Here is a 72,089-nt window from a genome sequence, read left to right on the forward strand (position 1 = left end):
GCAGCCAAACAACCCTCCAAAACTCTCAGCACAAAACCACCTGTCCCAGGATCTGAGCAAGAACCCCATGACATGCAAAGCGTATTGGGACAGAGGCGCATGGCACAGGCAGGGCCCACCGCTGCAGCTGATTGATTCAGACTAACAGGATGCGTGTTGCAGGTGAGGAGCTGGGTCTGCAGTAGTCAGAAGCTTTGTGTGTGAGGTGGAAGAGCCTGAGGTGATCAGTATTCGATGTGGAAAGAGCATTTATTGGAGACTTTTACATCGGATAGACACAGAGGAAATGATCTGCATCATGGGCGCTCAGGATGGGATTAATTTCTCCTAATTTAAACTGTCTATCAGGAAGACATTTACAGCTAGTCTGTTGACTGCCTTGAGATCCAAAGAGGGGAACTGGCATTCCTAGGATGTAAGTCAACTGTTTCAGATGCCTCCTTTAGGATGAGCTCCAAACCCCACAGCTCTGACCACGTGTCCACTGGCCAGAGTGACTCCCTTGGAGACATCTGTACTTAGTGGGGTGAATCCCACCCTCAGGTCCCCATGCAAAGGCAGGTCACAGGAGCTATGAGACTTTCTAATCAAGTAGGTGGACCAACCCGATTTCACTCCTATTACAGACAGACACAAGATGAAGTCTGGATTCAGAGTCTGTCAGAGCCACACACTAATTGCTCTACCAAGTCTAGAGCAGTGGTGTATAGAAAAATCACTAGCTCCAGAAGTGCCAGAGAGGAAACTGGACACCCTTCCTGGCCAAAAATTTCTGTGTTAAGCTGTTCTTCTTGCATCAGGGAGTTATTTTTTATTAAGCAGGTATAATCCCAGAACCATTTCTTCAGTAAGATTAATCTTGCAGAGCAAGATTAAAATATAGTTTTCTCCTGTAGCTGGAATTTGCATTGGCTGCAACTGATCACTGGTGACAAGAATAAAGTGAATCATTTACAGGAGAGTAAGGAAGTACAGGAAGACAACTTAAGAAACCCATGTGGTTGAAGTAATTACTTTCTCCCTGCTAATGGTACTGAGCCTGTCTCACAATCCAGATCCTCAGCAATCAAGACTAACACTGAGGAAGAGTCGTACTGAAAGTAGGTAGTAATGAAAGTAGATGCCACCCAGAACTATGAACCCAAGGTGTAGCAACTCCTGGACTAGTGTGTAGACTTAAGCACGAGGCTGGGTGCAGGTAGGTTGAACTTGTGAAATGTATTGATACACCTAAGCTCTCTCAGAAATTAAAAGCTGTTGACAAAATGCCTAAAGCAAGGGTATACAGACATCCCAACAAGTATGTGCGGTCCAGATTCTGTACATATTTTCCTGATGTTTGTGAGCTCTTAAGAGTCAGCATCCAAGACACTTTCTGAGATGATCAAAAGCCCACATGTAGTAAAGAAAACTCTATTTGAGGCAACATCCCAAAAGTGATACAGACCTGAGGAACAGTGGCAGTTGCTCATGGTGTCTCAGCAGAAGGCCAAAAGGCAGCATTAAGGCAGGCTGCAGCATCTGCTCCTCAGCCCTGACAAACTCAGGAGAAGGCTGTGCTCTGCTAGGCAAGGAATCTACGAGCCCCTCCTTGGAGCAGAGCAATTTCACAAGCTGCCTTTGGGAACAGCATTGATTGTAAATCAGTAGGAAGCACCAGAGAGGCAATTGCTAAGTGCACCCAAGTGACTGCAGCACACATTACTGCAACTCCAGCACTGCGCTGTGAGGCTGAGTGGGCCAGGAAGTTACCACATCGAGAGGGTTTCCCAGCAGAAACACTGGCTGAAGACATATGAATGCTGCACCATGTGCATGCATGGAAGGATGCAAACCATGCACTGAGTGGCAGCATGAGAAGATTCTGCAGTCCATGAACTGTCAGGCTGGCCTGTGGAAAGCACCTGAGCAGACATGTCCACTCCCAGAAGCAGGAACTACTTGGACAGGTCAGCCCATGGCTCTGGATCCAGGAGCTGGCAGCTAAAGGACATGACTGCATCTGCAGCTCATGAGCTGCAATAAGGATGTAATACTTCTGATGTGCAGGGTGTGAATATGCTGTCCTAAAGTACATTTTATTTTTTTTGCTAGAACATTCCTCCACTGGATAACACTTACTTCTTTGGTGGGTATATCAACATTTTTGGTACTATATCAGCTTCAGCAAAATTTGTCAGTTTTCTTGAGTCTGAGATGGCATTTTTGCACCAAGATAAGTTTGTACTGTGGAATTACTAATGGCACAGTTGTTCGGACACTCATGCAGATTAGAAAGGCTGCAAGGTCAAATCCTTGCTATAACTTTGGTCACTGGCTGGGAACTCAGAAGACTTCACAGGTCTTTGAGGCAGAAACAAAACAACTTGACCCAAAGTAGGACTCGGCAAAACATGCTGCTCCCTGACACCACAAACCAACAGGAGCAAGCCAGCAGGGCAGAAAGTTAAGAGCCATTTAGTAAGGTAAAGTGACTGGAAGCTATCCCTTCCCACAAGTTCTGGACTCATCTTTGCAGAGAACAAGTGGAAGATACAAAGAGGGACTGAGGCATGGGCCAGATAAGACAGCTCACTGGGCTTGCTGTACAGCAGAGTTGTCAGCATTGCCCCAGTTAGGAGAGCCCAGGAAGGATTTTGCATCAAGCAGTACCACTGGCCCTCAGGTCTCAGCACACAGGGAACAGGTACAGTATTGATCACCATGCAAAGGAAAAACATAAGTACATGCCATCAGAGGGAAAAGTGCAGGCTGATGAAGGAGAAAAAGGCCCTGGGAAGTCTGTGTATGCATGGTTGTACTGTTAGCTACAGGTCTCACTACTACAGCTGTCAGCTGGGGACAAGGCCAGGGGAACACTTTCTCAGAAGAGTGAGGAACAGACATCCTTTTTCAGGTACCAACCATGATCTTACCAAACACCAGTGAGACTCCCACTACCGGTCATCAACTTAGACAGGATGGAATAAACTCTTTTTTTTTTTTTTTTAACGAAAAAGAGAAAAATAAATCACAATGGCAACAAACACACTCCCATCTCTAACATATGATTACATTTCAAATGTAATTACAAATGTTTTCAGAGCGTGCAGATGTATTTAGTTTCACAAAGCAGAGCTAATTTATTCATAAGCAGATCTGCAAGGCCGCCCAGCCAGAATCCACTCCATATTCAATGGGATTATTAAACTGGTGGGTGTGAAGGGTTTCTTTGCAAGAGTCTCCAGTGCATAGATACAGCAGGCAGCCAAATGAGAGAAAGACAGGAACAACAGGCAAGACAGGCAAGCAAGACTGCCTATTTGCATGACGAAAAAATTGTCAGTGACAGCCCCAAACTGGCAGCATTTCAGGAGGGAGAACGGCTGCACAATATTGAAAGACAAACATCTCTAGAAACAGGGAAGCAGCCCTGCAGGGACTGATACCTTGGCAGGGTACATCTATGCTCTGCGTTGGTCTGTGGTCTCCAATTTGTGGCATGTCTGGCAGGTGCTCCTGCTGGAGCCCCTCTGGTACATCTAGAAGCCACACAGGAACATAAAACCAGCAATGCCTGGGGCGTGGGGGTGGGGGGGTGGGGGGAAGAGAGCTGAGAGGTGACAAGGAGCTTTTTAAACTGTATCTTAGCAGTTCCTGACCCTATGCATGTTCTTCATCTGCTCCAGTCACCAGCAGTTTCAGTTGACTTCGCTGATTTTGCATTGGGGCAGAATAAGGGAAACACCTGAAGGTGCAGGGGAAATAAATGTAGAGTGGTTGATTGGCCCCTGCTGACTCTGTTTGCTCACTGGGTTTTGCAAGGTGATGAGAGATGCTCCTTTCTGTCTTCCAGCTCTTAGCTGCTGCTTCCCTGCTGAGCCCCAGTGGCAGCTGTACACTGATCTGGGCACAGCAGCAGCAAGCGGTGATAGAGGCTGTGGGACCTGGCCAAGGCAAAACATAACCACAGCAGTCCCAGATGGCCTGTTCAGAGGGGTTTCTATCCTGCCAAATTCAAATATGGAGCTGTGCCAGGACAGGAATCTTACCCTTTCTGGTTTTTACAGATGAATGCAAGGAAACTCTGTCTTTTTTCTTCACCCTTTCCTTTCATTTTTGTCCCTTTTTCCACTTGCACCTTCTTGAAACTTTCTCGACTTTGGAAAAGTGGTGGAGCTGAAAAAGAAAAGTGAATTTGTCACAGTGTCACTTTCATGAATTGGAAACATTTGTAAAGTTACGAAGTAGAAAAGGGGGAAAAAGGGTAAAAATCACACTTTGTATTCTTCATGAAAGGGAGGAAGAAAAAGAAGAAAAATCCAAAACCAATGTGGCATGTGTTGAAAATATATCTTCTCAAAGCAAGTGGCAGAGTGGAAAAACGGATCTAGCCCAAATTTCTCAAGGGAGAAACAAGTTCTCTATTTCCTCCTTTCTCATAAAACGATTTCTTCGTTTCCCAGAGCTCTCTGGTCAGCTTGGAGTGACAGTCCCTCCACATGCTGCCCATGCCCCTGGAGTAGGTAGGCAGAAGCAAAATCAGGATCTGCCCACGACTGCAGAACTGTGGTGAAACCAGGCAGATCTGCAACTCAAAAACATGACTTTCTGACAGCCCAGGTGGACAGAGGAGGGACTATACTGCTACTTGGTGGAGGGCAGATGGGAACATTTGCATGTGATGTAAGAAGCGTTGTAGGAGTATCATCTTTTGATGAAATACTGCTAAAAGTTGCTCCTCAAGTGGCATAATGCTTGCAGCCATGAGTGGTGGAAGAGCTTGTGTTTCACATGTATGAGATGAAGAATGCCTAAGGCAGCAGGGCTGGTCAAAGGGCCACCAAGCAAGGGAGTAAGGAAAGCAGTGTCATGTGAAGCATTTTTTCTCTTGCAGTAAACACAAGGCAATAGTTATGTTCCCCAAGTGCCTCTGCAAACGTGGACTGCTGTAATGACAAGCTGTGCTGGACAGCCAGAAGCGCTAGATTCACAACAGTACTGCAGCTGCAAATGCTGGTTATGTTAAGACTACTGTGAGCAGGAGTCTGGCTCCAACCCTGTGGTGCCTAACGATGGGTGCTGAATCAGGCTGTCCCTTTAGAAATGAGATGTTGGAAAGTTCTTGGAAATGGAACATGTTTTAAGGAGCAGAAACCAAGGGCCAAACTCCCCCTGAGCCCAGTAAAGACCTAGCAGAGCACAACCAGGTTAGGAGGGCAGGGACCAGTCACCTTGGAAAGCACAGGCAGATGTGGGAGCAGGGCTGGAAGATCAGTGCAAGTGCAGCACAAGCACAACGTTACCCACTGCTGATCCATCGGGCATGCTGGTATTCTAGTATTTCCTCCTCTACACAAGGGAGTTCTTTTGATTTAAACTCCCTTTACACCCTTGCTGGAGAGGAGAGAGTTAAAAGTCTTGACCACATGGCTCTGTAATTGGGGTGGGACCCCAAAAGACAATGTTTTTTCATGCCAAGCAGCAGAGAGGGTACAAGCCTCCATAAGAGCCCTGGGTGGTGCTGGGTGTGCTCAGGTGGGAGGACATCCCGCTTCCCCTCCACTCTCCCAGCACCTCCTGGGGATGTACTTGCTCAGCTGATCTGCCATGGAGGCCTGAATTAGCCACACGTTTACTTTGCCATGCGACTGAGCAAAAGTTCCTGGGGAAAACCCTGCTATCTCTGAAGTAATTAGAGTAATTAGAACAGTGATTATTTGCATGTTCTCCACTTCAGCTGAACACTGGAACTAAGTCTATGTCTTAATTTGCCCTCCCAGAGTAACACAGGCAAGCAGTCTGGAAATACACAGCCCCTTTCTGGCTGGCACAGCAGCTCCCTGATACCAAGACACACACACTTACACTTTTGAGGTGAAATCTCCCCTTAGACTGGGAGCTCTGGAAGCACAAGGGTTGTTTCTTTTTTGTCCAAGTGACTCTGTGGGCAGTAAGTACAGTGAGTACTGGGCAGAACCAGCAACACTCAAAGAACTGCATCTTCCAGGCAGGTCCTGGTGTGTTTTCATTCCTTACAGTGGAAAATGTGTTGCCAGAAGAATGAGCCCCAGGGAGATGGCCAGGAGGGCAGCACTGAGAGGAGAAGCAGCTGCACAAAGCACTGGAATATGCCAGTCCCTGGATGCTGCCACCTGGCACCCTTATGCTAAAAGGACAAGTGAAATAATTTCTGAGTCTCTAATTTCTGCGGGAAATACCAGCGCTGTGGAGTGTGCCGGGTCCGCTTTGCTGTTTGCTTTTCAAGAATGTTCAGATGAGCACCCAAGTGCACACAAAAGTGAATTTTCAGATCATCTACCTAAATATTCATGAGGCTGTACGTTCGACCGGATCAAATAGAGGTATGTATGCTGGAAGTGCTTGTGCAGCCATCCAGCCAGGGAGAAAGCCACCACCAGCTAGCTTATCTGACCAGCCACAGCTCAGAGTAGCAAGTGGTTTGGAGAACTGCTGGTGGCCGATAAATAGGAGTTAGAGGTGATGAGTTTGTGGAATAATTTTCACTAATGGACAAATGTGAAGGATTCGCCACCTTCTTCCTTATATTCCAAGAGCAGAAAAGGCAGCTGTGTTTTTCACACCTATTGTTCATATAGGCTTCATTCACCCAGCTTCGTGCATTCAAATGGCTAAAGCTTGCCCTACAGTTTGAAAAAGCTATTTGGCTTTCTTGGCTCCAGTTTTCAGGAGCGACTTACGATCTCAAAAGAGAATGCAGTTAGACAGGGAGCATGCAAAACTGCCTGTTCTGTAGAAATATGAGTTGACTTCTGCCAAATATTGGCTCTGTCAAGGTGTATCTAACTGAGCCCTGAGGCATACAAGCCTGCAGTCACATCTGAAAATTTGGTTGGCTGGGGTTTTTTTCATTACTGTTTGGCCACAGACTCTGCCTGCCACCCTGATTTTTACCTAGAATTACAGTAAGGTAACAACGTAGTTCCATGTCCTGCACATGGAGTATTTGGCCTGTAAAGGAGTCACACACCACTCATGCAAAAAATATCTCTTTGGTCATTGAAATATTATCTTTTGTGCTGCTTTCTTATGATGCAAAAGTACAGGTGATCACAGCAGCTAAACATGAGCAGCATTCATTGATGCTTACTGCATCCTACTACACTATTACTGGCATCAGAGAAGCATCCAAAATACTGCAGCTCTGCTTCGTTTAATTTTGTAAGCTGCGTGCTCTGTAAGCCAATCCCAACTGCAAAAATGTCTGGATCTTTCCAGCAAAGTGAGGAAAAAAAATTAATGAGTTGACTTACAGCTCTCAGCCTTGAAGTAATTGTATATGACAAGCAGACCCCACCTTGCACAGCCCTGACTCCCTGGGAGGAGAAGGCAATAATATTACTTTTCAGTTTGATCTTGACTGCCATTAATTGACTTCAGAGCTCTGGCCCTTCACTCTGCTTGAGCTGCTAACTAACCCAATCAAGTTCTGGCTGCTGGTTACAGTCGACCTAGTGGGGATAATTACATTAATATGACTGTCAGACACTGCAGGGATGGGGCACAACTTCAGAAACGTTTGAAAGCCTTCTGAATACCAGACATTGGAACCAAGACTCAAAGAAAGTCCATGAGCTGTGACCACTTTTCTTGGAAGTTTGGCAAAATCTGTTCTAAGCAAAGCAAGTTGCTGTACTGGAGTCTAAGCTGTCCCATGGTGATGAGCAAGGGAAGGCCAGAAAGCAATAACAAGCATCATCAGGTCTGCTTTTCTTTTTGTTTGAGGATGCTCAGAGGCCTGGGTTTCAGGCTTCCTTCATGTGTGTGGTACATCATCCACAGGGAAAAAATCAGTGAGAAAGACAGGGCAGGAAAACACAGCCAAGATTGCCACAGCTACAACTTCAAGGCTTTGTAACAGATACAGAGGGAGCACACAATTCCCAACAGCATGTAACACACCCAAGAAGAGAAACTCAAAGCCTTTGTGTCTACTAGGAAAAGAAAGGGGAGGCCAAAGGTATTTCCAACATCTTCATCCCAGATGCAGAAAGCTAAATAAATGGGCAAACAGAAAAATAACAAGGTTCCCCACCAGTCACAGAGGAAAACTATTTCCTAACCTGAAGTCTGATCAACAAAACCTTGAGCACACAAGCCAGATCCATCACAGCCATCTGCCAAATTCCTGTTTTCCAGAAGCACAAGCACACCATGACTGCATTTCCATCCCTTGTTTTTGCCCACCTCCAATGCTCCAGCTCTACAAGTGAGTATCTCCCATTTGTTAGAATAACGGGATCTCTTAACCACTCCCTCATATTTGTCTCAGTGCTGTGGAAACAAAATGCAGCATCCTCGGCTCCGTTTTACAAATAGGGAAAGTACCACACATCAGATGGATGTTACTTGTCAAAGAGAAGTGGAAGGCTCAAGAACAGAGCCCATGTTTCTCATCTTCTAACTAACGGCTCAGCTTGAAGAACAAAAGCTCACCATTTGTAGTGAAACACAATCACGCCCCCAGAAATTTGTGAAAGTTTCCACTCAAGAGGGACATTCTCTTTTACAAAGCCATTGCCATCCCCAACACGTATCTACAGTGCACTTGTAAGTTCATGCTGGTTTTAACAAGGACCTTCAGTTGTTTCCACGACCCTCACACATGTTCACACATAATGTCTGTATTACACACTCCAGTGCAGTGTAAAACCGCTGAGCTAACAAGGGTACTAGAAGCCACGTGGTTTCTCAGAAGAGAAAATTAGCTTCTGTAGAGCTCCCTGATGTAGCACTGTGCTGAACATCTTAAGGTATTTCTTGTTTAATTAAGGCTTTTAGCAATAAAGCTTGTGAAGGATTAGGAATAGAAAGCGATTAGGCTCTTGAGAGACCTAGCTACTAGTTTTCTTAACTTCCATGATACACGTATAAGAGTACTTGACAGCAGAAAAAAGGTTAGGACCTCAGATGTGAGAGAGAGAAATGTTCTGTCTCTAAGAAAGGGCACACGTTTCTGCTAATGGAATAAAAATAACTGACCTTGTAGTGATTTAATAGAAGTACAGTGAGTAATAAAAATGTTTTGGCATCAGACATATCTATAAGACACATCTATAAGACACCAGTGAAGTTTGCCAATGCTTTGTGTGGTATTGGGGTGGGGGTGAGTGACAGCCTTGGTGCTCCATGTGCTTTGTGGCACATGTAAGTTGTAGCAATTTGATTACAAATGCACATGCGACAGGATGGCTTAGGCATAAAAATAACATGTTTGAGAGACAGAAAAGAAGCTGTTTCCAGACAATGTGACTGCTGTTCTTTAAGCTTTAAAAATTGAATCCATTAGGTTGTTTGTAATTTTTCAGAAGACAACCACCTAGAAACTCCACTGGGCTGACATCTAACAACGTTTCCCATAATAACCTTAAAAACTTTCAAAGTATTTGACCGGCCTACCCACCCGATGGTCCAAAACCTAGACTGATTTAGTCTGCTACTGAGCTCATTTAGAGCTAACTTATGCAGCAATACTTCAAGTAGCAAATGTCCACCAGTCCAGCTGAGCTTCAAACAAGGAGAACCATTTTGATCGGTGTGCTGCACACAGGGTACTTGCTGCTATCTAGGTCACAGCCACATGTCACCAGCATCAAGAGCTGACCTCAGACATTTTCCTGAAAGCAGAAAATATTGCAGCACTACAGCATTACACGCACTGCAGACTCCCAGCGCCAGACTGATCCCTCTAATTATACTGCAGATGCCTGTGCTCTGAATCCGTGCACAGCCCCATTTCCAGTGATGTGGGGAATCACCAGAGAAACAAGAAATCTTTTTGGAGCAGAGGTTAGGGGACCATTGCCCTCTCTAGAAGAACGATGGACTCAGCTTTCTCAGATGACAAAGGGAAAGACTAAGATTTATACAAGACAGACTAGTGGGCATGGCAGCATCGCCACATAGTTCACTGTGGATCCAGGCTGGGAAGACAGACTGAGGATACAAAGTCTCTTCAAGTCTTTACACCTCTGAAAGCACATCAGCAGCTGGCAAACCTCACAGATTCTCTCTGGGATAAAGCTTTTGGGTAGGTACCTTTTAGGAGTCTCAAGCTTCTAAAAGGAAATGCAGTTCTGTCTTAAAAGCTCCAGCAACTGCTTGGGTGGTCACATGGGCTGTTACCTGCAATGGGATTTACACTCCAATGGAGGAAAGTTATGTTCTGTTTCTACCTAGAAGAAATCCTCAGCAGCTTCACAGCAGATGATCAAATTTCATGCAGACGCAAATCTACTTGGGGCTCCCTTTGGCAGCGTGCTGGATAAGCCCTCAGACATGGAGCTAACTTTATGCCAACAAAAACCAGCTCAGGCAGCTGCCTCATAAGCACCCTTGTCAGCTCCCTGCATCGGAGCTCCTGCAAGCAAAGCCTGCCAGCAGAGGCAAAAATACCTGGGCAGTGACTTGTCACTGGAGCCTACATCTCTACACTGAGAAACCAGGCTGCAAACTGGTGGAAGTACTTTGCAACCATGGAGGGTGAGTCCCTGAGGATGCAAGAGAACCTGAGGAACTCTCTCTGAGGAGTTGCTGGTATACAAACGGGAAGGACATCCTCTCCCTACTAGATAAGGCAAGTAATTGATTTGTGCTGCTAACTGGAGGAGTCCCAGCCACCCACCTGGCATAGGGGCTTCTTCCCACCAAAGGGAAACCAATCCTGGTTTCTCCCAGTGGCCGAATGCAGCTGGAGCTGCCTCCTGAAGGAGGCCCGGTGCCTGGGGGCCCTACATGAGGCCCCCCAGCTGCCACCTCAGACACCTGCTACATTCAACACAGGCTCAGCAAACATGGCACATACCTGGGGGTCTCAGGTGGTCCCTGGAGGCCAGGCCACCCACCCTGCAAAGGCAAACCCGCTTGGGCAAGGGCCTGGCAGGTGTCCCCGGCGGCTCCTGGCAGCAGCAGCTTCGGTCAGGTCCCGTCCGGTACGGAGTCCTTCGCTCCTCAGCACGTCCCATGCACGCAGCCATGACAGCACCACTATCACACCGGGGACCGCGCTACTTTGGGACAACTCTGGCTGGGAAGCACCGGGGTTTTTCTACCCTGTCTGGCCCGCAATAAGCGGAGGGGCCGGGCAGCTGCCGGGCTGGGGCTGGCAGGCACCTGCCTCCTCGATGCTGCCCCGGCCGCCATGAGGCAAAGGCCCATCCTCGCCGCCTCCCAGGGCTCTACCTCCGCCTAAGAGCTGCCCTGCGATTGGGTAGTATATTCCCAGCTTTGATTGGCAGCGACTCCCGCGGCGGCAGCTGATTGGCTGTTTCTGTGCGTGCCAGGGAATGTTCTGGGCTGCCGGGGGCTGTGTCATGGTGGCGGGCAGGCTCGGGCCACAGATGGTGCTGCCGGGTGTTGGCTTGCGGCCTGCTGGGGAGGACCTTCCCCGGGGACTTCTGGTGCCGGGGAGGAGCCCCCCCCCGCCCGAGGGACCCCCAGTGCAAGTCCCGAGTGCCCTGCTCTGCCCTCAGGAGGCGAATCCTCTGTGCTGAGCCTGTGTGGGTTGGGTATCTGTCCCTGAGGTGGACAGGCAGGGCCCACCAGAAGTGTAAGTGAGCCTTTTTGGTCCCTGAAAAAGAAATCTAAAGCATTTCACAGAAAGGAGACAGCCCATCTTCACATAGCAGCTTGCTAAGCAGACACCACCTGTAATATCACACAGATGAAGCATAAATGATGGAAACCTGGACAAAGTTCAGAAACACAGCAAGCAGGGGACAGCGGGTCAACCTGATAAACATCTCAAATGTTTTATATTAGCTCAAAAGGTGCAGGGAACAAACGGAACTTGGGAGTCTGTCACCATGCAGAAAAACATGATTCAGTTTTGGAAAGTCACTTGTTTTGAAAGTCACACAGATGGGGAAAAAAGAGTTAGTGCTGCCACAAGTCTGTATAGGAAGCCTAGAAGGTAGTAAAGCACAGAAAGACTAAAAGCCTCCAGGAATGATAAATGCAAAAGCCAAGTGTGAGGCCTTCACTATACCTCATGTGACACCTATATACTCTCGCATCAGATTGGGGGTGCAAGGTTGTCTGCCCCTCCACGCTGCAGGCACCACACAAAAACCCCCAAAGCATAGAATGTGGTAATTTCAGGAGTCTTAAAATACCCTGCTAATTCCTGGAAAGAGTATGCAGCAGGGTATACATTTTCCAGAGGCTCTTATAATGTGAAGGAAATAACTGCACAGAGATGTAGAAAAAGCCACTGGAAGGACACTGACAGTGTTTGATCCTCACTAATAAGGAAAGCGGGAGAGAACTTGGCGAAAAGTGTGATCAAGAAATGACAGTAGTTAATGATCCTTAGAAGAGCAAGGAAGAAAGCAAACTAAAGAGTCCAAGTTTTCAGGAAACAGGCTTCAAGAACTTCAGGGTGCTGATTAGTGTTCATAATAAAAGCAGCTGAACAGAATAGAAAGTTCAGGAGGACTAATAGCTTCTTAAGTCAACTGATAGCAAGGGTGTAAGTTCAGTTTATCCCTAGGAAAAAATGCCAGAGAAGAACCAGGAATTACCAGCTTGGCGAAATCTCTAGCAGCAAAGTCAAGAAAAAAACATAAAAAGTAGGTCACATGGCTGAGGAGAATGTTGTAGTAGAGCAGGACAGATTACCAGGGACAAAACCAGAAGCATCAAGACCCAAATGAAATACTGCTAGTGAGGGAGATAAGGAGTCAAGAGGAGAGTACTGCAAGCACTTCAGAAATAGTCAGACCTTAGAAAGCACTCATTTACTAGTCAATAGGGAGAGAAAGCTCCTGTTAGCAAAAGGATTACTTCTGCTCACTTACAGTAAAGTTCATTATCTAACAAAGGCATTAGATCATCCTAAATGCTTTCAAATCATCCTGGCCTAAAGACATTCACTTCGCTTCAGCCAGTTCTCAGAGGTCTGTAATCTCAACACAGTTTTGTGGTTTTCTTTGAAAGTAAGATGGGGTAGTTTTCAGAAGGGTGAAAAATGGCAGATACAGTATCTGTTTTTAAAAAAGAAAGATGAATCAGAGAATTATAGACTTATCCAGTCCTAGAGAAATGCAGATCCAAATACAAAAGCATACAATTTTTGAAAACCCAGGAAATGACAAGGAGATAAGAGCAGCCAACAGATTTATAAGGAACAAACCACGTCAAACTAGTGCAATTGCCATCTATGACAGAGTAACAGGCTCTGCAGGGAAGAGAGAAGTAGCAAAGATCATATAACTTGATTTTAGGAAGACTTCTGTAGGAGGCTCATGTGACACTCATCAGAAAGTTGAGCAAACACAGGCTAGATGAAAGCTCTGCTGAGAAGTTTAAAAGCTGCTCTCAGGGGGCAGTTATCAACGGTTCACTATTAGTCTGGAACAATGATTCAGATGGCACACACCCTGGGTCTGATAGTAGTCAATATTTTTATGACTAAAATAATGGAATGGAATGTCTGATTATTATATTTGCATGTAAGATGAAAAGGGCTGGAAACATTTTGGTAGAGAGGATAAAAATCAAAAATGTTCTTGACAAATTGGAGAAACGGGAAAAAACAGCATGAATTTCAGGAAGGACATATGCACATTTACAAAGTTAAGGAAAACCCCATCAACTGTAGAAAAAAATTGGGAGTGAGTGGCTGGAGACAGATACAGAAGCAAAAGAAATGGAAGGCAGTGACTGATGTTGTAACCTCATGACCAAGATAGGAACCCTGTGGCATGGCAGAGCTCTACAGAAGGACAAATATAATTCATAAGACACATGCAACACGTGTTGCGGTCCACTTGCTTCCCATAAGACCTCAGCTGCAGCAGTGGACTGTTCTGAGCACTGCGGTTAGGAGCATTCTTCCAAGAACGGTGTGGAGTCACTGCGAGCAGTCCAGAAGCAAGAAGGCTGGAGGTCTGGAAATGTGACCTAGGTGAGTGCCCTGATCAAACTTGCCTAAATCTGATGTTTTTCTATGATTTAGTGAAAGGCTAGAGGAACTGGGGTCCCTTTAGTCTTGAGAACAGGTAACAGAGCAGATGTGATAGTTGCCTTCAGATGTACAAAGGGCAGTTAAAGAAAGGGAAGGAATATTTTTGTCTTCATTCAATGTGGGTTTAAAGTGCAGCACAGAACAGTGCAGTTAAACATTGGAGAGAGCTCTCTAGCAGAGAAGCTAGTAAAGAAATGAAGGTGATTTTCCCAGGGAACGTGTGTGTTCTTCATCTCCCTGGAATTTTAAGAGCAGGATGGGTAACACACACCAGGAGTCACACAGGTTGCTGCCATCTTTGTCAGGGAAATGGGTTGGATGACCAGCCGGATGCCTTCTGTTCTGATTTTCGCTGGTTTTCATGTTGTAGAGGAACACTGAGCTTGTGTAAGCTGTGTTTTTCTAGAGTCACGTGAGCTCCAGGTTTGGTTATAAAGGCACTGCCTTCCACTAAAACTGCTGATTTCCAGGTTACCACAGGTTTTCTTCAGGATGAGTGGTGCTTCATTACCTTCAAGTTTCCTTGGCTTGTTTATTAAAAAAAATTCACTTGTGAATTCACTTTCACTACTTGATATCTCGCTGTTTCAATGTCTTGAGAAGGAGGCAGTAAATACCTACATAAATGCTCAACCTGGCAGCCAGACTCAGCCAAGTATTTTTTCAGAGACATGGCCTACCAAACTTGCTTACTCTGAAAGGGTGTTAAAGCACACAGGCCCATGGCAAAACACTGACAGAGGTATGTAGCCATAAGGAGAGGCAGACACAGACCCATATCCCTTAAACCAGCACAGAATTGTGACTCTTTTAATAGTGGTCACACCAGTTACAAATTAGATCATACTTGCGTGGCAGTCTGGCTCTTCATGTTTCATCCTTAGCACAGGGTACTGAATTACTCCATGCTTAATACCTCTCTGTCAAGTTTTTCAGGCTTGTTTGTGCATTCCTCTGAACATTATTAGCATCTTGTCTATACAGTGTATCTATAGGAGATAACTTCTAAGGGGCCTCTTTGGCTAAGCTTTTAGCAAAACGGTTATACGGGTAAATAATCTCATCGATGCTCTAAAAAGACTTTCAACTTTTTTCCCAGCTTTTGCATTTCCTGCTCTAAATCTGTTGCCCCACATTGTTGGATGAGTTCCAGTCTTTCCAAGCTCTGTTTTTGGTTCTTCTGCCATTATTTCTAGAAGCCTACAGAGCTTGACCTGCTCATCAGGCATTCACTCTTTGTCCTGTGGCTTGTTATCACTTAACATCCTGTAGCAGTGTTAACGTAACGTTAGCTCTTTCAGAAGAAAAGTACAAGAATATATAGAATTTTAGCACTCCTACAAAAGGCGTAGAAGAAAGGGAGGTAGTCACAAGAGCTCATGAACAGACTCAAAGGTCAGAGAGAAAATTTGGTAGCTTCATCTGAGTGGTGAAAGCTTCAGTGGAGACATCTAAATCTGAGCTGAAAAAACACAGCCCTGTAGCTTGGGAACCAGTCACTTCATCCTAATGTCAGCACCTGTAAGACTTGGTGAGTTGTTCTGTGTAGGTACTGATCCCTCTCTGCTCACTTTAAAGGGAGTCCATGGTTAGCTGTTCATAGTCAGTCATCCTCACTGAAGTCATCTGGCACTTGGTTAGCTTAACAATACTGAAAGTCCCACAAGATGTATAATGTTATGGCAGCTCACCCCTGCTTCTGTTCTAGGACCCAGTACATATAGTTCTTAGGAGAGCTGGGAGACAAGGGAAGAGCATAACCAGTGTCCTTTAGCTTCTCCTAGTAGGAAAAAAAAATGTATTTATTTCTCCAAACCTTGTCAAAAAAAATCTGTGATAGAATCTTGCCTGAAGTAGACATGAAGAGGTGTGTAATCTAGTCTATGTAGGAACGTCTGCCTCAAGCAAGCAGACAAATAAAGACACAGTTTAAACTAGCTAGATAATACTTGGGGAATTAAGATGAGACCCTAAGACCAACTGGAAACAGGCCAAGTAGTCAATTTTGTTTCATCAGAATTTATGAATATGTTGGGTTTAAAATATTCCCTGCAAATAGTTCCAATTAGAGGAGACTCCAGTGGAACCCCCTCAGGTTTCAAATCCTTGTATCTCTTCTGTTTCTCAGTAGCTGCTGAAATACCAGGGCATTCAAACTCCTTTTCTGCAGGCTGATGGGAGAGTGGGTGACTGGAAGTCATGGAAGACTAGCCTCCCAGGTTCATCCAGGGTGCTGCTGTGGGCAGGAACAAGGTTTTCTGGCTCCACTGGTCCCTGTCAGCCTGCTGTCCAGCCCACTGCAGAATGGTTCTCACCATTATGCCTCGTGGAAAATTTTAGACTCTGTTAGGTTTTTAATTTCCTTATTTCCTTTGTGTGCTAAAACACAACAAAACCAGGATTTGAAACAGGTTCACAACATGGAATTGCTTTTCTCCACTTGCAGTTTCCCCAAAACAAAATAAACTCTTCCATGATATTTTTGCTGGATTAGCTGCTTCCACGCTGGAGTTCTTTTGCTACCTGTGTTAGATGGAGTCTGCAGTTTTCCACACCACAGCTGGCACTGCCATGCCACCTCACCTCCAAGTGCAAGGCAAAGAGTAACACAGAGGCAGCAGGATCTCATCTGCTTGCTGTGGGGTTTGCCAAAGTAGCTACTATTAACCAGGGCCAGATGCTTTCGCTTGCACCAAAGGGCCTGGGAACCAGACGCCCAGATGATTCTGAGCTGAAGAAATGTTTCCTCCAGTACTAGTCTTTTTTCTCCTGGGAGTCTCTGCTAGATGGGACCAGACCTCTCAGATGGTACACGTGACACCCACAGTGGTTCAGTGAGTGCTCCTTTCCCCTTGTCCTGTTGAAAATACCTTCTCCAGCATTGCTGAAGGGGAAAGACATTTGTTTTTAAAGCCTGTGAGCTAAAAACAGGGATAAAGTTACTTTTCTTTTGGATGTTTTGAAGATGCTAAGGCAGGGAAAGGAGCTGGCCTCCTGCTGCTGCCTCTTGAAATTGTTCAGCTGCACTACTGGTGAGGAAAGGCTGAAGTCTCTGCTCCACTTTCTTCTTTGTGATCAGAGTATCTTTTAAGACTTACAACAAATGATGCTGCCAGGAAATATTCTTCTGTTTGGCATCAGGACATTGGTGTTCCGCACAGGAGAACATCGCTGCCTGTTATTGGTCTGGGGGAATAGCCGATTTTTCAGTTTGACAGCAAAATTGAAAAATCAAGTGGAAAAAAGGCTTTGCTTGGATCATACTGGAATGTTATTTTTCTTGCTAAACCAAAAAACATTGTTCCATTCAGCATGAAATATTTCTTACAATCCCAAATGAAATGTTTTATTTTGCGCACTTGTCGGAAAAGCAAAGAAAGTGAAAGGAGAGACTCACAAACATCATATCAAGCCCAAGGACTGCAGACTTTGCTGCTGGGAGATCTTGCTCTTCCTTTGAAATGTCTTACCTCCCAGGAGGACAAAGCCACAATTGCACTTGAAACCCAGTAATGTTTACTATCCTCTTCTGCAGTACTGAGTGTAAACGATGAATGTCTGTGTACTAAGAAAATGGCCCGTTCCTCACCAGTTGCCATTTTTAAATGCCCTCAGGACATCATTCCAGCTATTAGGATAAGCTGGCACATCAGCAAGGAGCTTACAATTAGAATGTATATGTATTTTGTATTTTTAATTTAGACACATGAACCCTAAAGAATAGAAAAGGGAGGAGGGTATCTGCAATATTTTACTGTTTTTTCCAATTTCTTTATCTAACCAGGGGCTTCCATAATAAGCACATAGACATCATCTTACTTAGTGAACATCTGAACCTTTGTAAGTGCAAAATGACTTAAACTATTAGGAAAGAAGATAATATCCTGACTTCCAGTGTGAACTTTACTTTTAACTGGGAGTTCCAAGGGCAAGAAAGATGTGAAGAAGTGTCTTTTCTTAATCCTGACTGGCAAAGCAATAAATTCATATTCAAGATAATTGAACAAAGCCAAGGGCAAAGTTAAAGATAATGCAATAGCTAAAGTATGCAAATATTGCCTCAGTTGCCCCAAAAGAAATAATAAGGGACAATGACAACTAGGAATATGAGGGGAAAGATAGTGTAATGTGATCAAAAGAGAACTGAAAAAATGAGAAGCCTTTAGAAGCACCCCAACAAATGTCAGCACATATCTCTGTACCTCCAAGAGGGGAAAACCTGAACTATTTCTGTGCACCAGAAGGTATGATATGTTATTCTCTGTAGCACAGGAAATGAATAACTATGGATGTAACTACTATCTTCTGGTCCTAATTCACAACTGGAGAGTAATAGAGATATCCTTAAAAAAGAACAGAAATATCACAAAACAGCAGCAGCACAGTCTCAGTGGGATGAGACAAACCGGTGCAGAGGAGTCCTGGAATGTTAACCAAGAAAAACTTACCTTTCCACAGGCAGATGTATAGCACACTTGTGACCGCTGGTACGTTGCATGCATCAGGCAACAGCTGAGCATCACTTAGACATCATCCTTGAGGATTTTGAGTGTTTGCCTGACCTAGCATCACAAACAGCAGTGGCAAACCCTCCTCTGATTTGATGACCTCAAACAGTGGTTGGCCATTGTCAGACAGCAGTGCCAGAAACACAGCTCCAAGGGAGGAAAGGGCAGGGTGGTGTCTGCAAGTCCTGGTCATAGACTTAGGGACTGGTTTTCAGTAGGGACCCACTGCAGACATGGGCTGTTGTATCAGCCACATTCCCTTTCTGCAAGCAGGTCAGTCCTTTGCACTAAGCCCAGGTGAGAGTACAGATACAAATAGGTCTGTGATAACCTTGAGGTTATCAAGGACCTTTTCCACCTACTGATGAAAATAGTTCTCCATACTTAGCTGCTCTTTAGGGATAGGTTTTGGGCCCAGAAGCATATAGAGGAAGCTCTTGCTTCACTGGGCTGCAGCAAAAAGATGAATTGGTCCCAGTATCAATAGAAGATGCTTCTCTTCTTGGAAAACTGCCCTGTGAGTGAGAATACACTGCAAGGGGATGAAAAAAACCTCATCAGTAAGGCAAAGTGGTTTTTATCTCTCTATCAGCCGTGATGAAGCCTCAGAATCCAGTGAACAGCACAGGCTGCCTAGCAATTTCAGACTAATATACAAACCGTAAGGATAAGCCAACATATGGACCTTGCATTCTGCCATGGTTTAGCAGAGCTTAATTGGATCATCCATTTTTGCAATATTAACATATCAGGGCTGCTGCTAATCCCTCGGGAGGTCCTGTATGTTGCAGATTAAAGCACTTTTCACAATCTGCATGATATGGTTGGCTAAACAATATTAAGAAACTAAGTCTCCAAACACTTAACTGCTAATTTAATGCAATTTCACAAAGTCTGATGCTTTCTGTGGGTGCTATTGAGATGCATGAACCCACAAGTAAATTCATCAAGATAATCTATCCAAAAGAATCTAAATGTTCCAGGGGATGCCTTACTTTACTTTAAAATACTGCTTCTTTACTGCAGCTGGAAGTGCATTATTGAGATTTATTCTAACAGAAAGAAAAAAAATCTTTGAAGTATTGGTCCCTTTCTCAAAGAGTACATGCACTGTTCACAACAGACTGTATTTCCAGGCTGCCTCTGGATTCTAACCAATAACTACGTTGTTCAGTTTCTTGGATCTACATCCTCAGCACAAGCAATTATTTAAAAACTTTATTTAAAAATCTGGATCCAGATTCTCCCAAATTCAGATATGTGGATATGAATCATGTGGATTCAGATCCCTCTCTGTTCATTGTCAGACAACAGCAAAATGTGAGACAGACTCCAGTGTATGACAGACTGGACAAGTCATCAGACAGTATTAATAGGCAAGGCCTGATGAAAGCCAGTTTATACCACCTGAGCACTCAATCTATTACTACAGTGCAGAAAATTAGCACAAAATCTAATCAGTTCTTTAAGTTCATGATAAGTGCTGGTGTTCCCAAGTTGTTTAAATTGGTCTAGATAACCAGTAAAAAGAGGAAACAGCCTTCACAGCAAATGCAGATTTTGAACTGCTAGTCACAGTGGTTTAGGCCCATAAACACTCTTCAGTGTAGGGAGATGCTGAATTTTTCTAAGTGAAATTAAAAAACCAACCAACCAAACAAACAAAAAAGTCACAAAAGAAAGTTAACAATAAAAAATATATAAAATTACACAGGGAGGAGAACAATGAGCTGGCCACTGAGAGGAATCCAATACTCTCAGAATTTAGTTCTAATTACTATAGATTTGTGGCACTAACTAGTCATCTCTTCTCTATCTCAAAATGTATCTTTGCTACAGATAATTACGCTATAATAATGGTAAAGATTCCTCGTATTGTTAACTCATGTGGGTCTCTGCAGGGAAAACAGTAGGACAGGAAGCTAATCATGGCCATACTGCTTTAAATATGTAGGGAAATGAGCCAGAAGAGAATGCAGTTTAGTATCACAGATATTCAACAGCCTTGTGTTTGATTGCCCTTAGTATTTTAGACATATATCTTATGAATCATCATATGAATCTTTCTCAGGTCAACATGGCACTGATAAATAAATGTATACAGTACCCATGGCTAATCATTGCATTGCCCTAAGCAGAGTAGAAGAACAAGACTCCCAGGGTAGGGCTGCTTCCTGGTGACACTCACTGAAGAATGCTTCAGAAGAAAAATCTGGTGAGAGATGGATTAAGGTTAGGGGTTCTCCACTGCTGATGATCAAGAAAAGTAAATCCTGCTAAGAAATAGTCCAAAACTAATGGAGAATAGTACAGAGAAAAACCTCATGCTACTGTATAAATCCATGGTGCATTCACTTCTTGAAAATTGTCTGCAGTCCTGATTTCCCCATCTCAGAAAGACTGTTATAAAACTGGCAGGAAAACACAGAAGAGGGCAACAGACATGATGAAAGGTATGAAATGACATCTGTGTAAGGAAAAGGTAAATAGACCATGAATCTCCAGCTTGAAGAGATGTGACAGGAGTTTGTCATTTTCTCCCAGAAGAGTCCTCCAACTATCAGATGGCAGGCTCAAAAGTAGCAGAAAGAATGTCTCCGTACCATCTGTAAATTGTAGAATTCACCACAGGTTGTTTTCAGTGGTGGAAAATAACATGTTCAAAAGGATTTGGACAGTTTAATGGAGAAAAAAAAAAAAAAAAAAAGATCAGGTGGTCCATCCAGGCAAAAGAAGCCCTGAGAACAAGTAGCAGGCACACAGCATCAGATACGATGGAAAGGGAAAGACTTTTCCTGGGGCCAGACAATACTACATGGAGTTTTTCTGCATGCAGGAAACTAAAAAAGTTTCTGGAGTGAGAGCAAGCCTGAAAGAAAAAGAACAGAGGGGAGGAAGGAGATTTTTTAAAAGTCCTTTCACTTCTGTTCTTTCTCAGTTTGGAGTTCGGTGGTTTAAAAGTACTCATTGTTTCACTTTGAGGGTTTTTTTCTTTGCTTTCAGGTTTACAAGACTTTTGGTGTTTGGGACATGCTTGCTTGAAGGAGGTAGTTCAGACAGGTCTAGCTGGAAGCTTTGGTTGACCTGGCTTCCTTACACACACCCACTAAATGTTTCAACATCAAGCCTCTTACCTCTCTTCCACTGAACATCCTCAAGGGATGACCCAAAGAACAAATCAATCACATTTTAGAATAGTATCTTTGGAGCTTTAAAAATTACATTCAGGAAAATCTCACAGTCCAGTGATTCATGGCAGTGTACTGTATAATCATACCAGAGGCTCCTGCACAAAGTAACTGCTTTTACTCACCATACAGATTGCACCTGAACCTTCCTTCCTTTTCTGCATCCTTCCAGACACCAACAGGAACTGAATTAGTTGAGACCCGCAGTGGATCCAAAAGAATCACAGAAGTAGCTTAGTGGGGCTGGGGAAATACACAAAAAGGTGGATGCTGAGATCATGGTGAATCACTGAATTTTTTCCTGTAAGTATTGAAATTTGGTTAGCAGATCACAGTCTGATCCTCACCCTTAGCCAATACATCTTCCAGTCCATACTGCACTGCAGCCCTTTTCAACGATTATTCAAGGGCAAGAAGAATGGTCATGCAGGCAAATTCTTTCACAAGGGGAGAGCTGAGCTGGAAACATTATCAGAGCTGAAGAACAGTGCTAGGAGGCAGAAAATATGAAAGTGTCTTCACTTTGGAAAGAAGTTTTGCTACAATCCCACCAGAAGCTGCCTTGAAAATTGAGGATGTTCCTATTCTGTCTGAGAGCTGACAGCATCCATCCCCTTGGACACATCGTTCCTCACAGCCTGGCTTGGTGTAGAAGACTTCCTTGCAGCAATCCTTTCCTGTGCTGTCTCCTGCCACCTCAGCCCTCCTCCCTGGCCCATCTGCCTGGACTCACTGAAGCACTTCCTCGGCCAGACCTTGCCAGCAGAGAGAAACCAGCCAAGGTGGTGGATCCTGCTCACATGGAGGTGGAGGATCTGCCAGTGTGAGGCCTTTGGATAAGGCAGAAGTCGCTCGTGCTTAGATGGAGGACTTGGGCATATGAATCTCTCTGCGGGGCAGCAACCTCAGGGCAGGGCAGAGGGCCCCAGAACACAGTCTCAATTCTAGCGTTGTTGTCACCACTCAGCTCTTGATTTAAGCTGTAGGAGCCCCACTTCCTTATTTTTCAATTCTCCCTGTTACTCTTCTGATATGAATGACTTGTTGCGTCCAGGGAAATGTGCTCTGTTGAAACAAGCAAGGCTGGCCATAACAACAAAGGGCCTCTGGCTAAAACTGAGCACGGGGGAAAGAAACCTCAGGGGAATCAGGTGTGTCAGAAGAGCCAGAGTCAGGCCCTTAGCTGCAATTCATCCTCACTGCTCTGTGTTGTACGTGCAAAACATGCAGCCCTTTGCTGGACTGTCTCATGGTAGCACAGAGCTCTGCCTCTGTGCAGGAGGGCAGAAAGCTCCCATGGCACCTTTGGGGTCCCTTCCCCACAGCAATGATGGATCATGTTCAGAACAAGTGCCACTTTCCTGAAAAGCCTTCATCTGTCAGGGGCATCGATCTCCTGCAGCCTTTTGATTTACTTGTTTAATCTAATTGAGCTGTTGGACCTCAGCGAGGATATCTGTGTCTACCCCAGCATTTCCCCACCAGGCATGTGACTTCCCAGCACCTGTTGGGCTGTGCACTGCTGAGGCAGCATAGCTGACATTAAGTAATAAGGAGCTGCATTGTTAATCTGACCTGCCAGGCAGGGAGAAGAAGAGGTTTCCAATACAGCAAGTTGGAAACTCCTTGGAAATTCACTGGTACTTATGGGGCTAAAGAAGCTTGCTTTTCATTTTTACAGAATAACCCCAGCAAGCTCCTGTTCACCAGGCCCCTGGGAAACAGTGGTAGCAAGAGGCAGCAGAACTGGAAAACAGTGGAAGAGGCAATTTATTCACATATCAGAGTGGAAGTGTCCACAGACCTTGTAGGAAGTTCCTGGTGTAGTATTCTATGATTCTGTATAACGTCAGGTAAGATAAGGACATGTCTGTCTCTGTAAAAGAGACTGAATGGGTTTATATTTTCACTGGAAATTGCAGCTTCCTCACTGAACAGGATGCATTTCAAGTGGTGTACAAGGAAGATAATCTTCTTTTGTCTTCCAAACCCTCCTGGATGGATCCTAAGTGGTGCATGTGATTTAATAGCATTTAAATGAAATTCTCCTAAAAAGCAGAAGCTGGAGAATATCAGGATTTTGAGGATCTTCCAACCCTTTCACTGTGCTGCACTCAGAAAACAGGCATGCTGCAAAATAGTCTGCTCATCCCGACCTTAACATGTGGCCACCAGCACTGCGTCCCGCTCTGAGGATGGTGCCTGCTGTTCTTTGCTAGCTCCTCCAGGCTTCATAGACTTTCACACCCTTGTATACTATGCTTTACTCTCCCCCCATCCAAGGGACAACATCTCTCTGGAGTGGCTCTTTGCCATGATCATTCATATACTCTGGATAAATGTTTTCTATTCTTCTGCTTCCTGAGAGGACTCAGCTACTGAGCAAACAGAAAAGGAGAGTTTTCCCCTGTTTATCAGCCAGGGAAAATTTCAGCTGCACCTCGTAAACAGGCAAACCAGACCAGGTGGCCTGGGAGAAGTACAGTACTGGTACTTTTAAAAACAGAAGGGAGTGTTATGACCTTTCAATTGAATTCTCTGCATAGCACAAGCCAGAAACAGGCTCACACTACCCAAGGGAAGTCCAGCTTTAAATATTGTGCAAAACCAGATTCTCCAACAAAGCCTGTGGTGCTGCCATATTAAATAAAGCTCTGTCCCACTCTTGTTGATGAAATACACTCTAACCAGCTTATTCCAGGATGCAGAGCTCTGGATCTGCAGTATTACGTATTCCTTCAGGCTGGATGCTGACCCTATAATGCCCAGAATTATTCAGGCCCCAAATCACAGGCTCCTTTTGAACATGTTATGGCTTGGGAATGCTGCATCTGGACCATATTGCACTGATGAGCTGAAGCCCAGGATGACATGTCACATTTTTGGACCTCATCATCCCCATCCTGGGCTCCACAGGCACATGTAACCTGAGGTGTTCTGCTGTTTACTACTAAGCACAGCTACCGCTTTGCATCCTGCAAATAGCCAGTGGGCTGCTTTGGTTTGCTCACTCAGCAGTGCAGTACTACACACCAGGCACTTTTCTTCCCCTCTGGAACTCGTGCTGCAATGCCCTGGCTAGTGATCGTGCAGTCCTCCAGCCGTCCTCTCACAGCCAGCTCCAAATCCTGCCTCCCATAGCAGCATCAGGCATTAAATCAGCCTTCCGTGCTGGAAGAAGCAAAGCATCACGCAAGGGACCAGGAACAGTTTGGGGTGATTAAAGTTATTACTGGGCTGCTCAAAAGAGCATAAGGACTTATCAGCTGGCAAATGTTGGATTAGGAGGTCTCAGAGTTACCAGCTCCATGCCAAGAACCTCTCCGACCATATGCTGAAAGGACTTGGGCAGAGAAGGATTAATTGAAAGCAGGTTTGTGCAGTAAGTTAAAGTGAAAAATCACTCCCTAAATGAGGGAAGATCCCAGGGACTATACAGAGTGATTATAGAAGCTGGTGCTTAGCCTTTAATTCAAAAGACTCTGGATTTTCTCTTTATTTATAAGGCTAAAGCTGGACCTCCCCTCACCCTGAACATAGAGTAAATTAAAGCTGCCAGAACCCCTCAAAGCCCGGAGGAGCCAAGCTAATCCTTCAGGGTGCGAGTCAGAGGTTAGCTCCCGGGGACATCGCAGCTGTCTGCAGTCTGAAGAAACCGGGAAAATACGGTTCTACCATCAAATTTGAAAGTGTCTGAGATTGTGCTGGGTGTTGGAAACTGGGTCAGAAATCACACAAGTGCTGTCAGCTTTGCCACAGGTGAGATAGAAATCTTGAAGCAAGTGGCAGAGCTGGGAAGCAGGGACACCTATGATAGGGATTTCTGGGTCTCAGTTCCAGGCTGTGTGCTGTCCTGTATTCACTAGGAGTTATTTTGTTTCAAGCTGCTAACTAGGATATAATTGCCCACACTTTTTTTTTGGGGGGGGGGGGGGGGAGGGGGAGGGGGAGGGGACAGTTCATGGAAGAGTCCAGTGCCTTTATGGCACTGCATTTCCTGGCTCAGGTTCAGTGTGCTGCAGTGCATAACTATCATGTAGATGCAATAATTAGCACATGGCTGGCTGGAATTAGAGCCTGTCTTTAAACTGGCATCCACAGGTTCCTCATTGCTGGGAATGCAGTTATCATCTTGATATTCTGAGTGCTCATGAAAGACAGGAAAGGAAGCCCTGATCCCTCTGAAATCGCTACAGTCTGTTTCAGTGAACCAGGACAGACGGAGCTGAGTGGTGAGAAAGGAAAATGAAAACTCTGATAGATAAACCCAGCCCTGCAGTTGGAGAGATTCAGCCAAGCACTGGAGGAGGAGCATGCCCAGGCTTTCGCAAACAGCATGTGTGCTTTATCAGTCAGCCCACGTCAGGGATGAACAGGGACACAGATCCCAAAGATCCTGGAGTGTAGAAATCTTCCCTGCTGCAAGGGCCTGCCTGAGAGGATTTGGATTAGCTCACAGCAGTGTAGAGTCTCTTCATTTCCAGGGAAACTGGCCTTTTTTTCACTCAGGCAGAGGATACTCAGGTGAACTCGCTCTCTGGCAAGTAGAGAAATGTAGCAGAGACCCCTGTTTGAGGACACATGGTCCTAGGAGGCTAACCACTACGAGCCTCTGGCAGAGTCTCCTTCCACTACAGCTGGTAGCATCAAATCTGTGATGCCAGGACATCCCCCCTGGCTTTATCTCCATCTCCCTCACGTTGTTTCAGCTGCAACTCGGGGCTCACTGCAACCCTCCCTTCCCCACAGTCCTTGCCTCTGGCTCCGTGGAGGAGCTGCTTGGGGAGCAAGTGGCTGTGCAAAGCCTGGGCAGCCAGCCTGTCACAGGTGATGGCACCGGGTGGTGGGAACCCACAGTTCTTTACTCCTACACGGATTCCTGGCATGGGTGTCCACATTCAGGCAATTGCATGAAGGAGACTGCCTTGCTAGCATTTAGACAATTGCAGGCGAGGACTGGATCCCCAAGAGAAGGGTGAGGCAGGCTGCAGGTGGGTGTTATGCTCAAACCCTCCACCTCAGTCGTCCATTTCTTCTTGTTAAACACCTACAATGATCCAGAAGCCCTGCCCTGCTTCATCCTCTCTGGAAAATGAACGCCTGGTCTCAGCCAGGTCACCACTTTTACCCATTCCCCTATGCATGTGAAGGTGACAGCAACTGCAGGAACATTGCGGTGTGTCCGGGGGCTGTGTGCAGAATCGGGTGCGTAGGATTAGGCTGTGGTTTGACCACCCTTCTTTTTGCCGGCTGTTAGACTTAGTAAGCCACGTCCTTTGCTGAGCCCCTGCTCTGGCTACAAAAACCTTCTGCTACAAAAACCTTCTGTTCAAGGACTTTAACAAGCACCATGTGGAAGTACTTTGCTTTATTAAACTAGAGATTTAGGTCAAAAAGAGTCAAATAACTAATTCTCAAAGCTCTCTATCCTCTTATTGGACTCCTGCTTTTAATGCCATTTGTCTCTCCCTTTCAATTTCAGCCGGTGTTTCTGATTACACGGGGATCCCTGCTAGGAGCCATCTTTTCAAACATCCCTGGACAGAGTTTCTAGAATGCAAAATGGAATAAAGCCAGCAATTTTTCAGTGAATTAAAAACCCAGAGGGATTTTGAAAACATTTTGCAAGGTTTTGCCCCTTCTTTCAGATATGAAAGAGAAACCTCCTTTGGAGGAAGACAATGTTTCTGGGCTCTGACAGTTTAACTGGCAGCACAGTTACAGCAGCACTGGACTCCAGCGTAACTTTAGGGGAGCTGCTGTCATGAAGACCTGCTGCCTGGCTTCTCAAAGTATTTTGTTGATCCATCATTGGCTTCTTCGGACTTTGCCCTTTAGGTACAGCAGCCTACAATGCTGTGTCTGCCTACAGGTCTAGTTGGTGAGGCCTTTGACATATTGAACCTTCTTGTGTTATGTTTAAACCATATTACAGATGCTATAAAGTCACCTAGAGGACTGTAAGGAGAAAGCAGAATTGAACATAGTTTTTCTTCATTCCAGCCCAAACTCTGAAACTCTCTACAGCTGCTGAGTGGGTTTAGTTGCCTCAAGAAGCTTCCAGTGCCATTTCAGGTGCAAAAGAGGCAGCTCAGAGGTGTGTTTGACAGGCAAGGAAATGAAGTGTCCTGGTGGATAGATAACCATGGGAACTAAAATACAGAACTGCAGCACAGTAAAAGTCTAAGTCAATAAAGACAGCCTAGGCCACTACAACCAAGGAACTAGCATTAAAAAAAAAACCAAACAACAACAACAACAAAAAAAAAACCAACAACAAAACAAAACACAATCCACAAAAAAAATAAAACATTCTAACTGCATAGAAGTAATCCAAAAAGTAGATATGGCTGTAGCAGATAAGGTGTAAGACCCCCTTCAAAGATGTGACAGAAAGCATTAATGAGCCAGAAGATGCCTGGGTGCAGGGACAGAGGGGAGGTTATGCCCAAGGCCCAACTTTGATTCTTTCTACCCAGGTATTGTTCAGCCCTGATAACTACTGCAGCCCTGAAAGCCTTTTGAGGATGAAACCCGTATGTCCAGAGCTATCACTTATCAGTGATCATTCATGTGCAATACCTGTGACAGATGTTTTTTCCCCCAAGAAGCTGGAGTATTTTCCAGGGCCAGCCTCTTTTGCTCTCCTCTTCAAACTCACCACCACCACTACCACCAAATTTCAACCAAAATAACAACTCTTATTGGGAAAAATAAAACAACAAAACCTGTCTTCTAATTTTGTTTCTCTTGTAATGGTTTGCAATGCTGTAAGTCTTGTTCATCTGATCTAATTTTTCTCTTTATTATAACATGTTGTATGCTCAACTAGTTAATGCTGTTTGAAATAAGCCTGATCTCAGGAGCTGATTGGCGTAGTGAGTTTGTGGCTCACCCAGCAAAATGTATGTTTTCAGTATTTTCAAGAATAACATAAATCCCTGCACACATTTCATCCTAAAGGCTGCAAAATCTGCTTGCAGTGTTCTTATCTCGGTGGATTAGCAAGTTATCAGGGAGCGTCACTATCATCTGAATGGAGATAAGGTGCAGCAAATCCTCCCTTCTGCTCTCTGACACACAATATCAGCACCAAATAGGAAGCCTAGGAGCAGAGATAAATCGGCAGCCCTCTGGGGACCCTAAGCTAAATATGAACGCATTAAAGTGATATTCAGCTCCCTGCACAAAGGCAGAACAGCCATTCCTCTATTGCTATGTAAGATAGACATTGTACTGGGTATTAAGCCATTACTTGTCAGGAAGGTGCATGTGTAATGCAACGTATTAGCATCTCACAAGAGCTGCTGTCAAGAAAAGCTAGAGGAGAACAGATCCAGCCTAGGCACTGTAGGCATCTTCCATACCATGCAGCAGGTTGCTTTGGAGACCGATGTTGGTCTTCAGAACATACTGGCACAGAAATGAGACAGCCCAGATGGCTGTTAACAGTCAGAAGAAGCCCTACTGCTTGTCAGTCCTGTGCATAGAGGCCTTTAAGTATGCAAACTATATTAATAATGAATGCAGGTAACTACTGGAGAAACTAAACTGTGGCCTGTCCTGTGGAAAGAAACTTCCAGCATTGAAGTCTCTTTTTTCTAGCACTTTAGAGGCAAAGCTTAGGGCCCAGCTATTACCATAGTCACATTTGGAAGCTGTTAACTTGCATTCCCTGAGATGCAGCCCAAGGTAAAGGGGCAGACAGCATCCCTACAACAGGATGACTGCCTGGCAGGCTTAGGGACTAAAGGAAACTAAGAACAGCTCCCTGCAAGGTAGAAGTTGCTGTCATAGGCTTGCTCCCCATTCTGGATGTGGCCAAGCCTTCATTGTTGGATCTCTGCTACACACCCACTCATCCTTCCAAATTCCTCTCTGCAGCCAGCTCCACTCCCTGTTATTAAAACACTTCTCCACTGAAACAGAATGCTCAGTACTTTTAGCTTTTCCTTTAAATACATCCTGGTGTTCCCAGCATTCTTCCTCAGCTGGTAGGACCTGGTCAGAGAGGCAACCTCGTTACACTGTTTCAAGACATGAACTTACAATGACTCACTGCCGCATTTTCCTGCTTATAGCCAACTGTGTATTTCTGTCACTGCTAGTACTACATGATCTATCGTTATCTTGATTACTGCTGCCAGATAAAGTATTTCATAGCCAGTGAAAAGAGATGGCCCCTGAACTTTCTACCATATATGTTTTTAGGCACTACCTCAGTTAAAAATCTTAGCTAGACCTTAGACTTTTGGGTTATTACTATCACTTTTACATGTGTATTTACTTCTCTCCATCCCCCAGGGGTCAGGCTAAGGCTGGCTATGCATTCTTGCTTTTATAAGAAGTTTATTTTTTGTAGCATTTGTATTTTCTGCTGAGCAGTGGTATAGACCCACAAAAATGTCCTCACTGTGTTCTGACTTGAACCATGGAGGTTCATCCTCCAAGCCCTGTACCAAATAGCCCAAAAGCAGTGCCTGCCACAGCTGTCTTATTTATATCTTGGGCATATGGGTCCTGAGCCATCCTTATATCATGCTTTTCTGATTATATGTATAATTGCTGCAGTTTAGGCACAAGATTCCACATGTCTGGTCTGTACTTTATGACTGTTATAACTCTTGCAGCCAAGTCTAATTTCACTTGTAAGACTTACACTTCAAGAGTGGAGATGTATTGGTAGCAAGAGCCTGCCCGAAAGTGTCACTGAGTGCTTCTGCATACCCATTTCTGTGTTCATATAGGTGAAATACTCTACCAGTCTCCCACCTGCACACAAGTGGCGTTGGGACAATGGGAATTCACAGTAATCCGATTTTTCCTATGTCCTGCTCTACACTGCAGTGATGAGCAGCTCGGCTACTGCGAACATCCCAGTGTATTCCTGCAGACAGTCTTTGCAGCAACACTGTCCTGTCTACCTGCTGTATGTGTCCCTGGTGCTACACAGCAAGATAACACTTACTGCCCTGTTGAGCCACCTCTTACTTTCAGTCTCTCTACCTCGGGCTGTGCCCAGCCAGCCAACTTGCTGAATGAGGGAGGTCTGCAACCCCTTCTCCCTGGGCAGTAGCCAATGTCTCAGTCGCTTCTTCTATGTTAATTCCATGCATGTTTAAGGAGATAAGAATAGCTACAGCAAAACCTGTCCCAAACACCTTCACTTGAGAATACTGACAGAATGCTTTTAAACATGGGCAATTAATTCAGTCCATAGACCTTCTGTAGCACTGGGAGCCTACTGCATGGGCCAAAACTGTTCCAACAGATGATATACAAAGACAAAGTAAAAAGATGGCTCCTAACCTGAAGAACAAGCAGAGAGTGTGTACAGAGGAACTAGGAGGAATGGAATGATGCTAGATTTCTATAAAGCTTTTTGCATGGTGTTTTGTCAGATGGAGACATTCTCAGATTAAATTTTTGTAGGTTACACTGAAACCCACTATAAGGGAAGAACAGAACTGGTCACAGGCAGAATGGTTATAGAGGGGTAAACTTTTCACAGCAAGAACCAACTAGTGGACAAAAATCAGACTGGTTTTAAGTAAACGTATCATAGAGCTGCTAGGCTGAAGCTCATATCTGAGCTGCTCAGAGTGAGGGCAACACATTTGGTAGGTCCATTTATTACTTTCATAATGGTGCAGTTTTGAGTTAATGATCAAGTGATATGCCTGTAGCTGTTCCTCAGCATTGTTCCGTGGCCAGAGCTTGCTCTTTTCTGTACCCACCATTTTAGCTGATCTTCCCACTGTTCTAGCAGGCAGTAGCACCTGGTGCATAGCCAATTTCACTGTCACTGTCCTCATCACAGGGGTGCTTCTCTCTGTTTTTTTAAACAGGTCACCACAGGTATAGCTCATAAAACCAAGCCAGTTGTTCATGGGCTCTGAACTTCACTGTAGCGTACCCCAGTTCCCCCTGAATCTGCCAAGGTAATGGCAGCTCCTGGCTAAATACCACCCTCTTTTCTGTGCCACATGTTCTCTTGTCTCAAAAGCAGCAGTCCTTTGACTCAAATTGATGTTCTGCGGAGTGTATTTCATGCTAACTAGTTGTGCTGAGTCCATTAGGACTGTTTGTAGAACTGCTTACTGGCCTGCAGACAGTTGCACAGCCTAGCCTATAATTTCTGCCCACCGTAACTCTGCTTGTTTGCCAAAAACAACTGTGATACCAGGAGAGTCAACAACCTACCAGCCTGAACATGTGCCGTGCCATGCACTCAGGGCTTGTATTCAAAGCGTCCTTTTTGATATGCTTTTTAATTTTCTTTACACATGTATTTGTTTTGATTTTCTAGTTCTGTTCTGTCCTATTCTACTCTATTCTGCTGTACTCCATTCTAATCTGGACTATTCTGTTAAACTTCCAATTTCACACTACTCACAATTCAGTAAAAGCTGCTAGATTTTCAAGAAATCTAGGCAGGCTGTGTGCAGGTAAAAATATTGACAATCTAAAGTAAATTCGTGGTCCATCCAGCTTAGTAGCCTACCTCTGATCACCAAGTAGGTAGATATGAAATAAAATGCCCATGTGAAGATCTTAATCCTAATCCTGAGAGTTTAAAATGGATTTAGGCCTTGAAGCAAACAGTTTTATATCCATTCCAAAATGCTCTTAACACCATCTGGAATAACTGTGACTATTCTTGTTTTTCGTATTTATTCCAGTCTCGGTTTTGAATGCAGTTTATCTTTTGCCTTCTCTAACCTCTCGTGGAAATGAGTTCCACAGTTTAATATTCCAAGAAAAAACTCATGTGACTAGGCAGTTGTCAAATCTGTCCTAGTCTTCCTAGTTGGTCTTATTATCAGTGAAGATCTGGTCGATACAGTCAGCAGAGCATGAGGTGTGAGTTATCTCTTCCGCAAATGGGTGTTTGTATTTGGTCAGATGAATTGCCCCTGAAAGTGCCTGTTTCCCCACACTGTCTTAAAGAGAAGCCTGAAATAGCCAGTTCAGGAGTGGACGTCTGTGTTTTAGATGTCTCCAGCTCGTGGAGCTGAATCACATCTCACTGTGCAGAAGGAAATGTCATTTGATCAATTCTGGATTTTCCATCTCTCTGTTTAATTGAAAAATGTGCTTTTGCCTGTGTCATGAGGCAGAGAGGACTTATCTGTACCTGTCTGTTTTACAGACGGATAAAACCTGCTTTGTTATTCATCTGCTGTCTGTATGAGTAGTTCCTAATCTTTTCCAGCCCCTTTCAGGGAGAGTTTCTGCAGCCCTTGATCGTTCTTGGTGCCCTCTGTAGCCCTGGACCCGTAGCCTTTTAAAAATCCTGTTGCACTACTCAGTGACAGCTACCAGACCAAGGCCCTTTCAAACATCTGCCCCTTATTTGGGTCTCCAGATACGAGCTGTGCTTTTGAAATTGGACTCTAACTGGCACCCTCTTAGACTGCTGGTGCTTGTAAATTTGATGAGCTTCTTCAAATATTGCAGTACACGACTGAGTCCTGGCTTTAATTGGAATACTTTTCATTCTGGGTGCTTTCTCTGCCCCACTGGTTTTGCTGTGCAGCGCTCGCTCCTTTGTGTAAGCTGCCATTGGTCAGTCTCCCTGAGGATTAGTTCTGGAGGTCTTTTAGGTGCACACCCAAGGGAGCACACAAGCAAAAAGCCTCTCTGGCACTGGGTCTCCTGTCCTGCACCTGCAGGGCTCTCACACCTGGCTCCAAACAAAAAGAGGTGCAAGTTGTGCTGGAGCAACGTGCTCCTTTTCCTGCTGCATGCTGCCCAGCACTCTCCCCCTCCTGTAGCGAATGTCAACAAGACTGTTTAAACAAACAAGTAGCTTATTTTGTTATTAATATGCAAAAAGCCAGCTTTGACGTACAGCAGCTGAAACCACAGCACTGTTATGCCCTTTTTTTACAGTCCTCCGCCTTTGTCACAGGCAAGCTACTGAAGCTAGGAGAGAGCCTTTCTTTTCCTCCAATTTCTCCTTATTCCATTTGCCAAGCATTGATTTTCTTTTCCTTACTACCAGCAGAGCTTGAAATTAATAATTTCTATTTTATTTTGTCACTTGTGTGTCATCGACACTACCAGGGCTGCTCAGCAGGACAAGCAGAAACGTTCAGGGAGATGACAGTGAGGGGAGAAAGCAGCAGCCTGGGATCAGTGAGCAGACCATGGAACAGATCACAGAGTATTCCTGGTGAGAGGTTGGACATTCCTCACTCACTGGCTGCTGGGGAGGTGATTTACTGTAATTCCGGCTCCCTTGCAGTGTGGCAGGTCCCAATCCCAACACAGCAATAACAACAATTGCAGGGTGAGACTTCCTATATGCTGATGATTTTAACAACTGTAATTGCTCCATTTGTGTCCCTAAAACAGACCTTCAGAAAAATGTGAACAAGCATTTCCACTATGACCTCCAGCTGCTTTCTTTTCCTGGTCTGCAGTGTTGCTTGAGCCCCGAAGTGTATGTATGCTCCGTTTGCTTTTGAAACAATGCTGGAGAAAATAGCAGCCTGTCTGGGGCACCAGCTTTTACCAGTTGCCATGTAAAAGTGTTTTCAACCAGATCTTGTGGATGCATGTTCTGTCATCTATGAACAAAATTTAAAGCTTCACAGCTTATTCTGTAACAAAGAGAGATGACTGGCAAGCTGTAAAGAAAAACAGAGGTTGAGTTGAATGAGAGCCTGTGAGAGCTGGAAGTTAAAAGAATATTTCTGACTCTGTGCAGCACCTGCTCCCTGCTGCCTCCTCAAACATCAAATCTGCATTTGCATTTTTCTGAGGACAGTGAGACCACTGATGATCCTTCAGTCCTTGTGGCTAGTGGAAGAGCCAGATAGGACCACGTCTCCAGTAACAGGGACAAGATAGTGAGAGGATTAGATGTCCTTTGAGGGGCACTTTGAACAGCACAAGGCAGATCTGGGTGCAGGATGGCTACTGTCCAAATTGCCTTCTAATGCCTTGCACCATCTCAGTAAAGCAGTGTCTGCAGTCCACAAATTCCAAGTACCAAAAGTAACTCGCAGCACCTTTGCTAGACTTTTCTACAAGCACTTATTTGGATGCTTTAATCGGAGACCAGTGCGCTTTATGTCCATAAGATACAGTGCTTAGGGAGATGGATTAGTGGTGGGCTGGGCAGTCCTGGGTTAACAGTTGGACTTGCTGATCTCAAAGGTCTTTTCCAACCCGAATAATTTTATGATTCTATGAAAACTGAAGCACACAGGCAGGGAGGGAGCTGTGGTGCACTGAGCAGCCCAGACAGGTTCAGCAGGGGGAACCATGCATGTGGGATATGCCTGAGAAGACTCCTGCCCATGGCACAGGCCTGGTGAAGGAGAGATCTTTTTGGAGGTTCACTTCCTGATGACAAAACAACACTTGGGTAAAAGGAAAAAAAAAAAGCAACTGTATTTTCTGGTCTTGTCAACAATATCCATATACTGCAGTGGAGCGGCTTAATGGTCTATCGTACCAGTTATAGTGTATGGGCAGTGTTTTGTAATAACATGTGGCTCTGGGTTTTCCCATAAATGGTAAAGAAAAAGCAAACATCTCTCTTCCTAAGTATGTCTTTATCAGATGGAGGTGCTGTGGGGCACGTTTTAACCCACAGGTGTATGAGGTGTGTGTGAGATGGGGTCAAATGTAGCCTGAGAACCTGTACCGATGCCAGTGCAGGACCAGATCTCAAGGTAGGCACATTTAACTCAGAGAGGAGCACAGCTTTCCGCCCTCCTATATGGAACGGCTCTTGGGCTGAGCTCTGCTGTTGACATGTTGAGATCTGCACGCTGCAACTCTGTCATCACTGACTTACTTTTTCATGATCTGAGACAAGAGTACCCCTCATTTTAGAGGCCACAGTTTCACAATTGTTAATGGTGGATCTAAGCACAGAGGTTCACCTGGTAGAGCAAACTTCAGACAGCTCACTTCAGCTACAAGATCCTATTTTGAGGGGACAATGCTGAATTAGTTCCAGCAGATAGAAGTGACTTGCTGCTGAGCTCTGCATCCCCTTAGCAGCCCTGGCAGAGCAGCTCTGTCTCACTGATACTTCTTCCCATGGCTTTTATGGCCCCAGCAATGATGCCTACAACTTTTCCACAAAAAGAAGGCCAGGATTTAGGGAGGACAAAGTGCAAAACTGATAATTCCCCCACCATCCCTGATCCAGTGCTGGGCACCCCAAAACTGGCTCCCAGAAACACTGACTGATCACATCTCTCTCAGCCTGAGCCTTAGAAGATGAAAATGCTTTCTGTAATCGTCTTGAAATGATTTTCTGTCCACGTAAGGACCAATGTAATCAAATCAGATGAGTTCTGAATATGCAGCCATTGCTCCATCTGCTCTTCTCTGCCTGACTCGCAGGAGTATCAGCTTCACATAACAGCCTTCTGTGTTTAACTCCATCCCTCACTGTCCTAGCATGCTCACGATCATGGAGCACGAGTAGGAGAAGCCAACATTTAATTCAGGAAAAACATCCCTCTGGGGCCCATTCATGTCAGAAATTAGAGTCACATACGACCGACTGGGCAGAAGAGCAGTAAAGGTGCCAGAATTCTTGGCCATGAACACAGCAGCTTCTGTCAGAGCACTGCAGGTGGCTATAAACTACTTAAATGGTCATTAGAGTTCAAAGGGCAGATGAAAGCTGGCATTGCAGCACCTGGCCCTTTGACTTCAGGCATTTAAATTCAGCAACCAACAATATATGAGCAAAGAGGAACCAGAGACTCCCCATTCAGAGGACTCCTTTTATCACAAGCATCACTGATCCTCTACAAGCTGTCCTGCTTCAGATTCCATGAGAGTTGTGTTTTTCTTGCATGATAACATGCAGCTGCATTAGTACATCATTTTCTCTGTTACTGTGGGCACGTTAATCACGGCTAACTGGGCTCTCCCCACCAGCAGCTGCACAGTTCTCCTGGTTTAGCACCCACATCCAAGCACTACTGGGCTCTGAGCTCTGTAGGAACTGCAGCTGTATGGAAGCCTGCCATGGAGACACATAGTGACAGACAAAGGGCAAGTCCTTTGGACACAGAAGGTGCTGCTGCTGTTAAAAAGAAATGTCAGTGTATGCCCTGATAAAGCAAATGGTGTATTTGTTGTGTGCCATGTGCTGAATGAGAAGCATAGCATAAGTGATTTCAGAAACCCCAGTAAGTCAGAAAGTATATTAAGAACTACTCTAATCCGTGATATATTGCTTTCAAACCAGTTCATGGGCTCTGGGTAAACAGAGGAAAAACAAAACCTTTAGGCTGATCATTCTGATCTTGCATGCTAGCAGGTCTGAGGATCCTCAGTTGGGCGTGTTCTGAAGCCTCCTGAGATTCTGTGCTGGCCAGAGCCAGCTCCACCTTGTGAAGTGGGACCTGACCAGCATACCTCATAGTGCTCCCAGCCCAGCTCGTCGGGGCCAGCCTGCCTGGACTGTTCAGCTGTGTACAGCTGTGGCAGCAGAAAGCACACTGTTGTGACTGCGCTGCTGGGAGTGGGGGGTAACAGCAGAGTAAAGCTCCAGAGCAAACAAATAAGCCAAAAGGAGAATTCCCCCAGTATTTTATTGCTGCACACTGCCAACAGCACTGGTAATGGCAGCACAAGTCTACAATGAGCTGTCAGGGACCCAGAGCAAAATATGTCAGCCTCTGTGTTCCTGTCTTTGCGAGCTACTGTGGACATCTTCTGTCCTCAGGCCTTGGATAGTCTTCTCCGCCACCCCTCTGTCTCTAGGCCTTCAGTGCCACTGTCAGATACCTAATAAGTGTTTGTCTGTATCTAGACCTTGGTCCCATGCTGGCTAACGCAGGTTTGCTGGAGAGTATCCTACTACAGCCTTCTCATGCTCCGCCTTCTCAAGGAAAGGGAGGCAAGAAGAAGGGAAAGGGAAGCCACTCCATCATGACCAGAGCCATCGTCCTCATGTAGCCGGCACCACCATCACAATTACGATAGCCCACTCCATCCATCCCTGGATTAATTCTCTTTACCCACCTGTGAAGGTAAAGAAGATACAAGAAGACCTAAGAGCAAAGGACCCACTTGTGCCCTCCAGCATATCTGGGAAGCATTGCTTAACCACCACCTGAAGAAGTGGCTCCTGCCCATCCCTGATACACCACTCTGGTAGTGGTATACATAGACAGGGATGCAAAAGAAAGTAGTCATGCAGTGACTTCCTTCCACCTGTGACTTGCCTTTGTTACCCACTTTTCCCTGGACAACAACCTTCTTTCTCTCTCCAGCCAAAAATACAGTCATATTTGCCTACAAGTTTCTTAAAATAAAAGGAGTGTATACAGATGAATCACCTGCATTCCCCATCACCACTCTTACCTGTTTTTGTGGAGGGTGGTTAATATATAGGGCCCATTTATATGAAAGATTAGCTGGAACTTGAGGCTTTGTTTTCCCTTTTTATTACTTCAGTTTATTATTCAAACAGTTACACGCCTTGTTGTACAAGTCCATATCACCTGGGAGGTGCCCCAGACGTACCTGCACAGGAAGAGAAGGCTGGATTAAAAGGAGACCTTTGAGAACTGAATGTGTTTGAAAACCACGGTTGAAGCTTAGAATGCCTGTGTTTAGTCTCTGAGACATTCCCTTATGTTAAAATTGCAACATCTACAAAGAAACAGGTGTGTTTCTAGCAGTACACATACAGCAATTATTGTTAACGTACATGATCTCTTTATCCTCCAGTGGTTTTATTTTACATGTGCATTGGATTTGTGTGGCAAAGTTTTGCTGGCAGGGGGGCTACAGGGGCAGCTTCTGTGAGAAGCTGCTAGAAGCTTCCCCCAAGCCTGATGGAGCCAATGCCAGCCGGCTCTGAGATGGGCCTGCCACTGGCCGAGGCTGAGCCCATCAGTGATGGTGGTAGTGTCCCTGGGATAAAGTGCTCGAGAAAGGGGAAAAAAGTCTGCACAACAGCAGCTGCATCCGGAGAGGGGAGCCAAGGCTCTGTGAGAGGAACCGCCCTGCAGCCCCCCAGGTCAGGGCAGGAGCAGGACAGGAGGTGCTCCAGGCGCCAGAGCAGAGATTCCCCAGCAGCCCGTAATGAAGACCACGGTAAAGCAGGCTGTGCCTCTCGGCCTGTGGAGCCCACGGTGGAGCAGATCCCACCCGCAGCCTGGGGAGGACCCCACACCAAAGCAGGGGGATGCCCAAAGGAGGCTGTTAACCATGGGCAGCCCACACTGGCAGTACCTGTGGCCCCATGGGGAGAGGAGCCCAGGCTGGGGCAGGTTTGCTGGCAGGACTTGTGACCTATAGGCAACCCATGCTGGAGCAGCCTGTGCCTGAAGGGCTGAGCCCTGTGGGAAGGGACCCTGCGCCGGAGCAGGGGAAGAGTGTGAGGAGGAAGGAGTGGCAAAGACAACGTGTGATGAGCTAACCACAGCCCCTGGAGAAGGCAGAGAAAATCAGAAGTGATTGAGCATCATGAAGAGATTGGTGGGACCCTGGCATCCAGCCGAGGTCAACCCACCACAACATGAAATACAGGTATCCAAGAAAAAGAGTCATAATTCCCCGTGCTACTTACTGCAGACAAGGGCAGTGTAGTGGGGAGGATGGGTAAAACTGGTGGAGCTGGAGGTTGAAGACACAGATTGGAAAGGCACACATTCAGGTCAAAGTCGTGCAAATCTCCCCAAGGACCTGTGTCTAACCCAGGTCTGAGACGTGGTATAAATCTAGACCTGAACTTTTATCATTTCACATGAATGAGTCCAGTTTTAACCTCCAGGTTGTTCTGTCCACTTTAGAGATGTCCATCCTCCACATGCATGAAGAGTTAAACCTGCTTTCTCTTTCAGAGGAACAGCTAGCTTCAGTGGGGAAAGTGTCTCTTACGAGCAGGAGTGCAGTCCACAGGGGTTTTCTGTGACTGGGGTGCTTGCTGGTTTTGCTGCCCCTCCTGCAAGCCCTTCTGTGGAGGGGAATCATTTTTAATACCTGGAAGCTTAAAGTAAACATTGCCGAGTAATAGAATTAGCCTTGACAAATCTGCCTGCAACACACTGTTACAGTATTTACGGATTAATATAAAAGTGCAAGCTGAACATGGTGCTGTTTAACGAAAGCAAACACATCTTTTAAAGAGGCAGGCAAAGATCTGTGTTTCCTAATTAGCCAACATAATCCAAGACAAAGTGAGCCATGTTCTCAATGAGGTGCCTGGGTCTCTGGGACTGCTGAGCACAGCTGTATCATTAAGAAAACATGTGCCAAAACACAAGACCACATTCTCAGACCACATGGCCCAGTGGCAGGGCCTGTTTCCTTTGACTTTTTTTTAGCTGCTAGTTCAAACCTCAAAATCCCTTTGCTCAGCACCTTCTCAACTGCCAACCCATCAGGCATAATTGCTGCCACTCCTAGAGCTGCCCTGGGCTGTGGCTGACTGCATGCCTCAGAGCTGCAGATGTGAAGGATGGACATACCCTCCCCTGGGGACAGATGTGAGGCTATAACCCAAATGAGGGCACCAGAGACAGAAAAGTAATAATCAGATTAATTGATGTTGGAAGGAACTTCAGAAGGTCTCTGGTCCAAAACCCTGTGAAGAGCATGTCCAACCAGGGTCAGATAATTAGGCTTTGCATAGCTGAATTTCAGCTGCCTCCAGAGATAAGACTGTGCAGCATCTTTTCGTCTCTGTTTTAGCATTCACCCACCCTTACTTTGGGAAATTTTCTTCCTATATTTAGCTTTAATTCCCTGTGCTCCTGCTTATGCCCAATGGCTCTCGTACTGTCCCTGTGCACCTCTGAGAAGAGTCTGTACACCTTCCAATTAGAGAGGTGAAGGTAGCAATAAAACCTTCTTTTCACCTTATCTTCTCCAAGCTGAGCAAACACAGCCCCCTGAGCATCTCCTTGTACATCCCACCCTGCAGCCCCTGACCACATTGATGCCTCTGCTGGACTAGCTCCCATGTGTCCCTGTGTTTCTGTCACTGGGGAACCCCAAACTGGATGCAGCACAGCAGACAGGTTGTCACCAGAGCCAGGAGCAACCAGAGACTACAGACCCCACACACATATGTGTACATGCACACGTGTGCACACACATGCACAGACCCCCACTGACCTTCATTCTGTGTGTTACAGCACACATCACAAACATGCTGTCTACCACATTACAAGATCTGTCCCATGGGTACTCATTGGGAGGCATTATCTCAGCTCACAGCTGAATGCTGCCCTTGCAGAGACCCCTGAATCTCTATCTTGATCCTAATATTAATGAAAATGTCAGGGATCCTTACAGCCAGTAAAGCATGACATTATCCTTCCAATTAATAGGGAATACCAAGAGTGACACAGGACCTGAATCAGCAGCCCAGAGGAGAGATTGCAAAGAAAAGTCCCTCTCCACCCCAGCACCCATCTCTTAGACAAATGCCCTAAGAGAAGACATGGGTCCCAGGTACCCAATGGTATCTTGACAGGAGTGGGAAGGTGCAGAGAGCAAGCAGTAGCCAAGGCATGAGGAGGGGAGAAGATGTGTGTGGGTGGCAGGAGAGTCTGGAATTGAGGCATGGGGGCTGGAGGACTGGGACACATGCTGCATGGAGTGGAACAAGACTGGTAAGTGCATGGATAGGGCTGGGAGCTAAGCAGTGTGAAGGGGAGATCAGGAGGTGGAAGGCTGTGAGCTGGGGGAACATGTGGAATAGAGAAGCTCATCTCCTAAAGCACATTTTCTAAATCCAAAAGAAGACAAATGTGATTTTCTCTTGGTTATTGTATAAATTTACAAGCACACTGACAAAGGGCAGAGCAAACAGCAGCAGTGTCAACCTCTAATAGAGATGAATGTCAAACATATTTAATGAATTAAAAGATGATGAAGTATTACTGACAAAGCAAACACCCACACATTGCGCATGCTGTCACTGATCTATGTGACACAACAGCCCTGTGACAAAGACTACTATAGATCAATCACAGTACTGTGAGCACGCAGCAACAGCAGGCAGCCCCATGGGTCTGCGGGATGAAGGACAGTGGACTGGGCAGAGGGATGGGCTCAAGGCTTTGCAGACACTGCTAGTGATGGGAGCTGAGATAACATGGGCCTGCTCAGCGTGGAAGGCTATTCAGGCTTTTTCATCTCGGGCACTGCGCTTTTCATGGTGGCATATTCAAACTTTCAATTGTCTGAATGTTGGACAATCAAAGCAGAGCCAAGCTAGAAGTTCAGAGAGGGAAGGAATAGATTTTTTGATCCATCCTTAGTTTTGAGTGTTCAGCTGGGAGCTCAGTGCTGACCAGTGTTGCTGTTGAGACCCAGGAGTAAGCAGCAAGAAAAAAAAGCAGTTCATGGCCTAGCAATTAAGGACTGGATTGGCCTGGAATTCAAGGTTAAAAAGAAACCATGTTTGGTGCTCATATTGGGCTGCTCTAAGCTCAACAGCTCAAAACTAGGTTCAAACAGAGTTGGAAGCCCATGACTTGTACTATGGCTTGGTGCAAGGGATGACCTACACTGCAATCACACTTCAGATCTGGGACATGCTTGAGGTTACAGTCTGATTACTTGGCTATGTTGAGATTTGGTGACAGGGCTGGGTCATGCTGAAACTAAAGCTTCAGCCTGGGCCATGATAGGGTTACAGGACAGTCCACATGCTTGTTAAGATTGGGTGCACGGGCCTTGTCTGGGTTAGGTGGTAACAGCTGAAGCACCCTTGGAGCCGTGGCTGAGGGCTGGGTTGTCCCCAGCTCTGCGTGTGTTTTGGGGGCTCTGCTGCAGAGCTGAGCTACCAGGGCTGAGCTGTGTTGACTACAGTGGGGTTGCAGGTGCCAGATTGGGGCGTTTCAGTTCTGATGTGTATCAAAACTTGCTGTGATTGCATACTACTGGGGACTGGGGACCCATACTGCTTTAAGGACCATCCAGTCCCTTGCTATCCCAGTTCCTCCTCTGAGCACTCAGTGCCCAGCACTGTGTCACTGGCCGCCCCAAAGAAGAGGGAGCAGGATTGTTGGTGAATCAGCCTCACTCTCTTTTCAGGATGTTTCTTTCATGTCTTAGATCTCATTCACAGCCTGACACACGTACAATTGGAGGATAATTAGGCATTTGGAGCATTGAAGGGGGAGGAGGGAAGTGGTGGGAAGGGAGAGGCAGGCAAGCATTTGGGATCAAAAAGTCGTTGCTGTCATTGCTGCCACAACTTGTGCATCTTGAAGCCATTAGATTCCAGATGCAGAGCTTGTCTTCTTAGCCCTTCTCCCCTGGATGGAGGATTTGCTCTGGAGTATTTCCAATGCTCATTTTTAATGACTGCACATGCGTACCTCTTCTTGCTGCCAGTTAAGAAAGCACTAGTAAAAACTGCTCTGCACATGGCTTATTAACAGAAATCACCTGCATCAGCTCTTCCTCTGCTCTAGTGCCAACATAGGTTTCAAGCCTGCATCCATGGAAGTCAGCTCAAAACTGGCATGCTCCCTGGAGACAGCTGGAAGTCAAACATAAGCAAAGCTCCAGAATGGGAAGGCGTATGCCAGCCAAAACCAGCCTTTCCCTTCCTGCGGTGCCCTTCCCCTGCCTAACACCATGAGGTAGTGCATCACTTTCCCCAGCACTGTTCCCACCCAGGACACACAGACCCCTTCCAGTGTCACCATGAGCAGCAGGACTGCACTTTGCTGGTGGAGCAGAGCTCTGCCAACATGAAAGAGGAAGCCAACCCACCCCTCAGCCCCTTTCCCTCCCTGCTGCTGCAGCAGAGAAGCTGAGAAACTGCTTCATTTTTTACCAGGGTAGCAGAAAGGGCTGGAGCCACAACAGCAGCTCAGATGTTTCCATTTCCATGCAGGGCAGTGCAGAGCATGGCACAAAACTTGCCCTGCAGTTGCTGTGAAGCTGCTCTGCCCACTCACTCTCATTTTGCTACTGTGAATGTTTAGATCTCCTGCTGGCATGCCAGTATAGCCTGCCGTGAGTCTGACTTCTTATTGGAATCAGCCAGAGTCCTGCCACAGTGCTCCTGTATCAAGTGCATAGTTGCTGGCTGAGTGTAAGTGGAGCTTTTAGAGAGGCATATCCACCCTCCACTTCTGTGTTATTCAAACATACACTTCTGCTCCTGTTATCATATCCGTTGGTAATGTTGATGCCTGCAGAGCTTGCTCTCGAGGGGCTAGGTAGCACTGTACCTGGGAGATTTTGAGATACTGTTCTTGCTGCAGCCAGCAGGAACTGTGGGAGGCTCCTGATGCTGTATGGAGGGTACAGATCCTGAACCTGTCCTCCAATGCATGGATGCTTCTGCTCAGAAAAAATACCTGTGCTGCTCCTGCTCTTTTGTAGCTCCTTGATGTTGTCCATCTGACCAGAACAGAACAGCTTTTACAGAGCAGGAAGCACTGCACCTGGGGCAGTCTTGCTTGCTACACAACTAGCATGGCACCACTGCACAGTACAGGTCTTTGCAAAGGAGTCTGGGGAAAAAAATCAAAATACTTGGTTGTGATACCATTTCTGTGGGGCAGGCCCTCATACCCATCTGCCCATTCCCCCATGAAGCTGATGACAGTCTCAGTGTCACCACTCACAGTGGCATTTGCAAGATGTGAGACAGCTCTGCAGATGCTTCTCATCCTGTTGATGCGGATGTGACTCCTCCTGCATCCAGCTCTTAGGAGACAGATTGTTTCACAGCACCTGTGATTTATTAAGATGCCTATTTGAACGCGGTGTTGCACAGATTTCCTGTGGCTGCCTGCACATCTGCTCGGGGAGAGCACTCAATAAAGCCTGCCTGTAAATACAAAGGCCAGAGGGGAACATGCCCTGACAATGAAACTAAACAAAAAGGGGGACACTCTGGGTACAGGAGACAAACAGGCAGAAGCAGTGCTTAGAAACAAGACTCAAAGAGCAGTTATGGCAGGCAAGCTGTCAGGCTGGCTGGGCGCTGCAAGGGAGCCCTGCAGGGGTCAGCTTCTGTTCAGAGTTTTTATTAATGGCATGGATGATGGACTAGAGATGCATTTAAAAATTTGTGGGTGAACCTTAGCTGGAAGGTGCAAGTACTTTGGAGAGGAGGGCTGGAACTCAAAACTAACCTCAATAAATAAGAGAAATGTTGCAAAATGAGTAAGAGAAAATTCAGCAAAGATAAATGTGAAGCAATGAGCTCAGGAAAGAGAAAACAAATATGAAAAAAGAAAAGAATACCTTGAGGAGGCTCTGATACAGGGAAGGGGCTTTGGCAGGTATGAGACAACATGTGAGGTATGCTACAGGCTTCCTACAGAAACAAACTTTTCTCCCTGTAAGAGTTAGTGGTCAGGACTCCCTGTTTCACCATAGATTCATGGAGCAAGAGACCAATTCTGCCCTGGCTAACCTTTACTACAGAAACAGGAATTTCTTTAAGTTCACAGGGTGTGAAAGCAGCAAACTGGTGCAAGTACCCCAGTCTTCAATTCTACGCTCATCCTCACCACAGACCCCTGCTCCCCAAGGTCAAGGCTTGCAACTTGAAAACATCATTCTCTTGCCAGTGGTCTGCTTAGGGAGGAGCTCAGGCCATGATAGCCCATCAGGTCTTCAAAGTCATCCTCCACTATGCATTTTTTGCATCTGGATGGGCTTGGCAATACAAGGGGCTACACCGAGCATCCCTGCATCCACATCCTTACATCTGCTGAGCCAGTACCAGATGCAGTAGGAAGGCAGTGAGGCGAGGAAACACTAAGTGCCATGTGTGCTGGAAAAGTGCATTTCCCTGCTGCATTTTTCTATGTGCTCCGAATGGGGAGTGCCTCAGTGATCCCATTTGCCCCCAGTGACACACCAGAAAATGTGGGATGCCTTTGAGAAGGTAGCAGGACTCTGTCTGCCGTTGATGTGCAGCAGGCACATGGCATATACCTGCTTCAGGTCTGCTGTGATCACTGCAGACTGCTCTCCGCGGTGTTCATTAGCCAGCAGCAACTGAGGAGATAGATCTTGATACACTGGCTGATCACAGGATAAAGATGTCACACACTTAACCAATATCTAAATGCAGCCCCCAAATTAATTAGGAAAGTATTTCCAGGGGAGAAGGAACAGTCTCTCTCCCTCCAGCTGTCTCTCATTGGGCTCTTGCCAGTCACTCATGTTCAAGAAGAAGAGCTGAAATTACAGCAGGTATTCCTTGAATGATGAACAATGAAGAAAGAATGTGTTGTATGATGAGGAACATAAAGAGTTCGGGGTGCGCTTTTTTTTTTTTTAAATCTAGCCAGACTAGGAGGGATATTGCCCTCTGTAAATTCACTGGAGGAAACTCCAAAGAGGAAAAGAGCCATTTAAGCTAAAAGCAATATTATCACAAGAATATGTGGCTATAAACTGACCAGAAATAAATTTAGGCTGGAAATTGGAAGATGTCTCCTAACAGCTGGGGTAATGAAGCTCTGGTACAGCTCACAGATGGTAGTGAATAGAAAGAAAGAAACAAAGGGGGAAAAAAACCCAAACCAAACCAAAAAACCTAGCCAGTTTTGCGTTGGAATTGTTCATGAAGGGGAGAAGGGGATATATGTGGAGGGAACTAGGTAATTCAGTGCCTGAGATAGCCAGGGGCTGGAGGTGATGACACCAAAGGTCAAGTGGCATATTCAGTCCTTCTACTTCAGTAACAGTGCAATGGATTACAGGTAACATCTTAGCCACAAAAGAACAAGATAGGATCCCAGGCTCCTCAAATCATGGTAGGAGAGAACTAGGTACCACTGAAGAGCAGTTCAGAGGGAACAGCTCTGGTGTCATGTACTCATTTCTTCATCACAGGCTAGGAAAATCACTCTATGGGCTTCTCTTCTTAGAAAATACTTGTCTTCAGTACTACCCATAATAGTTCTTGCCATGAGTTTGGAAGAAAGGATCTAGATACACAGGTAATGCACTTTGCAGACATCACTGCAGCTCAAAATTCCCACAGAACCCTTGGAGTACAAGCTAGGAGAGCAGTGCCCTCACCAAAGGACAGCAGGCAAGGTGCTCTGGAGGGTCAGTGGGACAGCTGTGATGCTGAAAATCGCCCAAGTCAGGGAGTAGGGCAAGGGAGGGAACTGCTATCCTGAGACGTTGAAGTCTTCGCAGCCATACAGAAGAGTTGATCAGGAGCTCTTTGGTGATTCTGAGCAGCCTTCACACAGGGTTGAGGGGCTGGAACATTCACACAGCCAGGGGAGACTGAACCGTAACTGCAGAAGAGAGCCATAGCCACCAGCTCTGCATCGCCCCGCTGGCCCAGGTACATCTATTGTTGGCATGGCAACAGCTAAATTACTTGCTTAACGTGGATTTATGAGTATGGCCAGATATGGCCCTCTCTTTTTAAACTGCACAGTAATATCAATTACCCACCCATCTCGTAGTCAACCCTTCCAAGAACAGCATCTCCATCAAGTTGGGCTTTATAGTGCACAACTAGTTTTCATTTTTCTATTTGCTGCTTCTGTCACAGAGGAGTACAGCTAATTTATGAAGTAAACTGCCCTTGAGTGGTGTTACTAATGTTCATAAGTGACTTTAATGGACAATGGAAGTACTTGCAAAAATATGCTTTGAAAAGGCACGTTTAGTGTCACTTAAGTGTATACAAGATCTGTACCTGTACCTGTGCTGCTGGCTTTCTTATGTATTTTCCGTATAGAAAAAGCAAAAGCAGTAGTCTCCACTCAGACTTTTTCTTTACTGTAAAAAAAAAACACAACAAACCACACAAACCAAAACCCAAAACAATAAGAAGGAAGACTAAGAGGAATGAGTATTGAATAGAGAGCACTGTGGTTTACGCCCTCTGCAGAAAGCAGAATCCACTACAAGAAGAAAATGGCTGTATGCTCAGCAGGCAGGCAAAGAGATGGAAATACAGACACTGGAAAACGGAAAGCCACTGCAGTTTCAGATGATGTGATGCTACGGAAAAGGCTCGTTAAAAATTCTGTCTCAAATGTGTTTTGAAGGATACTTGGGGGTTTGTCTGAACCATTTGTGTGTGTGTGTGAAATGTGCATATGCTCCATGGAAACATGTTCTCGCTGAGCAACCCATGGCTGAAATATCGCTGTTACGCTGCCTCCAGTGCTGTAGCAGCTTCCTCATGTCCCTGTGCTCTGCTGTGGCCACGGCTCCTCCTGCTACCCTTTGCCTATGCTGTAGCTGGTGACCGTGTGAACGCTGTGATGGACTGCTGCTCCTCACCACGTGGGAGACCAATTCCTCCATAACCATGAGACTGACAGCCTGAAGCAAACTGCAACGATTTCACAAAAGGAAGCCAAAAAATTTATTAAGATTTTCATCAAATATTTGAAATTTGCTGTTGAATTTATCTGGGGAATTTTTTTTCTTTTTGTCATGATTTTCTACTGGAAGAGACTTATTTTCTAGCTGTTTGAGTAATAAACTTTGCATTTCCCACACCACATCTTGTCAGTGCTGTTTGACCACACATGAATTATTGATTTTGAGTCTGGCAAAGCCTCGCACACCACAGACTATATACAATGAATTCCCAGATAAATCTTGGCAGCTCACGGGAATGACAGGCATCTAACGTACTTCCAGAGCAAGTTCAGCTTTAGAGGTCAGCATTTCAGCTTCTCAGATATCTGATAGGCATACTCAGCTAAACTGGTGAAATGATAATGCGTATTTCAAGACACTTGAAACAGCCTTGACTAGTATACGTTCGCCTTCCCCGCTACTCCGCCTGAAAGATGGCTTCTTAATGCACTTTTCTATAATAAACTTAACGTCTTCAGATTTTATTTCCCACTTGAGGTCTAAATCATCTTTGCCATAAATGTAAAACAACTAAGCCAATTGTTTGGTAGTGCAGGTTTACAATATATCATTACAGTAATAATTTAGAGAGCTGGGAAGTTGTCTTTGCTATAAATTTGCTCAGCTCATTACTGATACTAGTCTGCAAAATAAGTAGATTCCCACTGGAAAATGGGAGTAGTGGGAATCCACCTGAGAGCCACAGGTTTACCTTCATTGTTCTGCTACATTCCCAAAAGATGCTTGTCCCAAATAGAGAATGGATGAACCATGCCAAATCACCCGGGAGAGATCCTGAGTGGGTCTGAATTAGCCAGGCCATATGGTACAACACCTGGGATGGTGTGGAGAGGGGATAGCCTTGTGTGTCATGTCCCTCCGAAGCCTTCGTCTCCTAGACCTTGCTTGGCACAGAACAGCCGTCATGTGAGTACCAGGATGGGAAAAGAAAATGAAACGTTAAGATGGCAAACCGAGGCGCACAGAAACTTGTTGCAATGCAGATCTATGTTCAGTGCAGCAGGAGAACCTAGGGAAGGCAATGGAAGGTGAGGCACGCCGAAGGCTAGGACCTACTTATGGACAGGGAAAAAGCCTTTCTGGCAATTAAGAAAGGTGCAATTTGGATCATCTAGGGTAAATTGCAAAGAGGAACTCAAGGTAAACGGCTAAACTTCAGAAAACCAGCAAAATTCACAGAGAGAGAGGAATATTTTAGACATAAGGCTTTTCTATGTTTTACAAAGGTTTACCAGGAGGCAGATATGTCATTCATTGCATTCACTTCACTATTCATTATTATAATGAAGGTGCTTACAAACCTCTGTTGCATCCTAGTGTATTAATAGACAAATACCTGCTGTTAATTTTAGTTATTAGTGGAATAAATATTTGTTCACAGCATTTTGGGTGTTAAAATAAGAAAGCTTCAAATAAGGTTTGAGCTAGAAATGGGCTTTATGAATTGGTGAGAGAGGAAGGCATGGCTCAGAGACTAGTTTGGCTCCAGGATGCAGTCTGGTGTAGTCTGGAGTTGTGCCTCATCTCTGTGAGCTCAGTCACCTACTGCATCCTCCTGTGCAAAAAAGGTATCACACAGGGAACTCTACAAAAGGCTGGGGAAGAGCTGACAAAGGTCTGTAAGACGGTCACTGTTATCTGTGTCATTTTTCTTGGAAAATACTAACAACCCTCAAAGAAAAAGAGATGTACAGATCCTGTCTCTCACACAGCCCCGTGTGGTGCTGTAACCTTTACATCCTAACAGAGAATAAAATCTGAATTCACACAGCAGGAAAAGGACACTCTGAAGCATTCATGAATTGACTTTTGCTGAGCTCTGGACCTTGCAGTATCCCTGCTCTCCTCCAAGTCCCAGGCATGTCCGTGGTGCCCCACCTAGAGTGATGTGGCACAGTAAACTAATCACTACTTGTGTTCCAGTGCTTTAGTCTGGAGCCCAAGAAGACCCAGACTTTGTGCCCAGGCCCAGTTGGGATGAGGGTGCAGCCCACTCTAGGACTGTCCTCTTCTTGCTGAGGCTCTTCTGACTCTGCTGGAGTTCACTCAGAGTCTGGCAGACTCAGCTTCTTGTTTAATGGGAGAGTGAGACTCCCAGTCAAGATGAAGTCAAATTGGATGAGATTCAGGGTGGCTGAGGTGTAGGAGAATGAGAAACATGATTGAGGAAAGTCCAAGCCAGGGCTAGTCAAAAGGGAATGGAGCCGTGCATGGAAGATCTGAGCTTAAAGTTTGCAGCAGCCCAGGCAAAATCCCACTCTTGGAGGCATCAAACAGATGGGACAATGCACCTGTCTTCTGTAATGAAAGGTGCAGAATCCAGAATGATGGTTCCATTTATGCAGGGTCACAAGTATTTTATTATCACCTTGATCAAAGTAATTTCATGATCACTTTGATGGCAAAGCCAGTTTTAGGAGTCCTAAAACTGGTTTTGCCACCATCTGTCCATGGCTCAGGCGAAAGATAGCAGCACATTTCTGGATGGGGTGCTGCAGTGTCTTTGCCTTCCTCAGCCTTCCCGCCCCCACCATCAGGCCACAAAAGGAGTTTTGTCTCCCCATCACTTATCAACCAGAATGCATCTGTAAAAAGCAATCATCGCTGGCTGACAAGCAGCAATCATTCCTTTGCTGAGACAGCAGGAGGAGGATGCTCCATTTGCAGCTGATTAAGGGCATCCTAGAGAAGAGATGCTTTACTGAAAAAGTATGCAGCTGTACAAATGCAGAGAAATTCTTGGATAACAGCTCCATCTCCTTTGATCAGTTGCTCCTTAATTAGATGGGGTGCCTGTGAGGTGCTCTTAGGCCCTGTTATGTCACAGCACTCTCCAAACTATCAAGCTGCAACAAGGTCTTTTACCATCTCATACCAGCACACTCTTCATACAGTTCCTCTGCTGCTTTCTCCTCATCTTACCTCATGCAGGGCATACATTCTCTCTCCTCTTGCTTCTTCCTCTCTCTGCTTCTTCATCGGCTGCTTTCTTCTTCACTAGCTCTCAATCACTTAACAGAACCAGCCACAGCTGCACCTTATCTACATCGGCTGCCCCTGAAGCCAACCCACAGTTGTATATTATCAATTCTAATTAACCCAGCTTCATTCCTCTACAATGTTAGACAAGGGTGTGAGATATAAAAATATAGAAAACCAGTAATCCCACCTATAGAAACCCACCTCAGCTTCATATGTAGACTTCAGGATGGAGCCAAGACTGCATGAACTCAGGAGGAAATACCTGATTTGTTCTTAGCAGGGAGAACATGCTGCCTTAGCTCATTTAGGCCATTTCTACTCTTTCCCTCTCCAGATTGCTTCTAGGATAATCAAGCCAAACTGCAAAAATGGAAGCAGAAATCTCCGTGGAAGCATAGGTATTTCAGTTAGAGCTTGGATTTCATTGCTGCTCAGGTCACTTGAGAGAAGGACTACCAGGATCTGAGAGTCAGCTTTGTGCTCATAAGCTAAAGGTGAATGTGCATGGATTCTGGCCAGAGCTGTCTACGAGACTGCCTGCAGTAGCCATTTCTCAGGGAGGAAGGTGAACAAGCCAGACCTCTCCTACCGCCCCTTTTGGCTCCATTTTTCCCAGAACCAGAGCAGAGTTTCAGGTGTGTGGCACATCCCTTTTTGGTGTATGGAGATGCCTTGTCTCACTGCACACATGACAAAGAACCTCCCTGGCCATGCTGAATGCCACCTACAACCAGGCACTGCATGGGCTTCCTGCGTGTATGGTCTAATGCAGATGGGTTTTAAACCAAGGACCCAGACCTGCATCCGAGAATTAATGCCTTGAAATGATACTGGCTATAGATAGATGTTGTTGGAAACACAAGGCTGGGAGGTACCAGCAGGTCTCAGCCCTGTGTTCTGAAGTGATGGACAGTCATGCAATAAATGGTTAATCCAGAAGAGTCAGTAGAACTTCTCACAAGCCAGCTCTCACCAGAACCCACCGACCATCTTCCAGCAGTGCCCTACACATTACAAGCACAGCATTAGAAAGTAAATCCACCTCTGATAAACTTCCCAGCAGAGACCATGCTATTACCAGTCTCTTGGATTCCTGAAATAGCAGGGAATTAATTTCTCGGAAGGGATACTAAGAAATGGACCATTTTGTGCTATGGAATTAAAACAAAACCTCTGACAATCCTAGCTTCTGTCAGAGAAACTCTAACCCCAGAGATGAGGACCACTGCAATCCCAGGTGAGTAAACAAGATACAACCACCTCTCATGCAGAAGGCTTTCATACTACAGCAAACCGCATGTGTACTACAGGTGTGCCCTGCTCTGAAGCCAGCCTTTGTGGCCAGCCCTTGCAGCGATTCAGAGGAAGGCTAAAACAGGGCCAGAAGATAAGTTGTGAATCTAGGAGTGAAACAAGGCTTCCTAGACCATGCAAATGACCAGCAGAAGCCTGAAATTTAGGATTAATGTGGTATAAATATAGCACAGGCAAATGCACTTGGCACATAATGATCAAATCTCCATCCGCTGGAATAGCAATAAATCACATGCCCAAGGCCTTTAACTTCCAGCCCCAGAATTATTTCCACTCTATCAAACAACTCCTTTCATCAACAGCTCCATCTTCATATAATTTATGTTCCCTCCTTCCTGTCTCCCTCTCCTCATCTCCATACAGACAAATGGATTTTGGAAAGCGTTTGAGAATTTCACTCTTTGGATAGTTAGAAATCCTCTAATTTCCAGTCTCACTGTACTCATGACTGGTTTATATCTATCTGATCTGTTTCCATATTATCCCTTAATAGCTTCTCCACATTTGATATTATCCCCCAGATGTATTTATATAAAGAATCATCACCTAACCCCTCAAACTCATTTTGCTATATTGACAAAGCAAAGCTTTCAAAGTGTGGTTCCCTAAGACAGGTACTCCACTCCCCCAAACTGCCTGATTCAACAGCCTTCCTCTTTCCTGATGCAATTTAGAACTAATTTTTTTGGCCAAACCCATGCACAACGGTTCAAGCAAATTCTTACATTTGCTTTGTGTATAGCCCTAATACTTTTTTAGATCTACCGAAAATACTTCCCCGGAATTATGGGGGCTATTTTCACAGGTTTAATACATTATCGATGCATAGTGATGCTAGTGCCAACCAATGCATGCTACTGTTGACCTCTTCCCTCTTCCATTATTTCTAATTGGGGAATCCTCGGTTCATAGAAAAAAAGCTTTTGCTGTTATCCCAAAGGGCAGGACTTTGCCCTTTGAGCTATTAAATCTAATTTTTTTTCTATTGTTCTGGTTGGTTAGATAATCTGATCCTTCATGTGTGGTGATGTGCTTATTATCTGAACAAGTAACGCCTCCTACTCTCGAATAATCCATCTAGTTACCAACATCTTCGAATCCCTGCAGTACTTACTGCTGCCGAGACTTGTTTGGTTTCTCAAAACTAGCATCTGGTGGGTTGCTGTCATGCACTAACCATGGTTTGCATCCTTTATACACGAGTGCAACATCCCCACGCCTTCAGACCAGGTCCAGCCATGCACTTTTGGTGCCATCAGCTGCTCTGGTGGTCCTATGGGTGGGTGAGGAAGCGGAAGGAAGAGAAGTAGCAGGATCTAGAGGGAACAGCTGGAAAGAGGAGAAGTAGCAGGCTCTAGAGAAATGCAATGTCTGCATATTGCCCACTGCACAGTGTCCACTGGGTGCTCCTTGCAGTGCAAGCACCCTCCAGGTCTCAAAGGCTGCTGAATTCTGCTCCAGTACCTGCCCACAGAAGCACAGCTCATGGTGCCAAAAGGTAGGACAGGAGGAGGCCATCACTGTGCGATGGGCACAGGGTAGGAGTTAAGGTACTCTCCTGCCCCATGGGAAGGTGGATGTGAGGAGGAAGGTGAAGCACTTTCTGGCACAGGGAAGGACTTCACTCCTTGCACCGCTATAAGCGTCGTATTCTAACCCCCCCAAAAAAGCTGTCCATCGCTAGGTCCATCTATAGGTGATGCATTTCTCCCTTTCGCCCAGGGGCTGTGATGTGAACTGTGGCAGGCTGGGCATCGGCATTCAGAGGTCCTGCCTGCATTTGGCTCCCCTTACATGAGCTCTGCACCGCAAGAACCACAGCAGAGTGGGGCATCTTGTTTTGCTCCGCTACACCCCAGGGTCTGAGAGCTGGGGTTTTGGTGCAGAGACAAGGGGGCACATCTCTACCCAGACCTACAGGGTATGAGCCACAGACCTCCTACAGATAAACCACAGCTTTCACCAGATAATCCCCATAGTCATGCTACCCCTTCTGCATTGATATTCCCTTTGGGAATAGATTATATTTTCTTCCCTGGTATTAAAGAGGGATGTGCACTCCTGCTCAGCATCAGATCATTTGTAGAGCTTGGGTCCCTGGCTGCCTGCAGCTTCAGGCTGTGCAGGCCATTGCTTCTCCTGTACCTTCCCTGAGAAGTATAGGGAGACTGAGTAAAAGAAGCTAGTAAAAAAAACCTTTTTTTTTTTTTCTTCATTAAGAATATTTTAACCTGGAAACAAGGCTCCTGAACTGAGTTCCAAGCTGCCAAGTCACAGCCTCTGTCTTACCTTTGTCAATTCATAAGCAAGGTTACAGTGATATCCCTAAGATCACTAGCGAGAAATTTCAAAGATGATGCTGTTCCCAACTGCAGACACTCTGTACTGAAAGCCGAATAATTTGCAGAAGACAGTTAAGCTTTTAATGCTGAAGTAAAACTGAAAAAAAATAAAAATATTTTGGTCTTCTTAGAAGGGAATATTGTGTTTTCTTTTTCCAAAATAGTTTTTGCAACATTTATTTTATTTTAAATCATCTGGAAAGTGTAAAACAAAAAAACTAAAATTGGAATGAAACATTTTTCTTTTATCAAAACAGAATCATCTGGTTGATCCAATATTGTTTTTTTCCAGTGTGGGGAATTAAAAGAAAATTCATTTCCATTCTGCATTGTGGAATCATATATGTGTGAATTAAATGAAAAATGAGTTCTCAGCCATCCGTACCTTTTAAACAGAAGGTTTTGGTTCCCTGGTGAAGTGGAAGACATTGCCCCCAAAGAAAAGCAGAGTTCATGGAGGAGGGAGGACAGATGTCCACAGTGCAGCTTGCATTGCCAGAATGCCATTGCGGTGGTGGAATGGGAGTGAGACCAGCACGGGCTTGTTGACTGTGTTTGTGAGATGGGAGATACAGACTTTTCCCAGGCAGAAGCTCTTATTTACAAAAATAGTGTGACAGATTTTTACAGCAAACTCAGTCTTTGCCAAAACGTGACTCAATTACTCATGCTGGGTTTATACTACCTTGCAAGATTCTTACTCTTTTTCCCAGGAAATCATTATTCTTCCTCATTCCCAGTGTTCCCTGTACCAGTCTGAAGGCAGGTAGAGAGCAGCTGGATCTGGGTCCTTATGCTCCTGCCTTCACAGTGTCTGTAACCCCTCTGCACTATACACTCCTTCCAGGGCTTTTATTTTAGGTGACTTTGCAGCTGTACTCACAGCCTCTCTGCACATGCACACACACACACACACACCCCCCAACATTGTCCCCCACAGCTGGGGTGACCCAAATCCCTGCTGGGGTCTGAGTCCCAGCACTGCACCCCCCACAGACACCCCCTGCCCCAGGAGAAGAAAGCTTGGGCCATGGGGTCTGCACCAACCTCCTGCTCCATGTGTCTAATCTGGGCTGTGAGTGATCACACTCTCACTGCTGTCCAGAGTGGGGGGCATCGGCTTATGGAGGGTTGGGGGCAGCAGAGGGGACAAAGTCTGTCCTGGTTTAGTGCTGCCTGAGCACAGCTTCAGCCCCTGGGCTGCAGGAGCACAGTGCTTTGGAGAAACATCCTGGCAAGGACTGTGCTGTGGAAATTACCTTGGAAAACTTTTTCAGTCCCAAGACTTTGCACATGTTCTCTGGTCTCTGTTGACCATCCTGATTTAAGGATTACATAGCCCCAGTAGTAGTCACTCTCCTCCAATACCCACCAGGAGGCCAAGGCAGGTGGTCCAGTCTGCTCCCAGGGTCAGGACTGGAAGGAAGGGAAGGGACAGGCTCCTGTCTAGATGTTTGCCACTTCTGCCAGCGTGCAGGATGAGGCTGGGTTGATGAGCAAGCACCATGCTTCCTGGATCACCCTGCAACAACTAGAGAGAACTGCATCAGTCCCAGACCTTGCTAACATCACAAGAAACAGCACAAAGCACAGCCCTGCCACACAAAAACAGGCCAAGGAGCAGTGCTGGGGTTGAGCCAGAGTTGTGGGACTGCTACTATAGATAGTGTCCAACCAAGCAGTGTTGGTGGCCATAACCCAACCAAATCCATTTGGGAAGACAGTGACAAAGCCAGGTGACAAATCTCTCCCCTCTACTTTCTAGTCTAGGTCCTTGGGCAAAAGACATAGATATAAATCCATAAAATTCATTAACTTCTGCTGTGCCACCCTGAATGTAGGACCCTGCTTGATTGCTCAGTTTAATGCCACTGTTGCAGGGAAGTATTTCCAAGTTGCAATTGAGAGCAGACCCTAAACCAAGTGGATGAAGAGTCATGAGACCTGCCTAAGAAGTGAAAAAATGAACAGAGCCTGACCACCAAAATCTCTGTAACTGTGCCTAAAAACCTTGCTAGCTCAGCTCCTGTAGCTAGAAAGATAATTTTCCTCAGTGACAACAGTTCTTTTGTTTTCTTGCTGCTCACCTGAACTAGCTGCCCACCATCAACCTGGGGCATCACGTGGAAAACCCAGACACTAATTACTATGAGTCCATTTACAAATTGTTCTTCTCCTGCCACATAGATTCAGAGAGATTCCTGGGTAACCAACAACACTCATTATTTAGGGGACATCCTAGATGCCTTGTTGCCTGTCCCCATGCAAATTTGTACAGATAAAACATTAGCCGTTTGTGTGTAAAATAAATTTCCAGCCCACACAGCTAGCTTGCTCACACAAATTGTTTCATATGCAGCAAGAAATCTGCCGGAGACATCTGCAAGGGAAAATATCTGCCATTTCCTTGGTATCACAGGAGAAAGCCAGAAAAGCTCCATGAAATAACCTGGTCCTCTTTGAAAGGCCTGGACAGACGCATCCTGGTGATGTGTGTCTTTGGGCTTTGTTTGGTTTGGCTGCAATGTTGCAGGTGATGGAATAACCTGCCCCTCTCTCAGAAACAAGTCCTTCAGCACCACGCTGCTGGGAAGCTCACCCTGCCATTTGCTCTCTTCCTCCTTCCTAGAGAAATGGTGAACAGACCTCCAGCCACAGCTATACATCACAGGGAACCAGTCCTGTTGGTTAATTTGTTCCAGTAAAAAAGTGCATTATGGTCCCGTCCCGTCCCCGTCCGTCTGCCCACCCCACCCCCACCCCCCCATCCTGGAAGCATCTGTGTATCAGCACACAGAAATTCTATTTTTGGGGGGATTGATTTCTTCTTCCTCTCTGCCCAGCTCAGCCTGCTCTGCACTCTGAGCCAGACATATTCATTTCTTTCTCTCACTTCTCCCATTTCTGTGCCACGGGTGCTGCTCTTCCGTAAATCCTCTCCTCTTTGCCCGTGTCTTTCTGCTAAGAAGATGCCCAGTTCAGAGCAGGGCTTTCCAGCTGGAGCCTGGCCAGAGCCCTGCTGTCTCCCAGCTGTTTCTGCCGCATCTCTTGCATGAAGCCCAGAATGATCTTAGCTTTCCCTGTTGCCATCTGGTACCTCTCACTTGCCACACAGTCTCACCTTTAGATTTAAAGATACTCAAGCTGTTTCTTTGCAGTGCTTGGCCAGTTATTCTGCAAACACACCCATGCACATGATACAAGCTCAATGTCCTTGCATTTTCTCTCCCTGTTTCTGTGCTTCCCTCTTCCAACCTATTCATCTTTATCTTTGGGGGTATTTTCAACTCTGTCCAACTTCCATTTTAAAATTAATTCATGCACCAGTCCTTCCAGTGGAGAACTATTGAGACATGTGTTAACTAAATCCTTAGCTAGATGAAAAAGTCATTTTTCCCTGCCACTATAAACAACATTCAAAGTGAAAAGAGTCAATGGGAAGCTTTAATGCAGAGTCACCCAGGATACCCTGTTCTCCATTATTCCAGTGAAGAAAAATAAGAGCTTTTGGACTGTGATTCATTAGATCAAATGTAGGCAATCATTTTAATTGACATTAATTGCACTTGATCTCCACTGCCTATAGTGGCTCTGCGGGGAGACTTGATTGACCAGCTCAGAGGGACACATCGATGCTGACCCAGAATGAACCCAGGGTGCCCGGACCCTATGGTCCCAGGGACATTTAATTAACCATAGTAATTAGATATCCCTGGTCTGGTCTGGTCTGGTCTGGTCTGGTCTGGTCTGGTCTGGCCTGTGTGCCACAACAAAGCCCACAGATGAAGCTGGAGGCCAAGCCAGCAGATGCCTCACCCAGAGCAACAGACAAAGAAACTTGAAAAGCAAGGGAACAATAAGCTCCTGCAATTAGGAAAGGACAGTGTTCCTTGTTGGATGAGTCAAGGACACACGAGGGTCACTGATGGACGGTTATAGCCCTTACTTTCACCTTTGCTCAAGATAAACTTCATGGAAACATTCTGTGGAGTTTCTCCCTGAAAAGGGGACTTTGTTCTCCCCAGTGCATTTAGATTTTGGTCTCCTTAGCACAAAAGGAGGCAGGTTGTGCAGCAGGGACCTGTTTGCCCCATGCTGGCTGGTAAAGGGAGACAAGATCAAGCTCCTTGGCTAGGCAGGAGTCAGCTTTTGGTAGCACTGGAGTGTGTTTTTGGAGGAGAGGGTCAGTGAGGTTTGGGACAGGAGGTTTAGGAAAGCTCAGGGGATGTCCCTCCCTTCCTACCAGCCCTTCTGGTACCTCCTTAACCAGGGCCACAACTTGCATGTCTTTATACTGTAGAGTGGAAGGAGAAGTGTGGGGATGAGGTCTGAGCGACAGGATGGATCTGAACGATGGGTATCCTTTACCTACTGCTTCAGAAATTTCTTCTGCACAACCCTGCATACAGCAGCTCTCCCTCCCCTTCCACTGGGGCAGCAGACGCAGCAGTGGGGGCTCTGGAGGCAGGAAAAGGGATGCGTGGTCTGGGTAAGGCTGGCTTGTCCCTGCCTTTCTAGGGAGTATCAAGGTGGCAATCTGTAGCTTGCTTGACTTGTGCTTTGATCCCTTTGGAGACTGGGAGTCTCTAGGAAGCCAGGTCCTGCCTCACAAAGACCATGGAGATGTCCATGTAGCTGCAGGATCTGCTTTGCAGACAAGCACTGCATAAAGTGAAACATCTAAGGCTGGGCAAATCAGCTGCTGGGGTTTTTGTTTACCCTTTTTTTTCCCCCATCTCCTTCTCTTCAGACCCTGAAAATAGAAGTCTCCTCTTAGGTAACGTCAGTGAAATGCTTCTAGTGTCAGCAAAATCATCAAGATGTTCGTCCTACTCTTCCCTTTCCTCATCTCCTCTAGGTTCCCTCCAGGAGCAAGCCCCCACATAAAGTCCTGCTCCTACAAGGTTTGTTCTGGCTTTAGGCATTCTACTACAAATCTCAGGAAAACATTTGTTCTCCTGAACTTCTCCTGAAGTCCTGCTGTTAGCCTCAGTCCTACAGACTGGGTGCCTTGTTGATGTCTGGTGGGCCTTCCAGTGGTGCTTGTGGTTTCTTCAGTCCAGTTCTTCACTCTGAGAGAAAGTGTTTTCCCAAGTTACTATGGAGATGAGTGCAAAGCAGTCAGCAGAGCCTTGTTACACAAGCACAAGGGAAGAAAAAGTGTTCCGAGCAGATGGATGCATACCAAGTAAGCTCCTGTTTGCTCTCTTTAGCTGAGAGAACAAAGGAAAGTATAAAGATACAGAAGATTGGAACAGAACAACAGATATTATTTGTATGAACACCGTTGTCATAGACATGAGAGTGAGGGTGTCAGTGAGGCTAAGGCGCAAAGAGAAGTGGTAGTTTACAACAGACAGACAGTGCAGATGGGGAAAAAACTAAGCTCTTTGAGATTCTTGGTGGACAAAAGGATTTGTTCATGAAAACATCTGTGGGTTTTTTTCCAGATATATTGGCTGGTCTAATTAAAGTGATTGATTTACTCTAGAAATATGTCATAAGTGGCCTTTCTCCAGTAAAATTCTTCCTCATATAAGAACAAATATGGCTCATGTCCTAGCTGAGGCTAATTAGTGTCAGGAACAAATAATTCATGTGCCTGATGGGGTCTTCCTGCACTGAGAAGCCTTACCCGGTTTTTCTGCGATATCTGGTCTCCTCCATCAGACCTGCTTGTGAACGCAGGAGCTTTTTCAGTCTAGAAACAAGGGTACATGGCCAGCATGCAGCAGCGTAGCAGGGCAGAGCCTTGGGCAATGTTGATTTACCTGTCATGTAAAACACTGTGAGAACATGGTTATTTGTCCCCAGAATAATCTACAATCCTTCTGTCTGACCATTTCACTCCCCTTGGTGTATTTATAATAGATTACCCAGGAGTAGTGTTCCCCCTTCCCAGAAGAGCCAGGGTCTACAGACACCACAAATGATGGGGAATGTGTAACTCCTGGTGGCTGTGGCTGGGAGCGGGACACAGGACGAGGAGTGAAGTGTCTCATTGCTCGTGAGGATCACAGGTTTCATAGGAGGATACATTTTTTACATTCCTAGGTGAGGCTGGTGTGCGTGTGAGAAGGAAATGCAATTGTGTTTTGCAAAGCTGCCTTTCAAAAAGACACACAGGCTCTTTAGAAGTGGCCACTGTGATAATTCATGTGGGCACCGCTCGCAGGGACGGGTTGAAATGCGATAAATGACAAGTAAGTAATGAATACTTGTCCAAGGAGCTATGCGGTGTTATTACCCTCATGCTCCATCACCACCTACCTCACTCCTAATCTCAAAATGCACAGAGGCACTGTGGAGCAGGGACTGTATCTGACTAGGGATTTATGCAGTGACCAGTGCAATGGGGCCATGACCCTGATTAAACCTGCCAAAGAGAGAGAGCAAAAAAATGAAATTCAGGTTTTAGCTCTACGTTCTGCATCATCATCATCATGGGTCTGTCATTGCTTTATGCTTTGGTTTTCTGGAAAATTGTGTGTGTTACCATCTTCAGGGGGAATATTTTAAGACGTAATGATGCACAGTGCTGCTTATTATTGTCACCAGTGAAATACATATTGAATTGTTGTTATAATCTAGTGATCTTAACAAAGAGAAAATCACAAGAGTTGTTAGGAGGCAGGAAAGTAGGAAATTATTACTGAAAGTGTAGTGAGTGAAGTATCACTACCTTCTTCACATCTATATTCATTACAGCAAATATTAACCACCAAGATATCCCCCAAAGGTTTGGGGACCACATCCCTAAATGAGAAACAAATTTAGGAATCAGAGTCATTAATTATCATTATGTTTTGATAATATTTAATACCAAAGGTGCCAGTGAGATTGTGTATTATTTCAACAGGTAATTAGTTTTGCTGGAAACTGCAAGTTGCAGCCATGGTGCTAAAGCCCTGTGAAAAGGAACTCCAGAAACTGCTGTCTTTGGGTAGCTTCAGGATACATTTAGTAAAATGTGTCAAAAAGGTGTGAGTCAGGCTGAGTTTGCAAGGAGTAAATCATGTCAGTCTAATACGATTACTTTCTAATGAAGTAACTATCAGTCTGGATAGAGGAGAACCAATAAATTCCATAAATCTGGGGGTTTTTTCCATATGCCTTGTCTTGATGCAGTTTCCTATGATGAATCCCCATACAGCCTTTTAATTCTGGCTTGTAATTGATGTTCACAGTGCTGTATTGCTGCCTCGCAGGGCTTGTGCAAGAGTGGAGCTTAGGGGATGGGTACCCCAAGAGATGCCCACCCTACATCGTATTTTGCACATGCTGTGCTTGACCTCTCCATCTCCCCAGGTCCTGCTCCCTGCCGGCACCGCACCCCCTCAGGACAGTGTCCCTTGATACACCAACAGCTACCGTGGGCACTGTGACACCTTTCATTTCAGGTGAGAGCCAGCTGGGAGGACTCTGTTCAGTGAGGTTTGGTCCTTCTGAAGTTAAATTGGCGACTTGCCTTGTGGCTCCATCGTTCTGATGGAGCTATCACTCGCTGCCGTCAGAGGACATGATGAGCAGAGAGCAAATCGTTAGGGAAAGCTCTGCCATGCCTGCCGTCAGGACTCGGTGTGGATGCAGTGTTTGCACACAGCGATGTCTTGTGATTGAAGTCATTGTCAAGGTGAAGTAGTGTAAATCCTAAAGGGAAAAGGTCTGGCCATACCAGCTGACCTGAAAATGTTCTGCTGAATGCTTTGACACAGACTCCTAAATGAAAGGCTGAGAGATGGTGGTGGTGTTTCAGGACAACTGTTACCCACATTGAGTGATACTGTATTCCTGGGGCATGTAGCATCATTTAGAAATCAGCCCTCATCAAGGGGCTTTGGATCAGAGTCTCATGAACCTGATGATGCACACAGGTTTACTCTTCCAGTATGAAGAAAGATGTCATTAAAATAAGAATGGGACAGCCCAAAGGTGCTAAGTTAATGAGAGAAATGAAAGGGCTTGTAGGGAAGGATAAAAGAGATGTTATTACACGCTGGAGGAGGTGGGGGGGAACTGAGCCTTAATGATGACTCCGAAGACCACTTCGTGATTTTTCAGACTGACTCATCCCCATGGCCAGGAGATACCTTCCTCTTGGAAAAAAGCATAAGGTGTCTCAATCAGTTCTCAGTGGTTTTGAAAATAAAATAAAACCAGATAAAATTTTACAGAATGTAAAAGACTTTATTCAGTTATTCTGTAAAACATTGACAGCCATACATATTATCCCACTCTATTACTGCTCCGTCAAGGAATCATATAAACTAATAGTATTAAAATGAAGACCCTATAAAGTGAGATAAAAGTGAGATGCAATTCACATTGTGAAGTGTGGAATTTCAAGACTATTTTAGACCTCTGAAAATAAAATGTGTTCCCCCCAAAAAAATTCTCTCTGGGGAAGGAAAAGGTAGAGAAGTGAAAATTGTTGCTTCACTGCCACCCACAGAAAGCTGGCAGACTTTTCAGCAAAAAGCATTCACAAGCTGCTTGTGGGGTCTCCGCAAGAAATCCTGAATAACTTCCCCTGCTGTGGTCTGTGCTTATTCTCTCTTGTACGCTACATGCACTGTTCACATGCTGCAAATCCCCGCACAGGTTAGCCAGAGGAAATACGCATTCAAAAAGAAGTATCGGGAAAAATGAGACACTGAGCCTCTCTTTATCGGAGTTTTTTCAGCTTCAAAAGAAATAACAACCTTATTAATTAGTGTCTGCAAGGTATGAGACAGAAAATGCTGATGTTCTGCCCAAACAGCAGTGTATCTCCAAATCTAGACCTAAAGCGGAGAGTGCAGTGCTGTTGCTGGAGCAACAGCTCCTCTTTCCACTGTGGAGTGGTTGCTTTGGACAAGCAACATGTTCTCCCCGTGGCTTTTTACCCTTGTTCAGTGGGACTGGTATTGACACACAGGGATGCTCTGAAATGAACTCTATTAGCACACAGGAGCTGTTCAAATACTCTGCAATTAGGGGATATAATTGCAGGCAGGGTGGAGAGGAGTTTGTGCTAAGAGCTGTCATTTTGCATTACTACTTACCATTCAGTACCTCCAAACATTATAGACTTGTTTTCCAACATTTCCTTTCCCAGGGTTGTGTGGGCTCCGCATGGTCCCTTGGGTATGATAGTCTGTTCTTCCCAGCTCGGGATGGGAGAGTTCCTCTGGAAACACTTTTTACTTGTTTAATTTGCATCTTGTCACTGTATAAATCACTTTCCTCTATAGTTTTGTCTTTCTTTTTTTTTTTTTTTTTTTTTTTTTGATGGATACGTGAATTCTGCAGTCCAAGAGGCATCTTCAGTTGGCCTCTGGGGTCTTTGAATGCTTCTCGGTCAGACGAGACATGAGCCAGTTTACAGTCTCATCCTAAGGCTTTTTCATCTAGTTGCTAAATCTTCCAGCATTCTCATCTCATTTAAACCTCCTTCCCAGTTTGAAGGCTTGGAGATTTGCATAAAAACCAAAAGGGAAAATGTAAAATCAAGAGGAAGACTTCTAAAGAGCTACCTGAAGCCACTGGGGACTGGGCAGTGGCAAGGTCCTCCAAGCTGCCAGTATTGGTGGGTATAACCTGGAGTAGTAGTGTCCAGCTTTGCTAGTGGCCACTGCACACTTACTGACGTGATCACTGCCGAAGACTTTCACCTTGCTCGTCCCACACGGGGTGATCTGTAGCCACACGCTGGTGGCAGGCTCTGTATCCAGTGGTATGCTGGGGCTAAAAGCAGGGACACTGCTTCCTTGAATTGGGATGCTTTGCCCTACGAGTGAGTTTTGAACTCACCCAAGACATCTCTGTCAGTCTTGACAGCGCAATAGATACTAAGAGGTACTTTTTCATCTCCCAGACAGTTTCTGCCAGCTTTGGTGATCCATGTGGGCATTGGCCCAGAAATGTCACTTCAAACAACACTCTCCCAGTGACTTTACTGGGCTGTAAATCCAGTGAAGAAAGAAAGCCCTGAGAATTGATCTCTATGCATTTGAAAATGAGAATGCCTTGGCTTCTTTTAGATGAGGTAGCAACACTGAGTGGTGATATGGAGAGGCTGAAGCATCAATAGCCAGAATAAACAGGCTGGTGGGAAGGTAGTCCTTCAGTGCTGCTGACTAGGCAGCATCTGGATGACGTCTTGGTTGCTTCCATTTGGCTGAAAAGTGACAATGGGCATTTTGGCCATTGGAATGCAATTTTGACAAAACCAATTTGCTCTTTATACTGCAAAAAAGCCTGTCTCTTTCCAGTGCACCCAGTTCAGCCTCATGAAGTTTTGCCCAGCTTCATGCATTCCCACTGAAGCTCTTGATAGTCTCATCCTTCTGCCTCTCTGTTGTTTTTCATAAACTTGAGCATTATGGGCTAGAAGGGGAATTTCTTTCCAGAGAGTCAGGCAAAGAAGAGAGACTTGCAATAGCTTTCCTGGAAAGGAGTGTGGGGCTGTAACTGGTGAGAAAAAGGTGAGCTCAAAGAAAGGAGTGCCAGGGTAAAGCTGTATCCAGGGCTCTCTGGCCCTGCTGGAGTGTTTTCAGGCAGTGTTTGCAAACCCTTCTGGCTCAGCCTCTGATGTGCTATTTGCAAATATTTATGTCAGCAGGTTTCTGTTTGCTTAGATATTTTGGGAGTGGCTGTTTGCTTTTATTCATTCATGAACTGGGTTGTGTGTGCCTGACCAAATATTTGCTTTTCATTATTCATTATTTGCAATCCATATGCTGCTGTTGGTAATTTGCTGTCCTCTAGTCTCCTCTTTTAAAATTTCCACTCTGTATCCTCAGAAATTGAAGACAATCCTAGGTGGCAGGTATTACATTCAATATCAAACAGTGGCAGACAAAGGGAATTTGTGAGAGGGAGCTCAGAAATGGCTATGAAATTATAAACAATCTGAGGATGAGATGGAGAAAGGACCATGAAACAGGACAGTGGTCTTAAAGTTAACTTGATAAGTAAGTTTTTGTGGAAAAAACCTAAAGAGAAAAGCATTCAAGAGTACTTGTGGTAGTACTTATGGTACAAGTGAATTGTATTAAGTGTATTAGGTCAAACCATCCCAATGCAGACAAGTTTCTCAATGACAAGCAGAGAATGGAAACTGGGTCAGCTTGGTAAGAAAAAATGTGAAACAATAACAGGAACATTTACAGATGAAAAAAAGAAAGAGCAGGGCAGAAAAAGACAAAAAGATCAGCAGGGGACGTAAGGAGTGCTGAGAAGCCTTCTGTATGCACGTAAGAGGAAGAGTAGGGAAAAAATGTGTCTGCTACTCAGTGGACAGGGAAAGCTCCCAGGAGAGGACACAAAGTAAAACGTTTAATGCCTTTGCTTTATCCTTACAAAAAGCCAGACTGCTCAGGCAGCTGACAGGAGTGGCAAAGCTGTGGGAATCGGGTTAAAACAGGGAAAAGCAGTGAAGAGTTACGTAAGTTTGTGATTCTCACGTTATCTGAACCTGACACAATTCAGCCCAGAGTGTTTCAGGCAGGTCTGAGCTGTGTCAGAGCTGCCCATTCCTGTCTCCAAAAGCACCTGGAGGAGTGGATTTCTAGAGGCTTAGAAAAGACCAAGAGAATGGCCTTGGAAAAAAAGGATAACCATAGGGCCATAGGATAATTTAGACTGGAAGAGACCTCAGGAGGTCCCAGTCCTGTCTCCTGCTTAAAGCAGAGCAAGCCACAAGATCCAAGCAGTTTCGGCAGGGATTTATCCAGTCTGGTCTTGAAAACCTCCAAGGATGGAGCCTGCACAACCTCCAGGCAACCTGCTGAAGTGACCAGAGCCACAAGTCAGTTGTGATGATGCTGAGAAGCCTCATTTGTTGTCTGGCACCTTTGGGGGTTCACAGCCCCAGTCTGAATTTCTACAGTAATTTGCAAGTGATTATTTTCAGATCTAGAATTTGTGGTTTTGGTTTTGTGGGGGTTTTTTGTTTGTTTGTTTGGGTTTGGGTTTTTTTAATAGAAGCTACTTATGGATTATGATTACATGAAAAAAACACTTTTTCATGGGGACTGTACAGGGTGCAGCCTCCATCCCCCAGAGGCAGGCAGTCTGGATCTGTTCAAATCTGCATTAATCAGCAGTAAACACTTGTTTGACATTAAAATGCAAGAGCAAGTGCACCATCCATCAGATTTCTATCAGAAATAGATTAAAACACAGCAATAAAAACTGCAGCTTTCTCTCTAGCCAAGAGAACAGACAAGTTGAGTGGGGTTTTTTTTCCTTCTTTATTTTGGAAACTTTGTAAACAGGTACAAAGTCCATTTCGACCGCAGCGTGTTGTGCTGGAGACAGCATTCAAAAGCCTTTCTGAGGTGATAATTTACTGCAGGAATCACCGCTCACGTCTCGGGCTTTTTATTTCCCCAAGCATCAGAAGTAGCTTGCCTTGCTTCCCTTTTAGTGACAGTTTGTTTCACAACAGTGATAAGAAAACAGGGAAGGTCCTCCGTCTGCGTCCTGCTGGGACTGCCTCCAGATGCTCCCTTTAGTATCAGGAGCTGGCCACCTTCCAGCCTGCAAGGATTTCATCTAAAGTGAATGAGCTTTTAAAATAATACAAGCATCTGGTGCAGATTATCCAATTTCTATCCCCCTTTTATTTAGCAGCCAGGTTCTCTGTCAGCCGGGCCTCCTGCCTTATCAATTGTAGGAGCTTTGAACCCCTTTAATAAACATTTGGATTGTGATCTGTATGCTCTTTCCTTGTTTTCTGCCCAGCTCAGTCTGGTCTATGATTTAGGCAGTTGCCCCAGAATACAAGATGACTGTCTAGTCCCTTTTCACTGCCAGCATGGATGTCCCAGAGGAAAATTGTTCCTGTAACCTCTGGGGAAGACAGTAAACTTGTGGGTACTCTGCAAACTCCTTTCAGGGCTCTCTACCTCAGCCCTGCCCTAACCCACCTGCCTGAGCAGGGATTTATTTTCTGTGCTATCCTACATCAGTAGAATTAAACCGCATCTTTGCAGCAGTGATAGCATCGGGGCTTTGAGTCGATGTGGTCTGAGACCCACCAGCAGCCGGAGCGTTCCTCCCAGACCTGCGGTGGGCTTCGGCATCCCACGCTGACCTGTTTGCTCCTCGATGTCCATGCCACAGACCCAGGAATGTGCTTATATATGCTGATAGGAGCTGCAGCCCCACTGCTGGCCTGTAGTTTAAGTGCAGCAGATGTGGTTCATCCTCCCGTCCTGTTCCAGCCACTGGCCCTGCCTGTGTTTTACCACCTTGTCTCCACAGAGTATTGCCTTCACGGACTCCATCGCTCCCTTTCAGCCTTTTCTGAGCTCTCACTCTCCTCTTTTAAGGAGCAGAGCCGCACACTCAGCTTTTTAAAGTTCATTTTCACCGCTTACCTATTTAAGGAGCATTTCTGAGGAGCAGAGGAATGCGAAAGCTTCTGAACACAGGAGCAGTTAAGCCCCCATGCAATGTGTTTTATAGCTTGGTGCTGGCATGGGCCCATTCAAATATATTTTGACATACAACGTGTTATTCTTTCCAAGGCAGTTGGTCTCTTTATTTATTTAGTTAGAGTGAAGGATTCATTCCCCCACTGACTAACAGGAGACCGAGGATTCCCACATGCAGCTGAGCCCCTGCACTTCATTCTCTGCTGGTAAAATTGTTTTCATCCATTCTGGAGCTATTGCACTTCATTCCTCACCAATATATTTTTATTTGTATATAAAATAAAAATGTGACAGCACATGGAAAGTTAAGAAGTGGATAAATTCATAAATTACTTTTATACAGCAAAGCTGATATGGCTATATTCCTCTGGACTTAACTGGTGCAACAACCAAATAGATGTTAAAGATTAGCTTTAGAAACACACTGTACTTTTCCAGAAGGGGTACACAGAGCATGCTGAATTTTGTCTTTCCTAAAAATAATTTCCTACCTGCAGGCACCACATACCTATTAGGCATGGATGTCTTTAGACCACCAGTTTTACCCTTGGAGCCCTGCCGGGTCTGGGGAGCACACTGCGGGGACCCCCCAGCTCACAGCTCCTCAGCACAGAGAAAGCCATCAAGCCCCCTGTGCATCCACGTCTCCCTGGCAGGGCTGGAAATCATGTAGACGTGTTTCTGCATGGCAGGACATGTTTCTGCTGTTGAGCTGGAACCTTGGCAAGTCATGGTGGGACTGATGAGATTGGAGACCCTTCGTGCGCTGGCACTCAAGCTCTATGCCCAGGCAGTAGAAGGGACAGGGAAGAGAGGGCTGAAGGTCAGCCAAGACCTACACTGCAGGTAGTGAGAGCTGCTTCTCCTCATGGAAGAAACATGGACAGCCCTTTTCTGGAGACTTCTATTGACTCCCTGCTAAGACCCTGCCACCAGTGCTTGTGGAAATGGAAATAAGGGGGGATGCAGGCATTTCAGTATTTAAAGCCATCTATTTTTTTCCATTAAAGTAAAAATTATATACATAGTTTTTGTTAAATATTTGTATTACACTATTTGAAGTAATATGCTGTACTCCATGATGAATAATTCCAGCAAAGTTCTTCCAAAGTCACTTCTTTGCTATATTTGACTTTTCTGGAACCATTATGTTGACAGGTCTTGGTCCCCAGCTCATATCTGAGGGATGCTGAGACAGGAGGATTTGGGGTTTTTAAGCCATTCATGTACATCTACACTATATGGACAATAAGGAATGTGTTTGGCCATAAAGAAAGTGAAGAGGTTTAAGAAACAGATCAGTACGTGAGCGGGGAAGACAGGAATTATCCACCACTATCCACCTTGCTCATCTCCCTGCAGGACACACTGATGGCCATCCTGCTTACAGACATCCTCACAGGTGGACAGGAGCATGTCAAGGTATCTTCCTGCCTAGAAATCACAGGGCTTCAGACAAGGCACCAGCCATCTCTGACCACAGGGCATCCTGAGCTGGGGTGGGACAGGGCACTGAGCATCTCCGACCACAGGGCATCCTGAGCTGGGGTGGGACAGGGCACTGAGCATCTCCGACCACAGGGCATCCTGAGCTGGGGTGGGACAAGGCATTGAGCATCTGTGACCACAGGGCATCCTGAGCTGGGGTGGGACAAGGCACTGAGCATCTCCGACCACAGGGCATCCTGAGCTGGGGTGGGACAAGGCACTGAGCATCTCCGACCACAGGAAATCCTGAGCTGGGGTGCAGCAGGGAAGATATCAATGATCAATCAGTGCAAACTCCAGGATGGGCAGAGCACACCATGAGCCAAGGCAGACGATACTTGCAATGGAAAAAAGGAGATCAGGGCTGGTGTCCTGTTAAAAGGAATGAGCTGGAGGACCAATTACACTGGAACACAAACAAATCCAAAGGAAAGACTAATAACTAAACACAATGGATAGCACAGGGTAGTTTGAACACAGGTCTGACCTCTATGGAGTCCAGCTGAAAGAATGCACAAACTGGAGAGGACTGTCAGAGTGTGCAGGTGGCCCATCTCCAGATAATCTGTCTCTGCTTCTGCTCCTACCCCACCCTCGCACTGGTGCAAGGCACCACAGCCTGTCTGGCCCCTGGAAGGGAGAGGGGAAGGAGCTGGTGATGAGTCTTACCCCCTCCCCATCCGCCCTGGGTGCCGGTGTTCCTGTCACTGGTGGGACACGGAGCTGGTTATGAGGGGTGTGTGCTGGGACACGGTCCCATTTCCCAAGACCATGAGGAGGAGGCAGGCAGGAGGAAAGGATGCAAAGCTGCTTTGGTTTTGGTGGTGTGTTTTTTTCTGGGAGCAGGAAAGGGGAGGAGGGGATTGTTCCTTCTTGACTGCCTTTAACTGGCAGTTATTCTGAAGACTGATTCTGAAGTATTTGCCATGCAATTTGATGTCCTCCATGAAAGCCACAGAGCAATGCAAATAATCCCATTATTATTATTATTATTATTATTATTATTATTATTATTATTATTGTTGTTGTTGTTGTTGTTGTTGTTGTTGTTATTTTATTATTGCTATTGTTATTACTATTATTGTTGTTGTTATTATTATCATCCTGCTGGCCTGCAGCCAGTGCCTGCTGAGCCAGTACCACCAGCATGCCTGCTGTGATGACACCCTTGGCAGAGCTGCCCATGCAGAGACAGCCCTGCAGGACAGACAGCCCCACAAAACAGCTCGGGCAGGAAAGACATTTAACCACATCAGGAGCAAACCCTGGTTTTCTTCGCACTCACTCCCTGCACATCAGCAGCTCCGTAGACAATACCCGTTTTTCAGCTTTACCTTTTCCCAGCAGTGAAGACAACAAGGGAGAGAAGCTTCTCGCAGTAGAAGAGCCAGAGGCTGGTAGGAGATGGATTTATTTTTGCGTTGCTTTTAAGGAGGTGAAGGTCAGAAGAGCCATTTGTAAGGGTTGGGTAAGGTTCCCACCAGCAGGAGAAGCTAAACTACAGAAACAGCTTAAAGTACTTGCTCAAGATTGTGGGAGTCTCCCACAGCAACACTGACCATGGACCTTAGATTTGGGAGTTCAAAAGGGTGTGCAAAAAGATTTACTCTTGTAAGAAATGTAGTAAATTATACCTATCTCCAGTGTTTTCATGACAAGCCCCCTAAGAGTTGGGAGCCCTCCTGCTACAAGTCAAATGCTGAACTCTGGCTGCTTCTCCGAGTTGGTGGCAAAGGTGGCAAAGGCACCTTGGATTGATAGCTCCTGGATCTCGGGACTAAATGCACAAAGAAAAATCATCCCAGCCAAGGAGTGCTGGTGAAGTATGCACACATACAACCGCAGAGTTTGTGAGTGATTTTTTCAACATATGAATGCTCCAGTGGTTTTGGCTAAATTAAGATTTTCTCCAGCTTCCCAGCATTCCCAAGAAAACTGAAACCCAACATTTGCAAGAAGAAGTGGGAGGAGAGTTTGCATCTGAATCAGCTTGTTTTCCAGGTTTCCAGTTATGTTTTACAAAACAGACAACATTTTCCACAAGAAGAGCATAAAAAAGTTATTGGTAAGTGATCAGCATTCAGCCTAGCTTCTGACAAGCACACGACAAATTGTGCTTTCCCAGGCAGAACTGTCATGGGAGGAGGAATTGCACGTCTCCTCCTTGCTGTGGTTGTATTTAATTTTGGTCCTCAAAATTAAAGCCATCACTTCCACCTGGCATGGCCCCACCTAGGAACATCTCTCATTGCCAGGGAAAGAAGCAGGAACTGTCCTCGGCCCATCATCCAGAACCGGGCAGGAGAGCAGGCAATGCCAAGGTTTCACCACATTTTTTCCCAGGAAAAACGGAGGGGAAAAAGCCACCTACTTTGCAACTTTCAGAGATATTTAGACAGCAACTAAGTATTTTCTTTTTCTTAGGCAAAGTATTTATTTCCTCATGTAATGACTGTCACCATGCAGGTCACTAGAAGCATCCATTGAGGAATTGTGCTTTTTTTCTGCTG

The sequence above is a fragment of the Falco rusticolus genome, chromosome 1, assembly GCF_015220075.1.
Source record: "Falco rusticolus isolate bFalRus1 chromosome 1, bFalRus1.pri, whole genome shotgun sequence".
In the NCBI taxonomy this organism is placed as follows: domain Eukaryota; kingdom Metazoa; phylum Chordata; class Aves; order Falconiformes; family Falconidae; genus Falco; species Falco rusticolus.